Source organism: Xyrauchen texanus, chromosome 9, assembly GCF_025860055.1.
Source record: "Xyrauchen texanus isolate HMW12.3.18 chromosome 9, RBS_HiC_50CHRs, whole genome shotgun sequence".
Taxonomy (NCBI): domain Eukaryota; kingdom Metazoa; phylum Chordata; class Actinopteri; order Cypriniformes; family Catostomidae; genus Xyrauchen; species Xyrauchen texanus.
In genome coordinates, this window is record NC_068284.1 from 3,450,171 (window position 1) to 3,522,259 (window position 72,089).

The following is a 72,089-nucleotide window of genomic DNA, read 5'->3' on the forward strand; positions in this document are numbered from 1 at the left end:
TCTGAGAGCACTTGGAGTGCTCAAACAAACTAGGTGTGAAACACCTAAACCTTTAACATCCTAAAACATTTCTGGTGAATATGTTTAATTAATTCCTCTTTAGCCATAGAACAAAGCCATGAAAACACCACACCACTTAACCATGGGGGACTAATAGGGGTGTAAATCTTTTTGCTGTCTTCATGTGTTATCGGAATTATCCTACTTCCCACTTCTGAAGTGGGAATTATGAGTATGTCATGTTAAAGTGCTTTGCTGAAGGGGAAAAAAAAGTTAATTTATATTTCTTGAGGAAGTTTTATTTTGAAACCATAAAAATATTACTCGCTAATTGCAAATTTTGGTCAAATACAAGCTTTTTATGGTGTTAAATGTCCATCATGCATCAAATGGTTGCTGATATACATTACTGTGCAAAAGTTTTAAGCACGAGGATGTCTTCAAAAATAATGACAAATAGTTTTCATTTATCACTTAATGTCATGCAAAGTCATAAAAATCAATATTTGGTGACCACCTTTGCCTTTAAAACAGCACCAATTCTCCTAGGTTCACCTGGACAGTTTTTATTGGTTGTTGGCAGATAGAATGTTCCAAGCTTCTTGGAGAATTCACTACAGTTCTTCTCTCTATTTATACTGTCTCTGTAATCTCAGACTGACACAATTTTCAATGGGGGGACTTTGTTGGGGCCATGACATCTGTTGCAGGGCTCCCTTTTCTTCTATTCAAATTTTTTCTAGTTGTAAAAGTAATGTTTGGGAGTCTAAAAATGTATTTTTCCTATTGACACACTAAAGATATAAATATCCATTTTAAAACAAATGTTTTTGTGAAACATCTTAAGTGCATAAAACTTTTGCACAGTACTAAACATAAATGAATATGACCAAAACAGTAAACGCTAACAATTAACTGCATTTAGAAAAATTTGTAAACCTGTCATTCACTAAAGTAAACGTACTCTCCTCTGCCATTTTGAAAGTTTAGAACAGAAAGTTTTAATTACAATTTGAGGGGTCATTCATGTGCAACTGCAGAGTGGGGAAACTCATATTTACGATAATTCCAATAGCACATGAAGGCCGCATAATTGTTGACCGTAAACCGATTCAGTTCTTGATTCAGTGGTTTGTGATTCAAATCCAGAGTGATTCAGTGCGATTGGGTACACAATTTACTTAAAACATGAATGATCGACTCAGTCACCATTCACTTGCATTATATGAAAGAAGATGCAATAAAATTTAATTTTGACTGAGATTAATATTAAAAGGAGTAGTTCACCCAAAAATTTTATTTCTCATTATTTACCCTTATTCCATCTCAAACTCGTATAACTTTCTTTCTTCAGTGGAGAACACGGATATTTTGAAGAATGTATGAAATGATTTATCCATAAAATGTAAGTCAATGGGGTCCAATACTTTCAAGCTCCAAACGAAATATGTTCATATTTACAGTGAAAAGGGAGTTACATTTTTGGTCTGTTTTTCATCCATACCAATTGTATTATTTCAGAAGACATGGATTAAAATCACTTGAGTTGTATGGATAAGCTTTATGCTACTTTCATGTCCTTTTGGGAGCTTGAAAGTTTTGGTCCCCATTACCTTGGATTGTATACAGGGAATAAAATAAGATGATTTTGCCACATCTATCACATTGCAGAATGTGGAGGTGATTGTGTTGAAATATGCTACAAACCTGCAATTTCTAACATGTCTGGCCTTATCTTTGCCTTGGATATTGAGTATGGTACCCAAAAGGTCTTCATGAATATGGGCACTCATTGCTCTGCAACGGTGAAGTTCCTTAAAACTAAACTCTTAAAAACTCCTAAAAACTTAACTTGCATTTGTGAGCTATTTTGCCATATGTGTGGATGCACTTAATATTTATGTATATTAAAAATATATATGTATATTATATTATTCATAAATATGCCTTTGTTCTTAATTGATTGTAGTCATTTTCTTTATTCTATTGTTACAATTCTGGCATTAGCATTTGTTCAAATTGCAAATGTGGAAAAAAGGAGCAGTTGCTGCTGTTGTGGAGTTTCAAAAAAGTTGCAACAAAACCTTAAGCCTGCAGTTCTAGCTTTATTTGATTGTCTTATTTAATGTTAACTAGAATAAAACACCTTTTTATGTAAAACACAAGTCCTCAGAACATACTCTGAGTCATATCAAAAAAATATTACTAGTTTAAATAAAAATAAACTCCATCAGCTGAACAGAAGAGTACAAGTTCAGTGAACTTGAACAAAAAATTTAGTTAACTCAAAAAAGCAGTGCAGCAAGTTGCCTTAAAATTTTAAGTTGAGTTGACACAACAGCATTTTCAGGTGTGTTTTTGGACCGATTCTACTGCAGAGCACCGATGAGTTTTGAGACTTCTTTCTTTTATGAATCCTTTTCCACACAGATGGCAAGTCAAAGGTTTCTCTCTAGTGTGAATTTGCATGTGTAAATCAAATCTTCCTCTACGCGTGAAACCCTTTCCACACTGATGACACGTAAAAAGCTTCTCACCAGTATGAACTCGCATGTGCATATCAAGGTTTCCTTTCTGTGTGAAACCGTTTCCACACTGATGACACGTATATGGCTTCTCTCCAGTGTGAACTCGCATATGCAATCTAAGAATTCCATGAAATGTGAAACTCATTCCACACTGAGTGCATGTGAAAGGCTTCTCTCCAGTGTGAATTCTGATGTGCTTATTTAAGTTTCCACGATTTTTAAAACTTTTCCCACACTGATGGCAGGTGAAAGGTTTCTCTGCAGTGTGAATCATCATGTGAATATCTCGGTTTCCTTTTTTTGTGAAATTCTTTCCACACTGATGACAGGTGAAAGGCTTCTCTCCAGTGTGAATCCTCTGGTGCCTCTGTAGATCTCGGTTTAGTGCAAAACTATCTCCACACTGATGACATGTGAAAAGCTTCTCTGCAGTGTGAATTCTCATGTGCCTATTAAGATTTCTATGATATTTAAAACTCTTCCCACACTGATGGCAGGTGAAAGGCTTCTCTCCAGTGTGAATTCTTCTGGAACTTGTAAGGATTCTTTTCTCTGTAAATCTATTTCCAAGCTTACAGAAGGTTGAGGGATTTTTGGCTTTTTTTCGTTCAGTTTTTTCTTTCTTAACATTTTGTGAGAAACTAAAAGGTTTTTGTTTTTTTATGAAATTGCAATGATTCTGACAGTGATGGAGCTTCTGCTCTTCATTCAGTTCTTGACTTTCCTCTTTCACCTTTGAGTCTAAAGAGAAAACAACAAATTGTCCAAATTAATTTTAAGAGGAACAAGAATTAAATTAAATGATACTGCCTGTCGGCAGAAAAAACTATTTTATCTCCTCTGCATCAAAAATGAGTTTCTATCTTTTTAGTTAAACATTATAAGCATGTGCTTTGATTCTAAAGCAAACTTCTCCATCACACATTTGAACATTTTGCCTTCACTTGGATACTGGGGGCAATTATATACTATACATAAATGCACTCTCGCAAGGATCCTGGAGGGGGCCTGGGAGTATGCCCATCCAGTCTACATGTGTTTTGTGGATCTGGAGAAGGCGTATGACCGGGTCCCCCGGGAGATACTGTGGGAGGTGCTGCGGGAGTACGGGGTGGGGGGATCCCTTCTTAGGGCGATCCAATCCCTGTACGTCCAAAGCGAGAGCTGTGTCCGGGTCCTCGGCACGAAGTCGAGTTCATTAAATGTGGGGGTTGGTCTCCGCCAAGGCTGCGCTTTGTCACCAATCCTGTTTGTGATATTCATGGACAGGATATCGAGGCGTAGTCGGGGTGGGGAAGGTGTGCGGTTCGGTGGACTGGGGATCTCATCGCTGCTTTTTGCAGATGATGTTGTCTTCATGTCATCATCGGTCCGTGACCTTCAGCTCTCACTGGATCAGCTTGGCAGTCGAGTGTGAAGCAGCTGGGATGAGGATTAGCACCTCTAAATCTGAGGCCATGGTTCTCAGCAGGAAACCGATGGAGTGCGTACTCCAGGTAGGGAATGAGGTTTTGCCCCAAGTGAAGGAGTTTAAGTACCTCGGGGTCTTGTTCACGAGTGAGGGACAATGGAGCAGGAGGTTGGCCGGAGAATCGGGGCAGCGGGGCGGTATTGCACTCGCTCTATCGCACCGTTGTCACGAAAAGAGAGCTGAGCCGAAGGCAAAGCTCTCGATCTACCGGTCAATTTTTGTTCCTACCCTCACCTATGGTCATGAAGGTTGGGTCATGACCGGAAAGAACTAGGTCAGCGAGTACAAGCGGCCGAAATGGGCTTCCTCAGAAGGGTGGCGGGCTTCTCCCTTAGAGATAGGGTGAGGAGCTCAGTCATCCGTGAGGAGCTTCGAGTGGAGCCGCTGCTCGCTTGCGTTGAAAGGAGTCAGTTGAGGTGGTTTGGGCATCTGGTAAGGATGCCCCTGGCCGCCTCCCTAGGGAGGTGTTTCAGGCACGTCCAGCTGGGAGGAGGCCTCGGGAAGACCCAGGACTAGGTGGAGAGATTACATCTCCACACTGGCCTGGGAACGCCTCGGGGTCCCCCAGTCAGAGTTGGTTAATGTGGCTCGGGATAGGGAAGTTTGGGGCCCCCTGCTGGAGCAGCTGCCCCCGTGACCCGACTTCGGATAAGCGGTTGAAGATGGATGGATGGATGGATGGATGGATGGACATAAATGCACGGCTGATTACTTAGTCTGGAGGTATTTACTCAGTGTGATTGCTTCTGTTATAGAAATTCCTAAACCTGACCCAAGGAAGAATCATATTCCCTAAACTACCTAACTAACACTGGTCTCCTAGTTTTCCAGCTGCTGGTCTCACAGTTGCCAAGCCTATTACGAATCAGAAGTCCACTGAGAAGTTGGCAGTGTCCTGCCTGCAGTCGATACTCAATCGGTCCAGAGGATCTTGTCTCCTGCAAAACATGCAACGATTATACCATTACACTTATCTCACATATCCCATCTAGACTTCTGCTGCAGCATAATAACTCAACCCAGTTTCTGCTTTGCCCATTTATTAGTAGAACATATGGCGGGAGGTTCAGACGCAGCTGTGGAACTCACCAAAAGAAAGGTAGAACTTCATCTTTAATTGGTTACATTTCGTAATCATGTTTACTGCATTCTGATAAGATTCTGAGTTAGGGCTGGGCGTATTTTCTTCAATTTTTAAGATTAATTCGAATTTGCATTGACACAATTTCTTTTTTTTTTTTAAATCAAGATTTTGCAAAAAAAATCTTGCAAAACTAAAAGTTAGATATGTTGTAAATCCACCAAAGACTGAATAATGAAGAGAAAAATAATTCACAGCGCTTGTCTTAATGCCTCTGCTGATTTGATCAGCTGCATGTGTGTGGCAGATCAGACAGACGCTGATATAAAAGACAACAGTAATATTCCCAGTACGACTGTACACAGTGTGATTGTGGCTCAGCTTCGTCTATCATGCAGGTATACGGGTTAAGACCATTACTGGCTTTGGCGTGCGCATGTTGATGAATGGTCTCCTTTCTTTTCACCCATAAAAAAGCATTAGTTATGTGAGAGTTACGGGTGCTTCATTTCAAATCATGGAGAATCAAACATCCACTGCTCCATTTGCCATAATGATTCAGATAGATCGCTAATTATTTCTTTGTTCTGTGATGTGTTTCAAGTGTACTGTATCTATAGACAACATTTGGCAAGCGATCATTTTGGAAAACTTTGCTAGTTGAATTTTAATGATAAATTATTTTACACTCTGTTGACAACTTCCCCCTGTGGTGCATATCTAAATTTTTCTTGCACACCTTTGTTTCCAATACTGAAAATAACTTTTCTTAGGGTTACTCTAACCACATTCTAATAAATAACATACAATTTAAATTGTGGAGTACATTTAAAAGTCATATTGTCATATTGCCCAGCCATAAACAGAGTAGACAGTTCCTCTCTTTTTTTTTGCCAAAAGTCAATGTATAAAAACCATTCCCAGACATACATCAGGTCCTGGACATTCTTGCTTCACAGATTAAGACACATTACTTTTTATAAACATTTCCTGCTTGCTCATTCTTAACCCCCAAAATTCTCTCTCCAAATTTGTGGCAGGACAGCATAGCGCAGAGCAGCTGGTCTTAGCGGAGGGTCAGTTCCAATGCACACCATGGAGGACAGAGTAGAGGTCGACCGAAATTGGTTTTTTCAGGCCGATGCCGATCTTTTGAAATCCGAGTCGCCCGATGGCCGATTAATGCTGCCGATTTATTTTGGCCGATATTTGACCGATATGTGCTTGTTTTTAACCTCTTATTTGAACCTTTTATTTGAAAGATAAAATGTAACACACATAATTACTTAAGATAGACAACATTTCTCAACAAATACATTTATTGAACACTTGACCAATCTGCACTTGTACACTTAAATTAAAAATGTATAATGTAAAAACATATTGTATAAATAATGTATAACAAATATATTAAATAAACAAAGCAGGTGTTACTGAACTGCTCCGAGACACGAAGGTTGAGATCCAAATGCAGCTTTAATTAAGGGGCAATCCAGACACGTAATCCAATATTCAGAGCATCCAAGAGAAGCACAGGCATAACTAGGGGTGGGTATCGTTAAGGTTTTAATGGTATTACTATCTTACTGATACTGCTTATCGATCCGGTACTTTAACGTTCTTTTGTTATATATATATATATATATATATATATATATATATATATATATATATATATATATATATATATATATATATAAAATGTTATTTCAGGAAGGTCTACTAACATTACTGTTCAGGTGTGGTCTAAAAAGAAATCTAATAAAGTAATCAATTGTAAAATAACACTGCATAGTTTATCATAGATAGATTAATGCTCATTAATGCAGAAGTTATTCATTCAAGAGCTGTAAGTGATTTTCTCTTTGCCTTTTGTTGTTTGATTCGCAGTGGCTCAATCGTCACATGTTTAATAGACAGCTTCCCCTTTAAGACCGTGTTCAGATCTAATAAACTCCTGATGCAGCATATTTCCTCCCCAACTATTTCCATAACTACATCCATTTAAGACATAAACTGTGTTTAAGTGAATCTCCAAGCCGGTCGTTTTGACATATTTTTGTGTATAGTTGATCGTTTAGACGCATGAAACCCAAAGTAGCCTATACTTTGCTTGTCTCTTTGCGGTGTGTTTCGGAGCGCGCGCCGCCTTGGGAACAGTATCTCTTGCACTCTTATTAAACGCGTCCCGCAATTTAGCAACAGTAGCTAGACTGCATTTTACAACAATCACCGATCGTGCTGATTCTGACGTTAAGTTTGAGTTTTAGGGAGAAATGTCAGTGCACCGCTGTGAAGGGAAGGAAGTTGTGCTAGACAGAATGCGGCTTATGTATAAATATTCTTTTTTATAATCTTTGGAAGGCGAAATCTAAAATAAAATCAGACTAATAATCACATATCTAAACCAGGCTATGTTTGAATGTTTAGTTCTGTCACTCATTATGCTGGGCTCGTGTTGGGCTCGTTTTGTGCTCGCTGTGGCACCGCGTGAGCGAGTTCTCTCTCTCTCTCTCTCTCTCTCTTACTGCGAATAGCTAAATTGCATCACAGACAAATGGTTTCATATTATTATACATAGAAATGGCTGGCGATATAAAATAACTTTCTCTTTATAGCAATAAAGAATGTATTTTCTTAATTTCTCCAGTACCGACAGCAGAACCGATAACGTCCGAGCTTACCAAAGCCAGTCCTTCAATAGCATACTGCGTTGGTATATTTTTATTACTTATTTATTTGCATTGAGTGACAACCCTCTCAAATATAAGACACACAAACAGAACAAATAAAAGTCTCAGGTTCACTGTCTGTAATTGCAAAATTCTTGCTTGCTTATTGTGACATGACAGCAACCCTTCTGCTGTGATAATGCAACTTCAACTACGCTATCAATATCCAAAGTTGCCGAACGTCATGTCAACTATCGCGTTTGTCACGTTTTTTCTTGAAGTTGGCAGTAACGTATCAAAAGTTTTTAATTAAATCTAAAGAAGTTATACAAATTTAACCCTTACTGTTTTCTCCAAGGAACTTAGCTCCTTCCTTAGGCACTGGATGAGGTCTGTTCACTCTGCTGGAAAATGACTCTAGGGGCAGTGTGCGTCGAACACGTGTTCCACAACAACACTAGGCTGCCCACAGATGCGCTTGCCTAATAATCGGCTTGATATGCGTGGATATTGGCCAATGCGATTATGTAAAAAATGCAAAAAATCGGCCGATTAATCGGTCGACCTCTAGGACAGAGCTTTAAATTAACAAGCTCTTTCCCTTTTTTATTCTAAATTTCTAATAAAAACAGCTATCGCAAAGTAAAACTCCAAGAAAGTGTAACAAAAGACAGAAAAGAGACAAAAAAGGATCTCAATTTTAGGTTTTTGTTTACAACTTGTTTTTTGCAATTAAATATATCTTTGTCTTTTGCAATCTTTTTTTTTTGCAAATATATTTGACATATTGATAATGCCGCTTAAATAGACCTTAATCAGAGAGACATCACGTTTAGTTTTAGGTGGGAATGAAAACAAAGCTGTGAGGATATCAATGGCATGCACTGTATAAAGCTAGATAATGCGTATTAGATCGCAACAAATTTTCACAACTCGTGTTTCCTGGAGTTGTTTTGTATACTTAAACTTCTTGGAAAGATGCATTTTCTGTGTTCCTTTTGCCTTGTTTCCATTCCTGCCAAAAATCAAATAATCGCACCACTGTGAATAAGGTCTATTGGTCTATCAGGTCAATTGTTAAGAGCCCATGCATCAACTCGTGTGACTCACCTTGAAGGAAAGAGCAGCCAGTTCTCTCTCCTCTCCCTGTTTTCTCTATTCTAATTTGTTTCTAAGGTTTTCCACACTTTTTTTTTACTCATTGTGACATTTTGCAACAACTTGCACAACTACTCTTTTCTTTTTTTGAGTAAACAGCTCAGCTCAGCATTCAACACCATAGTGCCCTCCAAGCTTGAAGAGAAACTCCGGGCTCTGGGCTTAAACAGGTTGCTGTGCAGCTGGATCCTGGACTCCCTGTCAGGCAGATGCCAGGTGGTTAGAATGTACAGCAACATCTCCTCATCACTGACCCTCAACACTGGAGCCCCGCAGGGCTGTGACACACATGACTGTTACCCCTTTTCCACCAAGGCAGAGCTGGTGCTGGTTCGGAGCCAGAGCCTAGTTTCAAATCGGTTCTTTGTTTTTCGACCACCAAAGCACCAGCTCCGAACCAGTAAAAGTGGTTCTTAAGTAGCACCAAATCATTGCTGGTCTAGAAGTAAGAACCGCTTACGTCAGCGGCTGGGGGCGGGGTTACCGTGACCATCAAGACGAACAGAAACTTGTGACCGCCATTTTTGTAATCTCCGTCTGTACAAATAAAGGCGAGCCACGCGAACACGTTGGATCCGCCGTGTTTGGATGCCGATGTAGGTCCGCAAAGCCATGAACATCAATAGCAAAGCAACGTCCGCCATGGTTTATTGGTGTGTTTGTGTTTGGCGCCACCGCGCTAACGTTGCTGGGAAAGATGAGACGTATACAGTGACGTAAGACCTGGCTCTGTGCTGGCTCTTTAGCCTGTGGAAAAGCAAACCGGTTCTTTGAAGGCTCATTAGTCGAACCAACTCCGAACCGGCACTAGCTCTAGCTCTGAACCAGCACCTGGTTCTTGTTGGTGGAAAAGGGGTATGTGTGGCAACACATAGCTCCAATGCCATCATTAAGTTTGCTGATGATACGACAGTGGTAGGTCTGATCACTGACAATGATGAAACAGCCTACAGAGAGGAGGTGCACACTCTGACATGCTGGTGTCAGGAGCACAACCTCTCCCTCAACATCAGTAAAACCAAGGAGCTTGTGATGGACTTCAGGAAGAAAGACAGAGAACACCGCCCCATCACCATTAATGGAGCACCGGTGGAGAGAGTCAGCAGTTACAAGTTCCTCGGTGTCCACATCACTGAGGAACTCACATGGTCCATCCACACTGAGGCCGTTGTGAAGAAGGCTCACCAGCGCCTCTTCTTCCTCAGACGGCTGAGGAAGTTTGGAATGAACCACCACATCCTCACACGGTTCTACACTAGTACCGTAGAGAGCATCCTGACTGGCTGCATCACCGCCTGGTACAGCAATAGCACCGCCCACAACCGCAAAGCCCTGCAAAGGGTGGTGCGAACTGCCAGAAACATCATCGGAGGTGAGCTTCCCTCCCTCCAGGAAATATATAACAGGTGGTGTGCTCGGAGGATCATCAGAGACTCCAGCCACCCGAGTCATGGGCTGCTCTCACTGCTACCATCAGGCAGGCAGTATCGCAGCATCAGGACCCGCACCAGCTGACAACATGACAGCTTCTTCCCCCAAGCAATCAGACTTTTGAACATTTGATCTCTCACGATCAATAAGTACTGCACTTTATTAATCTTATATCTCACACTGGACTGTCAAATATATTCTCCTCATTACAACTACTGTATATATATTTTTTTATATACTCTTTATTTTTATTTTTTTTATTGTATGTGTATTCTATATTGTGTGTATTGTTTACTGTACATTGTATATAATTATTGTGTTGTGTAAGTATGTGTACATTTGATATGTAAATTTTGTTGTGTAAATATGTTGTTTATTGTAAACTGGTATATGTCTCGTCACTGTCATGACTGCTATGTTGCTCGGAACTGCACACAAGACTTTCACCTACTGTTGCACTTGTGTACATGGTAGTGTGACTATAAAGTGATTTGATTTGATTGACATTGCAAACTGAGGATCAGCGAGTCAAAGTTAGCCAAAAAAAAAGTATTTCCCCGTCAAGCTGCCCTGACTGTCAAAGGCTCGCAAAAAGTTGCTGAACTTGAAAGATTAACTTCCACTCAATCAAATTCTAGAACGGCTTAATTCCCTAGAACGGCTTAAGCGCGAACCCTGAGGTCTCAACTCAATGGGACAAACTGGATGCAAAAACCAAAATAATGTTCTCTTCCACCCCTGGAGCATCTCAAGAGGGAACCTTGGACAGTTGCACGGGAGAAAATAAAGATTAATAAAATTAGGGATACCCCCATACCGATATAGGGTCAGATACCACAGTAATTTACTTGTGGTCGTGCCTGTAAAAATGCTCCGATACCAAAAAACGATACCATCTGATGTACAAATGTAATTACGTAAACATTCATTGCACAAATTAAAATCATGTTGTGTAATAGTGTGATTATTTATTATTATAATTCTTTCTCCCAATGCGCTCTAAGTCCTCATGGTGGCGAAGTGACTCAATCCATCTCAATCCGGGTGGCGGAGGACGAATCTCAGTTGTCTCCGTGTCCGAGACCGTAAATCCACACAGTGCTTTACCGCAGAGAGGCCCACGCTATTCTCCGCATCCAGGTACAACTCACCACGCACCCCACCGAGAGCAGGAACCAAATTATAGCGACCACGAGGAGGTTAACCAAACATGACTACCCACCCACCCTAGTAACCGGACCGATTGGTTGCTTAGGAAGCCTGACCGGAGTTACTCAGCAAGCCCTGGATTTGAACTTGCGGCTCCAGGTGTGGTAGTCAGCGTCTTTACTTGCTGAGCTACCCAAGCCCCCTACTATTGTGGTTATTAACCTTTTCACATGCAAATTTGTCCTGTACTAATAGTCTCCCCAGCATGAGTTCTTAAATGTGCGCCGTAATTAAAGAAAAAAAATCATACCTTTCACTTCACAGCAGATGCACTGGAGGACAGATTATATCACAGCAGGTGCACTGAAGATCAGATTATATATTATCAAACATATAATGTGGTTTCTAGATGTTTATAATGATTATGATAGAAAAGATGTGATTGCGAACGTGCTTGCCTTCTATGTGTGCTGCATTATTTTTGTTGCAATGCAAGATGGGATTCAGAGTTTGTCTCATCATAGAAGCATACAAAAGGAGGAGCATAAAAGGTTCTAAAAAACTTGCCCTTCCACTTTCCAACTGGAAGTGGTTGTGAGGGTGACTGACAGAATGGGAGAAGACTCGAGTGGACTGACTAGTTTGTACATTCTTTGTTTGATGTCAGAAAACATGGCTGCTATCCCTCTGATGGTAACGGCTTTATACTTTTATTTAGTGATTGTTTGAAAGTTTGTAATATATAAAAATAAAGATATTGTTTATAAGAAAAGTCTAGTCTATTTGAGCAGCTGGTTCATGACAACCGCTTCAGTCTCTCTTTGCTTGTAAACAGCAGCACGAAAGCAGATCACACCAGATTGATCATACGCCTCTGAGCCCAGCCTAGTGTAATCACACCAGCTTGATCGTACGTGTAAAAGGGTTAAACTGCAAAAGCTGTGATTTAATGAGAAAAATATATAGTTTGCATGTGCTGCACACTTCAAATGTGAGTCTTGTGAATGTGTAGAACTGGTGTTGTACAGACAAAGATACACAGTACTCATGCCTTTTAGAGCTCCTTGTCTCAAACATGGAAAACACCATCATGATCATTGCACAATCTGTTTGTAGCAGATGACAGAGCAAAGTACTAATTCTCCTTTTTGCGCGAGGCACATACAGACTACATATTTGTGTAATTAAATTGCAGCCTTTTGCAGTTTAATAATCACAGTGGGTCACGTAGCGAACTTCTTTTCCAGAAGAAGCTACCATCAAAAACACAAAGAAACAGAAAGGGCTTCACTACAAAATAAAAGCTACACCAAAATAAAACTCAATTTAAATGGAAAAAAATATGACAGAAATACACTCACCTAAAGGATTATTAGGAACACCATACTAATACTGTGTTTGACCCCCTTTCGCCTTCAGAACTGCCTTAATTCTACGTGGCATTGATTCAACAAGGTGCTGAAAGCATTCTTTAGAAATGTTGGCCCATATTGATAGGATAGCATCTTGCAGTTGATGAAGATTTGTGGGATGCACATCCAGGGCACGAAGCTCCCGTTCCACCACATCCCAAAGATGCTCTATTGGGTTGAGATCTGGTGACTGTGGGGGCCATTTTAGTACAGTGAACTCATTGTCATGTTCAAGAAACCAATTTGAAATTAAAGCTGCGAGCAGCGATGACGGGCCCAAGCCGGTGGCACCCCCACCCCTGGGCCTTTAGGGTCGCCGCGCACGACGGGCAATAACGTAAGCTCGCTTCGACCGTCGAGAAGATGTGTGCAAATTCCAAGAAATCCACATTCAAACCAAAATATCTGACTTTCTGTTGGTCTGTTTGTTCACTTGAGACATAAGGGGGTGATTTAAAAGCATTTTGAAAGTGACACACTTCCTTCTGCCAGTTGGTGGCGCTATAACTGACTCACAATAGCAACATCCATGCGATCGGCCTCTTACAGCGAACACACTGCTGAAGTTTCGTCGAGATCAATTAATGTATGCAGAAGTTATAACAGACTTCCTGTTTGTCTTACTGCCTTCTGCCAGTTATTATAGGCTTTGTACTTTACTCACGCTCCAATACCGACGTAGAAAATCATCCTCTTTACATGCGCAAAAATATGCTTGGAAACATCACAGTGGAGCGGTGCTTACTGTGAATGATACGAATTGTACTACTGACTATTTAAACAAAGTAATTTTTATATGGTAGGTTTGCTATTTTATTATTATATTTTATTGCGGCTATAATGAACAGGCTGCAATGTCAAGATTGCAATGATGGAGTGTGTGTGTGTGTGTATTTGTAACCTTAAAGGGGTCATATAATGCCATTTTTGTACAAGTTAATATGAATCTTTAGGGTCTAAATGAAAACTTTGTAATATACTTTTATTAAAAATTCTCATTAGTATTTTAAGAAAACACTAATTTTAACTGCTCAAAAACAGCTCCGTTTTCAGCACGCCGTTTCAGTGCATATGACTTTAAATGATAATGAGGTTTGGTCACCCCGCCCCTCCCTCCGTTCTGGGGGAATTCTAGTCTTGAATCATATGCATTTGCAAGATGTAAACAGTATTTTGCCAGTATTGTGTTACCATTCATCTTCATGCAGTTATAACTGTTTTTTGACATTACTTCTTAATCAGTAACATACAAGTAAACCAGGTGTAACTTAGTGTTACCATGTTAACTGTAACACCTGCGTACACAGTTTTTAATAACACAATAACCATAACGCATTGTTCATTATAAACGTGGGATTATGAATTATATTGAGAACGTCGTAACGTTATGGAAAACATGCCGTAATGTACCCTGGGTGTAAACATTAGCCACATGCAGTTTAGCGTTGTTTTGGTTAAACTCACCTCTGAATGCCGCTTTACCTGCAGTTGAGCGTTGTTAAACTCACCGATGAATGGGGTTGTACACCACAATGAGCGTTGTTAAACTCACCGATGAATGCGGTTGCCTATGAACGCGCTAAACCTTTGCTGAGAGGGCACTTTGATATCAGATTGTGAGGGTTTTTAAACATAAAAAAACTGTTGGAGAGCCAGATAAAGATGATCTGGGGGCCACCAATATACTAGCCCTGCCATAGATCATTTATTGTAGCCTATTCCTTTTTATTTTTATTTATTGCAGTCTCGACCCATTCGCAGCAGACCATTGCGGTGAGCTTACCCAAGACGTCAAATTTCAACGCTACAGGCTCCGGTTCAGAGATACAGGTGAAACTCGAAAAATTAGAATATCGTGCAAAAGTTCATTAATTTCAGTAATTCAACTTAAAAGGTGAAACTAATATAATATATAGACTCATTATAAGCAAAGTAAGATATTTCAAGCCTTTATATGATATCATTTTGATGATTATGGCTTACAGCTTATGAAAACCCCAAATTCAGAATCTCAGAGAATTAGAATATTACATGAAATCAATAAAAAAAAAGGATTTTAAATACAGAAATGTCGGCCCTCTGAAAAGTATAATCACGCATATGTACTCAGTACTTGGTTTGGGCCCCTTTTGCATTAATTACTGCCTCAATGCGGCGTGGCATGGATGCTAACAGCCTGTGGCACTGCTGAGGTGTTATGGAAGACCAAGATGCTTCAATAGCGGCCTTCAGCTCTTCTGCATTGTTTGGTCTCATGTCTCTCATCTTTCTCTTGGCAATGCCCCATAGATTCTCTATGGGGTTCAGGTCAGGCGAGTTTGCTGGCCAATCAAGCACAGTAATACCATGGTCATTGAACCAGGTTTTGGTACTTTTGGCAGTGTGGGCAGGTGCCAAGTCCTGCTGGAAAATGAAGTCAGCATCTCCATAAAGCTTGTCTGCTGAAGGAAGCATGAAGTGCTCTAAAATGTCCCGGTAGATGGCTGCGTTGACTCGGACTTAATAAAGCACAGTGGACCAACACCAGCCGATGACATGGCTCCCCAAACCAACACAGACTGTGGAAACTTCACACTGGACTTCAAGCATCTTGGATTGTGTGCCTCTCCATTCTTCCTCCAGACTCTTGGACCTTGGTTTCCAAATGAGATGCAAAATTTGCTCTCATCAGAAAAGAGGACTTTGGACCACTGAGCAACAGACCAGTTCTTTTTTCCTTAGCCCAGGTAAGACGTTTGACATTTGAAGCCCATGTCCAGGACCCGTCTGTGTGTGGTGGCTCTTGATGCAGTAACTCCAGCCTCAGTCCACTCCTTGTGAAGCTCCCCACACATTTGAATGGCCTTTTCCTGACAATCCTCTCCAGGCTACGGTCATCCCTGCTGCTTGTGCACCTTTTTCTTCCACACTTTTCCCTTCCACTTAACTTTCTATTAATGTGCTTTGATACAGCACTTTGAGAACATCCAACTTCTTTTGCAATTACCTTTTGAGGCTTTCCCTCCTTGTGGAGGGTGTCAATGATGGTTTTCTGCACAACTGTCAGGTCAGCAGTTTTCCCCATGATTGTGAATTCAACTGAACCAGACTGAGAGACCATTTAAAGGCTCAGGAACCCTTTGCAGGTATTTAGCTGATTAGAGTGTGACACTTTGAGCCTACAATACTGAACCTTTTCACAATATTCTAATTTTCTGAGATTCTGAATTTGGGGTTTTCATAAGCTGTAAGCCATAATCATCAAAATGATATCAAATAAAGGCTTGAAATATCTTACTTTGCTTGTAATGAGTCTATATAATATATTAGTTTCACCTTTTAAGTTGAATTACTGAAATTAATGAACTTTTGCACGATATTCTAATTTTTCGAGTTTCACCTGTATATAGAAGTCTATCGGACTACCCTGCACATTATGTTTGCTCTCCTGATCACAACAGAAGTGACGTAGATAGTGACGTGTGCAAAACTGTCCCAATTCTGCTTTTCACAGCTTCGGGCCCTTGCGCACTTACTCCGCTAAGTGCACTTTCAACAAGTGTCCACTTCGAGGAAGGCCTTAGGGCATAGTGTGCATATTGGGACAGGGCCTTCCTGTTTTCGGTCGAAGTCCACAGTAGTCGATTGTCGAGTTAACGCGTGCGATCATTGGTAACTAAGCAATTCAAGAGAACGCGCCCATTTAAGTCAACAGGGTGCAACAGAGTTCTCAACAGAAAATATCACTCTAATCACCCTTTTGCTAATGAAAAAATAATAATCTATAAACAAAGTCGTAACAGCTAAAATAATTTTAGCTCAAATTTATTTATTTGCTAAAATAAAACATTTACTTACTTTCACATGTTTCATTAAGTCCTCGGCAGTTGCATGACCCATGAACTGGGATCCCAGGTATCTTGACTGCACCTGCCCGCCTCCCAAAAACGTACGTGCAGGTCCAGCTGTTTCGCTTTTGGTGGTGCGATTAAGACTTTCGTCGAACATCAGCACGTAACGGTCCCGTGATTTTGGAAATTAGTCATCATCCGCTATTCCAAAGCGCGTAATGGCTGATGGCTGTCGTTTGCTGGAGACCCTTCACAACAGTTAGATGTTTTTCACTTTTTGAATGAGACTCCAGCGCCCGTACACCCAACATTCCCAATTTAATAGCTTTCTTGCATAAGCAGTAGGCTTCAAATGCATTATTTGCAACTGGCTTTAACCAAGCACGAAATTCAGATTTTTCAAGCCAAGTATCGCTAAACTTGCACTTCCTCATAGTTGAATAAAATCCGTTTAACTCTGCTAGCAAATGGGCGTGTACTTAGACGCACAAGCCAAAATCTGCGTTCTGACTGGCTGTTGTCCGTTTATTTCTGCTTTGTAATAGGCTGTTAGGTCTATCCATATCGAGTAAACATGTCAAAAGTTTATCATCGTAGTCTAAATAAATATTATCGCGATGCCATATCGAGATCGTTTTATCGCCCAGCCCTAATTTAAACAGAGTAATTTTTATATGTTAGGTTTACTATTTTATTATTATATTTTATTGCGGATATAATGAACAGGCTGCGATGTCAAGATTGCAATGATGGAGTGTGTGTGTGTGTGTGTGTGTATTTGTAACCTTAAGTAATCATGGTTTATTTATTCATTTATTTATTCATTTGTTCTTTTATTTATTTATTATATAACATGCATGTGTGCATTATTAAAAGTTCCATTGCAGCAACGAGAACGGGTCTGAGCCAAATTATGTTAAAGATGTGTTCTGGTGACTGGCGTGTTTTTAAACCAATCAGATAAGAGTAAATCGAGAGTTAGCGATTAGCTCATCTGATTGGCTACATGAAGAAGGTGGACCCGCCCTCCACTTCAGCGCTCCCGTTGGAACTACGTCATTTCAACAACAAATGGTAGATTTATCAGAAAATTAATCAGAAAGAAAATCAATCGCAAAGATCGCAAAACAATAATTATAAAAGTGGTTGTTTGCTGCCATTTTTTTTGTTTTCTTAAAAGTGTAAAACACAAGCATCGATGTTTTATCACAGGTTTACAATAAAAATAAGAGTGTGATTTCAAAGCATTTTGAAATTTGATCATCATTCTCGGACGTTTTGATACGTTCGGATCGATCAGCCCATCCCTACTTTCTTTAGACATATGTTTCATGTGTTGGTTTTAATAAAGACTCGGAGTACTCATAAAACTCACAGAACGAAATATGCGTCACACTTTACTGCGTTCTCAACAACATGTACAAGTCTTCTTCATAACGTTAAAACAACGAGAATACAGAAAATAGGCTTAGAACTCCACCTAGTGGTTATATTATAGAATTAAAGGAGAAATTACATGAGACAGCTTTATAACTGAAATGGCTTTAACTGAAATAGACTAAAGTTTAATATAACTATTCTGATAAGTGTATATTTTCAACATCATGTTTGTGTTATCAGTTTCTGTAAGTTTTTGTGACGTGTTTCAGAAAGATAATGGCTTAGACAGAGCAATAGTTTATTTTCATCTTAACCGGACATTAAAGTTGATCACTGCAATAATTCATAATTCAATATATTGATACCCGATTTCTTTATCAACTGTTTGTTCAATTGAGACATAAGGGGTGATTTCAAAGCATTTTGAAAGTGACACACTTCCTTCTGCCAGTTGGTGGCGCTATAACTTTGACTCACAGTAGTCACATCCATGCGACACACTGCTGAAGTTTCATCGAGATCAGTTAATATATGCAAAAGTTATAACACACTTCCTTGCTTTTATGCTTCCTTTGTGTGCTTTTTGGAGCTTCAAAGTTCATTTGCAATGTGTTCCACATTCAAACCAAAATATCTGACTCTAGGTCAAAGTATGAAACCAATACCCCACTTTTGTCTGAAGGTGGCGCTACTGAGCCCCTGCACCAGGCATCAAAAAAGAAAATTCAAGTTTGAAGAGCTGCCACAACAACAGTATTTAAGATATCAATAATCCTTTCACACGTCTACATCTGCCGGTGTTTACATTATACACATAAAGTTTGAAGTAAATCGTGTAACAATAAGTGGGTGATTTTAAAGCATTTTGAAAGTGACACACTTCCTTCTGCCAGTTGGTGGCGCTATAACTTTGACTCACAATAGTCACATCCATGCGATCGGCCTCTTACAGCGAACACACCGCTGAAGTTTCATCGAGATCAATTAATGTATGCAGAAGTTATAACACTCTGACTGTTTCTCATTTCTCGCCATCATTTCGTTTCTCGCCACGGCCAAACCGTTAGAGATATCAAAAATCTGCCGGCAATTTTTCATGCTCAATGTCTTGACATCATGCTGACCGAGTTTGGTGGCGATTGATGGAATTCTCTGGGAGGAGTATTCCAAATTCCATTGCGTGCGTTTTCAAACAACCCTAAATAGACGGTTTCCTGTTGGTCTGGGGTAAAAAGTAAAAGTATGAAGGATATATGAAACGATGAGATCTATATGTGTACCCAGTTTCATATTATTACATGCAAGCGTGTTTGAGTTATAGACCACGTTTTGGACCCTGTTCCAGGGGCGCTGTCGAGCCCCCTGCCACGCCCGGGTACCAGCTTCAGCCCGGCCCTAATGACCGCAGGTTCTGACCCATGTGCAAAGTTTCAAGAGTTTTTGAGCATGTTAAGAGCCCCAAAAGTGCCCCGTAAGTCGTAAAAAAAAAAATAATAATAATAATAAATATAGCTGCGAGCAGCGATGGCGGGCCCAAGCCGGTGGCACCGCCACCCCCGTGCCTTTAGGGTTGCTGTGCACGATGGGCAATTACGTAACCTCGCTTTGACTGTCGAGAAGATGTGTGCTGTAGAGCTCGCATCAGTGTGTGCTCTGCAAAAGTGCGCATCAAGGGCACATATCGACCACAAAGTATGCGTGAGCACCCTTCCGATACCTAAAATGAAAAATGAGACACCCTTCGGTCTCATGGAGTTAATGGACACATGAAATAATTACACAAGACTGAAAATTCATATGAAGTGTGCCATTTAGGACAGGGCCTATGACCGTGAACCACAATAGTCACATCTATGAGATAATTCAAATGTAGAATAATTTTTGATGTCATAGGATGTCATAGGTCAATATCTTTTGCAGCACTTAAATGTGTTAATCCAGAAGGCCAGTATTTATCTGGAGGTCTTTGTACAGGTTTATCAATGTAATTATAATTTACGCTTATGTGTTCCTATGATATGCAATGGAAGTACATTTCTATGTTTAACATGGGTGTATTCACAATACATAGCATACGATATAATATCTTAAGAATATTTATCATTATGTTAAGTACATCACACAAATGTGGCTGTATTCACCTGTAATGTCTCCAATAAGTACAGTATATTGGCCTGTATGGCCATGATATATTGCCTTAGCTAGACTTTAGCTAACCTATTACATTAGCTAGTAGCTCATGAGTCATGAATGTTAGCAAGACACAAGTTAACTATATTTGCTTTTGGCTAATTAGCTGTATAGTCGAGGCACTGTACACGACGCGGAGGGAGGGCGGGCATCGACAAAATCTCATCTACCGACCTGATGTTTTTTATTTAATAAATATATTTGTTTGACAGGGAAGCTGTGCATAAACAGGAATATATATATTAATTTATTTATTAAAAAATAAAAATAAACACCCCAGAAAAAAGGGCACTAATTTCTCTCGAGGAAGAAAAAGGGCAGGTGCTCAAGCCCCTTTGATGTCTATGTGTGCACGTGCCTGAGGGTGAGTAAATGATGAGAGAAATATATTTTTGGGGTAAACTCATTTTATTTGAAAGACTATCTAGGTACATAATAACACTGCATTGCTGTGACTGTTTATAAATTTCAAAATGTACAAGCTCACACTTTAAATGGTCAGTGCTTTGATTTTTAAATCATCAGTGATTATTTTTACATTTTACATGCCATTCAAAAACGTGGCATTTTACAGCGTAAGAGAGAAATTAAAAAACTTAAAATAATACCATTTGTACTTTTCAATGACTTGGGATGTCTATGTTCAGGGCGAAGGCTAAATTGTTACTGTCTCTTTAAGAGGGTTTTATCGCATGTTACGATATTCAAGGCACAGTTCAGTTTAATCTTTTGAGAACTGAGAAGTATCATTATTTTCGTTTTGTGCTGTGCTTGTTGCATCTGTATTCATTGTGAGATGATAAAATACAGACTGCGTGAATGGCTGATTTTGTTCACTTGAATTTTGTGACGTGTTTCAGAAAGATTATCGCGAAGACAGAGACAGCGCAGCCGGTTTATTTTCTTTATTTTACAAAAGCACAAGGTTTTGTTGTTATTTTAAGTGTACACAAATAAAAGTACGACTTTCATAGTTTGTGATGATGTATTAAATGTATCAGTATGGGCACAAATAACGCAGTATTTTGTTTAAGTTGTTTCCGCTGTTTCGAGAGAAAAATATAGCAGGACGTCACCTGGAATAATGCCAGAATTTAATATAATTATACCAGATTTCTTTCTCAACTGTTTGTTCACTTGAGACATAACAGACTCCTCAATATATCATGTAGCCTATTATTACACTTTGTTGTATGAAATTGTCCGTTCAGACGCAAGCAGCAGGCGTTCGAGCGAGCGTTATACACGACGCGGCTCGATCGCTGTGTCATTCAATCTGCTCGCTAACATGTATTTGAGTTGTTTTCACATTTGTTGAGTTGAATAGTGTAAAATCGCTTGAATGTTCAAACAGGCAAACATTGTATACAACCGACAAACCTTCGTGAAGATGCGAGCAAAAATAATCTGTCAGACATAGAGCTGTCACGATAACTACTTTTTGTTGTGCGATATATTGCACATAAATTAATTGCGATAAACGATATTATTGTAATTTTCAGACCATTTTATGCCACTGATTACATAATGACAATATAATAGCATAATAATGCAAGTACACTGTTTCAAAGAACAAAGAACATTTTATTCTTATTCTATTCAATATTTAGACATTGTGAAATGTGAAAAATATATCCCAAATAAATAAAACAAGTAAATAAATACACTTTCGTTAACAAAAAAGTGCAAGGTATCAAGAACTAGATCAAAACAAAGTAGGCTAATATGTCAATTTAAACTTTTAAAGTGTCTCACACAAAGGCACAGATGCATCAACAGGACATTTCTGCTGCCAGATTAGTTTTTTAATTGTTAGGCAGATTCCGAGAAAGGAACACCAACATGTTTACCTTGTGGGGCTTAAGGCAGGATCTTACTGGGGTAACAATGTTACCAGCTGTGCTAAACAGTCTTTCTTATAGCGAGTTATACGCTATCCGTGAGTGTGCGCCATTTCGCGCTGTCACGTTTATATTTGCACTGTCGGGAAAAGGCATCTGCAACAGATAACTGTCTGGAAGAAGGCCCCTCTCCAACTCCAGCTGCAGTTGTTGTTCCCAGGTTGAAAAACTGGGTGGGATGGTTATGTTTTAGGTGCGATTTTAAGTTTGTTGTGTTGCCTCTTTTCGTTGCTACTGTTTTAAAACACAGTCGACATACCGGCTCGTTCACGTTAATTAGCTCTCCTCTCTCGTTCGGCTTAAAGCCAAAATGTTCCCACACCGGAGCTGAAGATTGAAATCAATTCCATGTTGGACTCGTTCTTCCTAACTGGCTCGCTGAAGATGTCACGAAACAGAACACTTTAAAATGCAGTTGGTTCACGCCTTCTCTTCACCTGATGGTGTCCGCTCTCTCTCTCTCTCTCTCTCTGTGTGTGTGTGTGTGTGTGGACACGCTGCCTGAGCCCCGCCTCCGACACAGAGTGCAGACAAGATGACAGAGGCAGCGCGATCAACTAAAATGTTGGTGACATTCATTTTAATGTAAAAATGAATCTGATTATTATTTTTAATAATAAAACAAATGATCAGTTGCAATATATCGCGGCACCAAAAATGATCGCGCTCATTTCCATATATCGTGCGATAAGTCGATATATTGACTATCGCGACAGCTCTAGTCAGACAACCCTAAAACAACATCATACTCGGAAGTTTTGATACGTTAGGATCGATAAGCCCATCCCTACTTTCTTTAGACATATGTTTCATGTGTTGGTTTTAAGAAAGACTCGGAGTACTCATAAAACTCACAGAACGAAATATGCGTCACACTTTACTGCGTTCTCAACAACATGTAAGTCTTCTTCATACGTTAAAACAACGAGAATACAGAAAATAGGCTTAGAACTCCACCTAGTGGTTATATTATAGAATTAAAGGAGAAATTACATGAGACAGCTTTATAACTTAAATGGCTTTAACTGAAATAGACTAAAGTTTAATATAACTATTCTGATAAGTGTATATTTCCAACATCATGTTTGTGTTATCCGTTTCTGTAAGTTTTTGTGACGTGTTTCAGAAAGATAATCGCTTAGACAGAGCGATAGTTTATTTTCATCTTAACCGGACATTGATCACTGCAATAATTCATAATTCAATATATTGATACCCGATTTCTTTATCAACTGTTTGTTCAATTGAGACATAAGGGGTGATTTCAAAGCATTTTGAAAGTGACACACTTCCTTCTGCCAGTTGGTGTCGCTATAACTTTGACTCAAGTAGTCACATCCATGTGACACACTGCTGAAGTTTCATCGAGATCAGTTAATGTATGCAAAAGTTATAACACACTTCCTTGCTTTTATGCTTCCTTTGTGTGCTTTTTGGAGCTTCAAAGTTCATTTGCAATGTGTTCCACATTCAAACCAAAATATCTGACTTTCTGTTGCTCTGTTTGTTCACTTGAGACATAAGAGGGTGATTTCAAAGCATTTTGAAAGTGACACACTTCCTTCTGCCAGTTGGTGGCGCTATAACTTTGACTCACAATAGTCACATCCATGTGACACACTGCTGAAGTTTCATCGAGATCAGTTAATGTATGCAGAAGTTATAACACACTTCCTTGCTATTTGCTCCCTTCATATGCTACCTTTATGGGGTTTTTGGAGCTTCAAAGTTTCCTTTGCAATGTGTTCCACATTCAAACCAAAATAGCTGACTTTCTGTTGGTCTGAGCTAATGACTGTAAATTAGAAAGTTGTCCGGCTCGATGAGAACAATATAATTCCTGAGTTTTGTGACTCTAGGTCGAAGTATAAAACCAATACCCCACTTTTGTCAACAGGTGGCGCTACTGAGCCCCTGCACCACGCATCAAAAAAGAATATTCAACTTTGAAGCGCTGCCACGACCACAGTATTTAAGATATCAATAATCCTTTCACACGTCTACATCTGCCGTGTGTTTACATTATACACATAAAGTTTTAAGTAAATCGGGTAAAAATAAGAGTGTGATTTCAAAGCATTTTGAAAGTGACACACTTCCTTCTGCCAGTTGGTGGCGCTATAACTTTGACTCACAATAGTCACATCCATGCGATCGGCCTGTTACAGCGAACACACTGCTGAAGTTTCATCGAGATCAGTTAATGTATGCAGAAGTTATAACACACTTCCTGTTTCTCTTTTCGCGCCATCATTTCGTTTCCTCGCCACGGCCAAACCGTTCGAGATATCAAAAATCCGCCAGCAATTTTTCATCCTCAATGTCTTGACTTCATGCTGACCGAGTTTCGTGGCGATTGGTGGAATTCACTAGGAGGAGTATTTCAAATTCCATTGCATGCGTTTTCCAAACAACCCTAAATAGACGATTTCCTGTTGGGCTGGGGTAAAAAGTAAAAGTATGAAGGATATATGAAACGATGAGATCTATATGTGTACCAAGTTTCATATTATTACATGCAAGCGTGTTTGATTTATGGACCAAGTTTTCGGACCCCGTTCCAGGGGGCGCCGTCGAGCCCCCCTGCCACGCCCCGGTACCAGCTTCAGCCCGGCCCTAATGGCCGCGGGTTCTGACCCTTGTGCATAGTTTCAAGAGTTTTAGAGCACGTTAAGAGCCCCAAAAGTGCCTGAATAGTCGTAAGAAAAATAATATTCTAACGAAAACAATAGGGCCTTGCCTTTTCAAGGCTTGGGCCCTAATTAAAGCTGCGAGCAGCGATGACGGGCCCAAGCCGGTGGCACCGCCACCACCGTGCCTTTAGGGTTGCTGTGCACGATGGGCAATAACGTAACCTCGCTTTGACTGTCGAGAAGAAGATGTGTGCTGTAGAGCTCCAACGAACATTCGCAACGACAGCTCTCGACCTAACTAGAAGCATTTCTTGTTTGCATGACATGTGGACTTAATAAATCCTTATCTTGAGCCAAATAAACAAGCTGACATTCAGTACAACCTGTGTCTTTTGTTTAGAACACATACAGATGTTATTTATGTACCGTTTTTGTACGGTACATAAATAAATAAAGCACCGTTTTTGAAGACTGCGCATGTGCGAACGTGCTCTACTATGTAAGAACGAGCTGATTATTGAATCTGGAAATGGGTGGGGCCTGTAACACCTTTAGGAACCAAACGTGCAACACTCATAAATACCGGTTGTAAATCACATTCCCTCACTCGTCTTTGAGATGGCTTCACGTGTTTGGATCGTCGGCAGTTCCATCATCCGCACACTGCATACTCGCTTCTGTGAGCAGCGCCTGGACGGAAACCTCGGTCTTCAGTGTGAGATCACCTGGGACGGCAGAGGAGGCAGACTCTGGGAGCAGCTGTTTCCAGCTCTGCGCTCTCTCAGGGCCAAAGCTACAGCTCCAGATATTCTCATTATTCACCTGGGAGGGAACAGTTTGTGTCGGGTGGGCTGCAACCGCCTCGATTTTCTTCGGGAAATAAAGAGTGACCTGACCGAAGTCTTACAAATGTTTCCCAGAACCAGGCTGGTGTTTTCTGGCATTTTACCCCGTCTAAATTGGAGAGGACAGACTGGCAGGACTGGCTATGGCATTGAACGAAGCCGGCGGTGGATCAACGGCGCCATGTCTGGCTTCTTGGCAGAGAGGCAGATGCGCTGCATTCACCACAGAAACATCGGCTTGTTCCATCTGTGCAGAGACGGAGTCCACCTGAGACCAGAGGGAAACCAGCTTCTGCCGAGCAACCTCCGAGAAGCTCTGCAGGTGGAACTCAGAAGATGAAGCAACAAATGTCCTTTTAAGGGCAGCAACAATGGCTCTTTTAAGAGCCACATTCACTCATTCAAATAAAAAGCATTTTCCAAGTGTGTGAAATTCGTTGTTCCTCACCTTACTTGATGTCAGGTTTCAGATGACTTGTTTTTAAATAAAAATGTCGATTCCTCTTATCCATTCCTTTGTAAGCATTTCAATATAACTTTCAAACCATTTAAGAATCGTGCGCTGTTTTCTGTGCTGACCACAATCCAAAACGTGCCATAAAGCAGCGGTTCTCAAACTTTTTTGTTTTGGTTTATTTATATAAAGACACAGAGAATATTACTTGCCTTACCTGATTAGAATTATAAAAAAAATAACTAGGGAATCACTAAAACGAGAGAATTATTCTTATTTGATGATACTCTCAAAACATTTCACAACAAATCCTTGAAATTGAATGATATTCAGAACAGAACACGAATAAAAAAACGCTCTCTTTACAATCAAAATGTTTTTACATTTGCGATGTATTTGGATGCTAAACTATTCTTTATTATAGGCTTTGTACTTTACTCACGCTCCAATACCGACGTAGAAAATCATCCGCTTTACATGCGTAAAAATATATTTGGAAACATCACAGTGGAGCGGTGCTTACTGTGAATGATACTGAATTGTACTACTGACTATTTAAACTAGGGCTGGGCGATATGGCAAAATATATTATCACGATATTTTTTTCCATATTGATCGATATCGATATTTGTTACGATATATAATTTAATAATGCTGCCCGTTTGAAAAGTATACTGATAATGATGCCTGAAGAAACCAGAAGGTTCAATAGTTGAACTATATAGTTTATTAACATAAATAAATAACAATGCAAACATTTAACTGTGCAAACATGGATTGGTTGAGAATATATTTTGTTATAAAAGAATATTGATAAACTTTAAATCTAAATGTTAACATTTTACTTTTAGCAAACATGCTTTATCTGCCTTGACAAAACAATGCAAGTTAGCTTGCCTTGTAACTGATTATAAAATATCAAACTAAAAGCTGTGACTACAGTACTATCACATCAAATTTCTTTGGCAGGGCAGCAAACATTTCAAAATGTTTGCAGAGGTACAACCAAGACAACAAATGTAAACAAGTGAACCACAAAGTCCCTGGCAGATTTAAGTACTTAACTGTCAGATAAATAAAATATTAATTGTGTACTGGTTTTAAATATCTCAAATGTTTTAGAGGTAGCAATCTGAGTAAAAAGTGCAAAATGTAAACATTGTAAACCAGTGCTCATGTAACCCTAATTACCCTATTATAGGTTTTTTGCCAGAAAGACTAGTCTGCAAAACTTTTGGACGGAGTAACATTAACATGGGCCCGCATTTTCATACTCTCGGTGTGGTCGCTGGGATGGTACCATTTCAGGTGACCGAAAAGGTTTTATTTGTGTTTCCCGTCTTGGTTATCACCGACCGACGGCATATTTCGCAGACCGTCTTTATTTGCGTGTCGTCGCTTTTCAGATATCCAAACCACTTCCATATAATTGACGTCTTGTTACCTTTTTTGTCAACAATTTCCTCAGCTTTGGAAGATAGTTCGAGTTCGTCGTTTCCACTCATTTTTCTTTACACTCACTTTCTTCACTGCTGGTAGCTCAAACAGTGCTCTGCTAGCAAATGGGCGTGTACTTAGACGCACAAGCCAAAATCTGCGTTCTGACTGGCTGTTGTCCGTTTATTTCTGCTTTGTAATAGGCTGTTAGGTCTATCCATATCGAGTAAACATGTCAAAAGTTTATCATCGTAGTCTAAATAAATATTATCGCGATGCCATATCGAGATCGTTTTATCGCCCAGCCCTAATTTAAACAGAGTAATTTTTATATGTTAGGTTTACTATTTTATTATTATATTTTATTGCGGATATAATGAACAGGCTGCGATGTCAAGATTGCAATGATGGAGTGTGTGTGTGTGTATTTGTAACCTTAAGTAATCATGGTTTATTTATTCATTTATTTATTCATTTGTTCTTTTATTTATTTATTATTTAACATGCATGTGTGCATTATTAAAAGTACCATTGCAGCAACGAGAACGGGTCTGAGCCAAATTATGTTAAAGATGTGTTCTGGTGACTGGCGTGTTTTTAAACCAATCAGATAAGAGTAAATCGAGAGTTAGCGATTAGCTCATCTGATTGGCTACATGAAGAAGGTGGACCCGCCCTCCACTTCGCACTCCCGTTGGAACTACGTCATTTCAACAACAAATGGTAGATTTATCAGAAAATTAATCAGAAAGAAAATCAATCGCAAAGATCGCAAAACAATAATTATAAAAGTGGTTGTTTGCTGCCATTTTTTTTGTTTTTTAAAAATGTAAAACACAAGCATATATGTTTTATCACAGGTTTACAATAAAAATAAGAGTGTGATTTCAAAGCATTTTGAAATTTGATCATCATTCTCGGACGTTTTGATACGTTCGGATCGATCAGCCCATCCCTACTTTCTTTAGACATATGTTTCATGTGTTGGTTTTAATAAAGACTCGGAGTACTCATAAAACTCACAGAACGAAATATGCGTCACACTTTACTGCGTTCTCAACAACATGTACAAGTCTTCTTCATACGTTAAAACAACGAGAATACAGAAAATAGGCTTAGAACTCCACCTAGTGGTTATATTATAGAATTAAAGGAGAAATTACATGAGACAGCTTTATAACTGAAATGGCTTTAACTGAAATAGACTAAAGTTTAATATAACTATTCTGATAAGTGTATATTTCCAACATCATGTTTGTGTTATCAGTTTCTGTAAGTTTTTGTGACGTGTTTCAGAAAGATAATGGCTTAGACAGAGCAATAGTTTATTTTCATCTTAACCGGACATTAAAGTTGATCACTGCAATAATTCATAATTCAATATATTGATACCCGATTTCTTTATCAACTGTTTGTTCAATTGAGACATAAGGGGTGATTTCAAAGCATTTTGAAAGTGACACACTTCCTTCTGCCAGTTGGTGGCGCTATAACTTTGACTCACAGTAGTCACATCCATGTGACACACTGCTGAAGTTTCATCGAGATCAGTTAATATATGCAAAAGTTATAACACACTTCCTTGCTTTTATGCTTCCTTTGTGTGCTTTTTGGAGCTTCAAAGTTCATTTGCAATGTGTTCCACATTCAAACCAAAATATCTGACTCTAGGTCAAAGTATGAAACCAATACCCCACTTTTGTCTGAAGGTGGCGCTACTGAGCCCCTGCACCAGGCATCAAAAAAGAAAATTCAAGTTTGAAGAGCTGCCACAACAACAGTATTTAAGATATCAATAATCCTTTCACACGTCTACATCTGCCGGGTGTTTACATTATACACATAAAGTTTGAAGTAAATTGTGTAACAATAAGTGGGTGATTTTAAAGCATTTTGAAAGTGACACACTTCCTTCTGCCAGTTGGTGGCGCTACAACTTTGACTCACAATAGTCACATCCATGCGATCGGCCTCTTACAGCGAACACACCGCTGAAGTTTCATCGAGATCAATTAATGTATGCAGAAGTTATAACACTCTGACTGTTTCTCGTTTCTCGCCATCATTTCGTTTCCTCGCCACGGCCAAACCGTTAGAGATATCAAAAATCTGCCGGCAATTTTTCATGCTCAATGTCTTGACATCATGCTGACCGAGTTTGGTGGCGATTGGTGGAATTCTCTGGGAGGAGTATTCCAAATTCCATTGCGTGCGTTTTCAAACAACCCTAAATAGACGGTTTCCTGTTGGTCTGGGGTAAAAAGTAAAAGTATGAAGGATATATGAAACGATGAGATCTATATGTGTACCCAGTTTCATATTATTACATGCAAGCGTGTTTGAGTTATAGACCAAGTTTTCGGACCCTGTTCCAGGGGGCGCTGTCGAGCCCCCCTGCCACGCCCGGGTACCAGCTTCAGCCCGGCCCTAATGACCGCAGGTTCTGACCCGTGTGCAAAGTTTCAAGAGTTTTTGAGCATGTTAAGAGCCCCAAAAGTGCCCCGTAAGTCGTAAAAATAAATAAATAATAATAATAATAATAATAATAATTAAAGCTGCGAGCAGCGATGACGGGCCCAAGCCGGTGGCACCGCCACCCCTGGGCCTTTAGGGTCGCCGCGCACGACGGGCAATAACGTAAGCTCGCTCGACCGTCGAGAAGATGTGTGCAAATTCCAAGAAATCCACATTCAAACCAAAATATCTGACTTTCTGTTGGTCTGTTTGTTCACTTGAGACATAAGGGGTGATTTAAAAGCATTTTGAAAGTGACACACTTCCTTCTGCCAGTTGGTGGCGCTATAACTGACTCACAATAGCAACATCCATGCGATCGGCCTCTTACAGCGAACACACTGCTGAAGTTTCGTCGAGATCAATTAATGTATGCAGAAGTTATAACAGACTTCCTGTTTCTCTTACTGCCTTCTGCCAGTTATTATAGGCTTTGTACTTTACTCACGCTGCAATACCGACGTAGAAAATCATCCTCTTTACATGCGTAAAAATATGCTTGGAAACATCACAGTGGAGCGGTGCTTACTGTGAATGATACTGAATTGTACTACTGACTATTTAAACAGAGTAATTTTTATATGGTAGGTTTACTATTTTATTATTATATTTTATTGCGGCTATAATGAACAGGCTGCAATGTCAAGATTGCAATGATGGAGTGTGTGTGTGTGTGTGTGTGTGTGTGTGTATTTGTAACCTTAAAGGGGTCATATAATGCCATTTTTGTACAAGTTAATATGAATCTTTAGGGTCTAAATGAAAACTTTGTAATATACTTTTATTAAAAATTCTCATTAGTATTTTAAGAAAACACTAATTTTAACTGCTGAAAAACAGCTCCGTTTTCAGCACGCCGTTTCAGTGCATATGACTTTAAATGATAATGAGGTTTGGTCACCCCGCCCCTCCCTCCGTTCTGGGGAATTCTAGTCTTGAATCATATGCATTTGCAAGATGTAAACAGTATTTTGCCAGTATTGTGTTACCATTCATCTTCATGCAGTTATAACTGTTTTTTTTTACATTACTTCTTAATCAGTAACATACAAGTAAACCAGGTGTAACTTAGTGTTACCATGTTAACTGTAACACCTGCGTACACAGTTTTTAATAACACAATAACCATAACGCGTTGTTCATTATAAACGTGTGATTATGAATTATATTGAGAACGTCGTAACGTTATGGAAAACATGCCGTAATGTACCCTGAGTGTAAACATTAGCCACATGCAGTTTAGCGTTGTTTTGGTTGAACTCACCTCTGTGTGCTGCTTTACCTGCAGTTGAGCGTTGTTAAACTCACCGATGAATGGTGTTGTACCCACAATGAGCGTTGTTAAACTCACCGATGAATGCGGTTGCCTATGAACGCGCTAAACCTTTGCTGAGAGGGCACTTTGATATCAGATTGTGAGGGTTTTTAAAAATAAAAAAACTGTTGGAGGGCCAGATAAAGATGATCTGGGGGCCATCATTATACTAGCCCTGCCATAGATCATTCATTGTAGCCTATTCCTTTTTATTTTTATTTATTGCAGTCTCGACCCATTCGCAGCAGACGAAAAACGTACGTGCAGGTCCAGCTGTTTCGTTTTGGTGGTGCGATGAAGACTTTCGTCGAACATCAGCACGAACGGTCCCGTGATTTTGGAAATTAGTCATCATCCGCTATTCCAAAGCGCGTAATGGCTGATGGCTGTAGTTTGCTGGAGACCCTTGACAGCAGTTAGATATTTTTCACTTTTTGAATGAGACTCCAGCGCCCGTACACCCAACATTCCCAATTTAATAGCTTTCTTGCATAAGCAGTAGGCTTCAAATGCGTTATTTGCAACTGGCTTTAACCAAGCACGAAATTCAGATTTTTCAAGCCAAGTATCGCTAAACTTGCACTTCCTCATAGCTGAATAAAATGCGTTTAACGTCTTTCTGTTGTATCCGAGAGACTCGCGCCAATAACACGAAAGCTCAAAGCTGGCTGTTGCATGTTGGTCTATTTTGTAGTCGTAATACAGCGAATTATATTTGGACTAGCGAAATAAGAAACTACAACAGCACGGAAGTAAAAAAAGAAACATTCCAAAGCGCTAGGGAGCATTTAAATGAGATTTACATGGACGTAGGAAAATTAAGACCTGTTAAAAATTATTTAAGACCTAGAACACAATACTTCAGCAAATTTAAGACTTTTTAAGGCCTTAAATTGTGATTTTGAAATTTTAGACTTTTTAAGACTTTTTAAGACCCCGCGGAAACCCTGTTTTTTTTTTTTTTTTTTTTTTTTTGTAGAGTATTTTTTATTGTATCACCAAAGCAATGACGCTCACGACTCCCGTTGAAGTATCCAGCATCTCTAAGGTCTGCAAATAACTCCATCCAGAACTGAGACCTATATACATTTTGAAGAGTCCTCAAGCTGATGCTTACACCGTGTACAGCGTACTGAGTGGCCCTCGTTAAAATATTGAACGCTAATGATGCAGTATGTCTTGTTTTTCCGTCTGGTCCGCGTCTTTTAAAATCTCCAAACACCGTTCTCAACAGTCAACACGTACAAGTGTTTTTCTTACGTTAAAACAACGAGAATACAGAAAATGTGCTTAGACCTCCATCTAGTGGTTATATTATAGAATTAAAGGAGAAATTACATATGAGACAGCTTTATAACTGAAATAGACAAGTTTAATATAACTATTCTGATAAGTGTATATTTCCAACGTCATGTTTGTGTTATCCGTTTCTGTAAGTTTTTGTGACGTGTTTCAGAAAGATAATCGCTTAGAGTAATAGTTTATTTTCATCTTAACCGGACATCACAGTTGATCAGTGAAATAATTAATAATTCAATATATTGATACCGATTTCTTTATCAACTGTTTGTTCAATTGAGACATAAGGGGGTGATTTCAAAGCATTCTGAAAGTGACACACTTCCTTCTGCCAGTTGGTGGCGCTATAACTTTGACTCACAATAGTCACATCCACGCGACCGGCCTCTTCAAGTGAAGAAACTGCTTAAGTTTCATCGAGATCAAGTAATGTATGCAGAAGTTATAACACAGTTCCTTGCTGTTTAAGCTTCATTTATGTGCTTTTTGAGCTTCAAAGTTCTTGTGCAATGTGTTCCACATTCAAACCAAAATATCTGACTCTAGGTCAAAGTATGAAACCAATACCCCACTTTTGTCTGAAGGTGGCGCTACTGAGCCCCTGCACCAGGCATCAAAAAAGAAAATTCAAGTTTGAAGAGCTGCCGCGACAGCAGTATTTAAGATATCAATAATTCTTTCACACGTCTACATCTGCCGTGTGTTTACATTATACACCTAAAGTTTGAAGTAAATCGTGTAACAATAAGTGGGTGATTTTAAAGCATTTTGAAAGTGACACACTTCCTTCTGCCAGTTGGTGGCGCTATAACTTTGACTCACAATAGTCACATCCATGCGATCTGCCTCTTACAGCGAACACACCGCTGAAGTTTCATCGAGATCAATTAATGTATGTAGAAGTTATAACACTCTGACTGTTTCTCGTTTCTCGCCATCATTTCGTTTCCTCGCCACGGCCAAACCGTTGGAGATATCAAAAATCTGCCGGCAATTTTTCATGGTCAATGTCTTGACATCATGCTGACCGAGTTTGGTGGCGATTGGTGGAGTTCTCTGGGAGGAGTATTCCAAATTCCATTGCGTGCGTTTTCAAACAACCCTAAATAGACGGTTTCCTGTTGGTCTGGGGTAAAAAGTAAAAGTATGAAGGATATATGAAATGATGAGATCTATATGTGTACCGAGTTTCATATTATTACATGCAAGCGTGTTTGAGTTATAGACCAAGTTTTCGGCCCCTGTTCCAGGGGCGCTGTCGAGCCCCCTGCCACGCTCGGTACCAGCTTCAGGCCGGCCCTAATGACCGCAGGTTCTGACCCGTGTGCAAAGTTTCAAGAGTTTTTGAGCATGTTAAGAGCCCCAAAAGTGCCCCGTAAGTCGTAAAAAAAATAAAATAAATAATAATAATAATAATAATAATAATAATAATAATCCTAACGAAAACAATAGGGTCCTACGCACTTTGTGCTTGGGCCCTAATAATAATAATCCTAAAGAAAACAATAGGGTCCTACGCACTTTGTGCTTGGGCCCTAATAATAATAATAATAATAATAATAATAATCCTAACGAAAACAATAGTGTCCTACGCACTTTGTGCTTGGGCCCTAATGATTCGAGCTTTGTGACATGGTGCATTATCCTGCTGGAAGTAGCCATCAGAGGATGGGTACATGGTGGCCATAAAGGGATGGACATGGTCAGAAACAATGCTAAGGTAAGCCGTGGCATTTAAACGATGCCCAATTGGCACTAAGGGGCCTAAAGTGTGCCAAGAAAACATCCCCCACACCATTACACCACCACCAGCAGCCCGCACAGTGGTAACAAGGCATCATGGATCCATGTTCTCATTCTGTTTACGCCAAATTCTGACTCTACCATCTGAATGTCTCAACAGAAATCGAGACTCATCAGACTAGGCAACATTTTTCCAGTCTTCAACTGTCCAATTTTGGTGAGCTCTTGCAAATTGTAGCCTCTTTTTCCTATTTGTAGGAAAGTTGTGCGTGTTGTGGCTTAACAAATGCTTTGCTGCATACCTCGGTTGTAATGAGTGGTTATTTCAGGCAAAGTTTCTGTTCTATCAGCTTGAATCAGTCGGCCCATTCTCCTCTGACCTCTAGCATCAACAAGGCATTTTCGCCCACAGGACTGCCGCATACTGGATGTTTTTCCCTTTTCACACCATTCTTTGTAAACCCTAGAAATGGTTGTGCGTGAAAATCCCAGTAACTGAGCAGATTGTGAAATACTCAGACCGGCCCGTCTGGCACCAACAACCATGCCACGCTCAAAATTGCTTAAATCACCTTTCTTTCCCATTCAGACATTCAGTTTGGAGTTCAGGAGATTGTCTTGACCAGGACCACACCCCTAAATGCATTGAAGCAACTGCCATGTGATTGGTTGATTAGATAATTGCATTAATGAGAAATTGAACAGGTGTTCCTAATAATCCTTTAGGTGAGTGTATATCACTTCTGTATAGTTAAGTAATATTCACTGTAATACATACTACTACTTCTAATAATAATTTTGATAAATAAATCAATAGTTATTTTATAATATTTAAGCAATATCTCACATACTCAAAAGTATATAAAATGGCTATTATTTCCCACAAATGGCTTTTGTGACCAGGACAGTGATATTTCCATTGAGAAAACAGACAAATTTGTCTTTTCGTTCACATAAAGAAAAAACAACATATGAATCCAAATTAACATGTATTTATAATAAAGTAATACAAAAATTACTACAAACTATTTAGAAGCGAGTAGTTTTTCGAGATTTATGATTATACTGTAAATCACTTTCACGAATCAGCCCCCAAACGTACTCATCATACTTCAAGGTGTCCAGCAAGGTCTGTTGTAATCCTCTTTGAGGTGCACCGCGTAAGCCAGGCGAAGAGACTTGTAGCACGGCTTTGAGGTTCCTGGATGAGCTGTCAATGAATAGGCGCCACTCATACTGGTTACAGGCGATTCCGATTGACTCGAACAGACTGGTCACATTGTGGCAGAAGCAGAGCCCATCTCAACAGGTGAAGAAGCTGGAAAAAGGTTAATGATGCTTTCTCTGATCTGCGACTTGCACACTTTCATCAAACAAGTTCCACTACTTGAGCATAGACATCAAACGCTCTGCATTTAACTTGGTGAGACCCACCAAGGGGTCAAGTCGTTGAGGTCTTTTTGGTTGGGGTAGTATGGATTTCTCTCCTAATCTCCACCTCTGAAATTGTCATCTGGATCTACAATGTCTTTCTCGCTCTCTGACTTGCTGCTCTCTTCTAAATACGGCAGCTCTCTCTCCGGAGGAGTGGGTGCTGGGAGCTTATGGCAGTGTGGCGATGGATGAAGGAAGGTCTGGATACGTGATAGCAGGTGCATTCTTGCCAGTCTGACATTTGGAAGGGTCCACCATGCTGAAGTGTAGCAGTTGCTTGAGTTGTCATTGGGTTCCCGCAAAATTCTTAGGATAGCGAACTTCATAGCACTCTTTTCCCCTCTGTACCATCCTACAAAAATACATTTATTTTACCCATGACTTATGTGCAAGAGATTCTCGCAACATTTTTCAAATATGATATATTTTTCATTGAAAATTTTAAAATGTAATTTTTTTTTTATTTTACAACATAAAATTCCAAGCAACAATTGTCCATCTTACCTTCAAAAGTTTTTTGTGCAGTGCTCACAGGTGAAATTAGGTGCCCAGGGTTTGCCTTGATCCCCGACAAGCATGCCGAAATATGCATTTCACACATTTTAGCAGATGCTTCCACAGAGTACTTTTTCACTCTGGTCTTAATAAATTGGCCACAGACGTCTGCTTGCTGCCTCTTGATGCCATCTCAGAAAAATGCAGATATCCACTTAGGCTGCTGGAACTAAACTGAACTGGTGGGCTTAAGCCCCTGTATTTATACTACTATTTATATTACTGGAAAGTTCTAGAAAGCTCTAGAAGTTACTCCAAGTTTACTCAGCACTGAATCTATCTGGAATGTTCTGGAAAATAGGTACATTTCAAAATATTACTGTCTCTGGTGACAAAAGCAAAGTTTGTGTGGAATAATAGCCATTTTCTATACTTTTGATGCATAAGCTATTAGGAAATAACACTTACTACCCAGGACCAAAAATTGTATTACATAGTGCAATCAGGAAAAAAACTATTATTGAAATCAATATTTAATCCGGAATTTACATGGCCTAGTCCACCCTGTTTTCTCCTCTTGCACGGACACTTCAGTCCACTGTGATTGGTGAAGAGGATCAGCAGCGGGACTGTTGGGTCATAGACTACTGTGGAGCTCACACTGATGCTGGCTCAGCTCAAGAGCATTTTGAGAATGCAAAGGGGCCGCATGTTAATACCCCTCTAAGTGCTAATATGTCTTCGGGAGTTCGGATTCGTGCATACTCTTGCCAAAATCCACGTCCTTACAAGGTATTAATGTAATCACAGTCAGTTATGTCTAAAGTGAATGTAAACAGTGGGACAAAAAAGCGGATTTGTATCAAAATATCGGATTTGTGTAAATACAGCCAAACAGATCTACTGCTAAGATGTCTGTCAAATTAACCAGGCAACAATAAACAAGAAAACCACTCACTGCTCTTAGCTAGATTAATTTATTAGTTTGTTTTCATGCATTATAATTATACAGTGAAGACTAGTGATCAAGGCAAATATCAATAGAACTTCTATCATACACCATTTGAAGATATCTCGTTTAAACAGATGCCAAACAGATTCACGAACCTCACGAAAATCCAGCATTTTCTTCCCATCGAGCGCTCCTCTAATATCTTCCAATCTGACATTGTGGTACACACCATGGTTTGATTCAGAGAGCGTCTTTTGGTTGCTCTGTTCCTGTTGCTGATGGCACATTGCACAAGTGTTTGTAGCCTGCTAATTCTTATATGTTTGTTTTTTTATCCTTTATCATTTTACCGCATGTTTCTGGTTTTTCCACTTTTTTACCATTTCATCTGTGTGTATTTTACTTGTTGCTGCAGGCGTCTAGCTCGAGTCTGTGTTTGTAACCTGCAAGCTTTTTTTTTAGCATCACTTATATATCTGTTTTCAGCCTTTAATCCTTAACATCTGCCATTTTCCGTTGCGCACAGGGTTTCAACACATTATTCTCTTATCGCAATTAAACTGCGTGCGTTTTCCATGTGAATCCACTTTCTATTTTTATTGCAATTAAACTGCGTGCATTTTACAGCGCACACCCATTTTTCTCCTCTGTGTTACACGGATTATTGCATCGATCTCAAAGCACCGCTTATCAAGAACAACCATCAACAACAAACAATTGCATGTGGGATTCACATCGATCTCAAACCCTCACCGCTCAGGACCAATCCACAACAACAAACAATTGCGGTAAGTCATGACATCCGCTCGTTATTTCTTCCTGCATTGCTTATCACATGTTTACAATAGCCTCTTCTGTCGGCAGTGAGGGATTCACATGTGATAAATGTAAGGAATTAGTCAGTAGATACTGTTTTGGATGCGGGCAGTACAGAGAGAAACACACACACTTTGGTTCTGGCTGTAGAGTATCTGCAGCAGGGTGTTTGGGTGACATCTCGGTGGCATACTCGCTCAGCAAAACGACACCACTCTCCCGTTCCTGTTAGGGTTTCCTATCAATTCTCCCCACTTAGTGATGCACCCACTGAGAATCATGTTGAAAGAGCCCTTATTATTGGTGATTCTATTGTAAGGAACGTGGAAATAGAGACTCCAGCCACTATTGTTAAATGCATTTCGGGTGCCAGAGTATCTGACATCAAATCAAATTTACAAATGCTGGCTAATGCTAAAAGTAGATTTTCTAAAATTGTTATTCATGTCGGCACTAATTCCAGCTTTGCCAGTCGGAGATCAATAAAGATAATGTTAAAAAGGTGAGGGAATTTGCAAAAACTATGTTAGACACTGTAATATGCTCTGGCCGCCTCCCTGCTCGCCGTGGTGACAGGGTTTATTGTAGATTAGTGTCACTGAATGGCTGGATGTCTGAGTGGTGTCTGGAGAATAGAATAGGATTTATAGACAATTGGAAGAGTTTTTGGGGTAGACCTGACCTGCTAAAGAGCGAAGGACTCCATCCCTCCAGGAAAGGTGCCACTCGGTTCTCTAATAATTTGTCTCATAGACTTAATAATGATAGTATTTGACTAAAGGGGGCCCAGGTCAGGAAGCAGACAAACTAGATAATCCGGACATCTTTTAGCTGCCTTGAGACAACACAGGTCAAATAAACTACAGCACATAGAAAATGTATCACCTAGATATCATATAGAGAGTTGGTCGAACTACCAACCACAAAACACTCACTAAATCGTTTAGAAAAAAAATTAGATTAAGGTCAAGCTTGAACAAAACAAACAAATTATAGATAAACATTATATAAAAGATAGGGCTACTAAAAATGTGATCTCTTTCTACCAAAGCACTAATTGTAAATTAAATTATAACTGATCATTGTTTGGATGCGCTCTGTTTGACTGAAACCTGGCTTAAACTGGATGAATATATTTGTTTAAATGAATCTACTCCCCCAGGTTACTGTTATAAACATGAGCCTCATCTGAAGGGTCAAGGAGGAGGTGTTGCTACAATTTACAGTGAAGTTTTTGATGTTACTCAGTGGTCTCTCAAGTCTTTTGAACTAATAATGCTTAATGTGACACCGTCAGATATAAATAAAAAAAACTCTTTGTCGTCTTTTATCCTTTCTACAGTATATAGATCACCTGGGCCTTATTCTGATTTCCTTTCATACAAAATGAAAATAACACATTAGGATTAGCATTTATCGATATTCTAAACTCTCTAGGAGTTAAACACTCTCTGGCTTGTTAGCGAGAGGGGAACTGGCCCCCACAGTGAGTCTGGTTTCTCCCAAGGTTATTTTTCTCCATTAACCAACATCTTAAGAAGTTTTGTGTTCCATGCCACAGTCGCCTTCGACTTGCTCACCGGGGTTATAAATACAATTATTATTTAATTACTTATTTTAAACACAATTCACAATCGTATTTCATCAAACTACACAATGATTAGTCTAAGACATCATAGATATTACAGTTTCATTTCCTGTTAATGCATGATTTGCTGTAAAGCTGCTTTGAAAAGATGTGTGTTGTGAAAGGCGCTATACAAATAAAAATGACTTGACTCGACTTCAGGATCTTAAGTACCTCTGATTCACAAATAATGATGGTCAGTGGTCACAATTCAACAGGCGATCCAGGCCATTTAAACTGTCAGGAGATTGCTGCTGCTCGCTGAATCCACAAGAGCATTTGAATTCGACCAAAGTCTTTCTAGCAAGTCAGTCTACGCTCTCGGGAGGCTATTTCCAGTCTTGACAGTGCAGCTTCTATCTACTTCAATGGGGAAAGACCGAAATCACCAAAACGGTTGGTCAAGATTACGATCAATGAACATATTTCGAATCAGCAGAACTATCTGACAACACTGGTATCATAAATGATGCTGCTGTACCTAAAATTTAAAAAAAAAGGCGATGTCTGTTTCTAAAAGGTGATTGGCTCTTTTACCAGTAAGGCGGGACTTTATATCTACATGCGTTGACTGTTAGGCTTGAGAGCTTCTTGGTTGAGCATTCCAATTTCTCCCATTCATTTTAATAGATGTGGCCTGTCTCTACTAAAAGTCTGTGGTGAAACTTCAAGGTTAAAGTGCTTCATGTGTGCTATAAGTAAATATCATATTCACTATGCACTGTATGTAAAATTGGTTTGATTCTGTATTTTTTTTTTTTTATAAAATGTGATTGCTAACATGGACATGCCATCCATGGTTGCTGGACTACAGTGTGCACTGTTATTTCCCTCTTAGTAATATAGTAACAATTTCTTAATGTGCAAATAAATTACAAAAATTTGAAGACTAAATAGAAATCTGGAGAAACTGCCATCTACAAAATAAAATACAATATTAGTTTTACAAAGTTTGTGTAAAACTGAGTAAATATAGTGCAAAGTGAGAGTTTATTTGTTTTAGCAATTTTATGTTTTTGTTATTTACTATATTGTGTTATATAGCCACACTGTATCACTCTGCACTCTGGATATCGGCATCAGCCATTAAAAAACCCATATCGGTCAACCACTAGTAAGGATGTTATATTTAGTAGTTTAATGTCATATTTCACTACAATTTATTCTGAATTCACTTGAATACTAGATACTGCTGTAAAAGCACTTTTGATCTTATGTTTTGATCTTAAAGCACTTTTTTATTTTTCTAAATTTGTATTTCTTTGTTCTATTGTTTTTTATTTGTTTCTGTTACTTGTAATTTGTGTCTTCTCATTTTATTACTGATTGTTTTGTCTTTAATAATTACTTAACTTGAAACAATGTTTACTTAAATTAGTTTTTGTATATCGAAAATGGTTTAGAAAATGGTTTAATTTAACTGGTACTGGTTTTGACTACTAAAATTTGACTAAACAGTCAAATAGTCTATACAAAACTGCAATGGGGACCCAGAGACAGCCAAAGCAGTGGTGTCTTGTGTCGAGTACAGTTGGATATAAATGTTAAAAGATCATCTGTTCGTTTTGATGCATAATGACAGCATATAATTTTTATTCTTTTATTCTTAATATTTTATTAAATAATTTTTCTATTTCGTAGCATTCAGATACCCAGGTATGGGGGCATAGAAGCCCTTGTGACTGTGGAATGATGCTGTATGAGGGTTCAGAGGTATCCCCTGAGAGAAAATGTTGAAAATGGACCATTAAAATGAGAAAGACTAGGCTAAAAACCATGTCATTTTATGCCAGAGATGACATCTGACTCATTTTGACAAAATTAGAACAGAAATCTATTTGTTTAGTGTTAAAGGCTCGTAACATGCTGTTAATAAAGCTACATTTAGAAGGAAATAACTTTATGGTCTAAAAGCATTGTGGAACCGTGTTATGCGGTGCCTCATGTCTACTTGCATAGGGAAAAGTGGCAACAGGTGCAGAGCGGGACAGGGCATTAATGAAGCATGTTCGGTGATAGAGAAAAATATAAGCATACAGCACAGAAACACAGCACTGCTGTTTTGTGGAGCTGCTCACTAGAGACGATGAAGGGGTGCAACAGTTGTCATGATGTCTTGCGCCGTTCATGTCACGATGCGTTACAGTGTCTGGCGTAGCCTAATCATTAGCAAGGCAACTAATGTTAGCAACTTCAAACAGTCTGAGAAGGCTCACATTTTAGTGACACACACCTGATCGTCTAGAACAGATGTAGAACACATATCGAATTTCGAAATACTGAAAATTACTCAAAAAGCTTACCATCGATATCGTGGATTTTTTTATTGCGATAAATATCAAGATTATTTTATTGCCCAGCCCTATATCTTACTATAACATTTTGAAAAAGTAGACCTCATTCCATATTAGTGTGAGCACCCCAGCTTAATGTTTTTATTAGAGGTCGACCGATTTTGTTGCATTTTTTAACATAATCGGCATCGGCCAATATCCAAGTATATCAAGCCGATTATTAGGCAGGCGCATCTGTGGGCAGCCTAGTGTTGTTGTGGAACACGTGTTCGACCCACGCTGCCCCTAGAGTCATTTTCCAGCAGAGTGAGCAGACCTCATCCAGTGCCTAAGGAAGGAGCTAAGTTCCTTGGAGAAAACGGTAAGGATTCAATTTGTATAACTTCTTTATATTTAATTAAAAACTTTTGATATGTTACTACCAACTTCGAGAAAAAACGCGACATGACGTTCGGCTACTTTGGATATTGATAACGTAGTTGAAGTTGCATTATCACAGCAGAAGGGTTGCTATCATGTCACAATAAGTAAGCAAAAATTTTGCAATTACAGAGAGTGAATCTGAGACTTTTATTTGTTCTGTTTGTGTGTCTTATATTTGAGAGGGTTGTCACTCAATGCAGAGAAATAAGTAATAAAAAAGATACCAACGCACTATAGGCTATTGAAGGACTGGCTTTGGTAAGCTCGGACATTATCGGTTCTGCTGTCGGTACTGGAGAAATTAAGAAAATAAATGTATTATTGCTATGAAGAGAAAGTTATTTTATCTCGCCAGCCATTTCTATGTATAATAATTCTATGAAACCATTTGTCTGTGATGCAATTTAGCTATTCGCAGTCAGAGAGAGAGAGAGAGAGATCTCTCACGCCAGGGGTTCCCAAACTTTTCCATGACAAGGCCCCCCAAATACCACTAGGTTCTGGCCAAGGCCCCCCTTTTCCATGATGTGTTATTAAACCCATCGACAATACTACGGCAAATGTAGAAATAAATAAATAAAACATTTAGGTGAACATCCATTAACCTTTATTGGTGTTGTAATAATAACATTTGTATGTCAGATCTTCATATATGGTAATTTCAACATCTTCAAATCTGGTACAGTAATTTCAACATTCAACATTGTATCTTTGTGTGTCAGTGACTGGAAAAAGAGAGAGATCTTAACGAGAGGGTGTGTGTGTGTGTGTGTGTGTGTGTGTGTGAGTGTGTGTGAGAGAGAGAGTGAGAGGGAGTGAGAGAGAGAATATCAATGGGACGGCTGGGCCTGGTTGCAACATTCAACACCCTGTGGGTGTGTGTGTGTGTGTGTGTGTGAGAGAGAGAAAAGAAGAAGAGAGAGCATATCAATGGGAAGGCTGGGCCTGGTGGCAACATTCAACAACATTGTGTCTGTGTGTGTGTGTGTGTGTGTGTGTGTGTGTGTGTGTGTGTGTGTGTGTGTGTGTGTGTGTGTGAGAGAGAGAGCGCACATTAATGGGATGGGTGGGCCTGGTGGCTCCTACACAGTTTGTCAAGCCTGGGCTTTATGTCTGTCAGTGCAACACGCATGTCACTCTCCACATTTAGACGTGCTCTGTGTTTTGTTTTAATTACTTTTAAAGTTGAAAAACCAGACTCACACAAATAAGTGGTTGCAAAAGGAAGAAGGCATTTCAGAGCACTCTCAGCTAGGATGGGAAAGTCATTTCTTACATACATCCAGTAGTTAGAGAGGGAAAGAGCCTCAAATTTCATTTTTAAATCCCATGAAGTAGTCATCTCAATCAGCTCCTCCTGTGATTTTAAGTCCAGACAAGAGCCTACATCAGGGGCAAATGGGTTCCTTACCCAGGTAAGATGGGTGCTGTCAAGGTCAGGGAAATAGTCTCTGAAATATCCCTGGAGGTGCTCCAGGTGGGATTTTATCAGTGGAGAAATGGTGTCCAACTCGCCACCAGATGACAGCAGCTCTTGGTGTAATAGTGGGAACATTTCTGTAATTCCCTCCTTGAGCTTGTTTGACCACAGCGTAATCTTCAGGGAAAAAGCACACACTTTGTCTTGCATATGCACTATGTATGTGTCACGCCCTTGCATGCTTTGGTTAAGCACATTCAGATGACAAAAAATGTCAGCCATATATGCAAGTTTGAGAATCCAGGCTGCATTTGTAAAACGGTCAGCCAGCTAATGTTTCTCAGACAAGAGAAACTCTGCAACTTCCCTCCGCAACTCATACACAAGGTTCAAAACTGCCCCCCGTGAAAGCCAGCGTACGTTTGAGTGAAGCAGCAATCCATCAAAACGGGCTCCCATTTCTTTACACAGAAGAGCAAACAGTCTGTGTTTCAAGGGGAGGGCTTTAATGAAGTTTACTACGTGTATTATGTCCTGTAGTACCTGATTAAGCTCATCATCCAACCGTTTAGCCACCAGTGCTTCTCGATGGAGCATACAGTGCGTGAACGCAGCATTCGGGGCCTTCTGTTTGATGAGAGCCGTCACCCCACTGTTCTTCCCAGTCATAGCCGTGGCCCCGTCAGAACACACACCCACGCAACGAGACCAGTCAAGTCCATTTGAATTAATATATTCGTCCAGCACTTGAAAAATGTCTTTCCCAGTAGTTCTACTTTCAAGTGCCTTACAAAATAAAATTTCCTCAATGAACATTTCTTGCGAAATAAATCTGATGTACACAAGTGAACTCGGCAGCGTTAGCCACATCCGTACTCTGATCTAGCTGCAGTGCAAAATATTCGCTACCTCTCACCTGGTCCAACAGTTGAGCAGACACATCCTCAGCCATGTCTCCAATACGTCTACTCACAGTGTTATCAGAGAGTGGTACAGCGTAAATTTTCTTGGCAGCATCCTCACCCAGTAGCTCTTTAACAATGTCTTTGGTAGCTGGTAGTATCAAATCCTCCCCAATTGTGTGCGACTTTTTAGCTCGCGCAATGTGAAAGGAAGCCAAAAACGATGCCCTCAATGCTCTCTCAGGGACAGTAGCTTGCCGCACGAATGTTGCTGACTGCCTGGTCAAATGTTCTTCCTTTCTTTTTAAAAAAGTCGACTGGTTTTTCGGCCTCTGCTGGATGCTTCTGGTTCAGGTGACCTTGAAGTTTAGATGGTTTTAAGCATTCGTTAGAGAGGATCTCGAAGCAGAGAACGCATTTGGGGCACTCATGTCCATTCTTCTGCGTGACACAGGTAAATCCAAACTTTATTTATGCTGCCTCATGCCTACGAGTCTTACTCGGCCAGGAGTTCGTTTTCTTATTTTTTTTAATCTGAGGCTCGTCAGGTTTTTTCCTTTTTAAAAATCTATCCATTTAGATAGAGCTAGCCAGCTAACTAAATAAATAGCTAAATAGCTGAGCACTGGCGGTTGTAACCAAGGCTACACTGACAGATTGCATGTGGTGTACCAGCCATTCAGAAAGATTAGCATTAAAAGTTTAATGTTTAGATACGCGACAAATTACTATAATGCTATTTCATAACAATACTCATAATAATATAAATATTTTTATATATATTTTTAATATTGTATGTATAATAAAAAAATCTTTTTTTTTTCCTTCCAACTTGCTGCGGCCCCCCTGGCGCCCCCTGGCGGCCCCCACTTTGAAAACCACTGTCTCAGGCGGTGCTACAGCGAGCACAACAGAACCCTGCTTAATGAGTGACAGAACGAAACATTTAAACGTAGCCTGGTTTAGATCTGTGATATTAGTCTGATTTTATTTTCGATTTCGCCTTCCAAAGATTATAAAAAGAATATTTATACATAAGCCGCATTCTGTCTAGCACAACTTCCTTCCCTTCACAGCGGTGCACTGACATTTCTCCCTAAAACTCAAACTTAACGTCAGAATCAGCACGATCAGTGATTGTTGTAAAATGCAGTCTAGCTACTGTTGCTAAATTGCGGGACGCGTTTAATAATAAAAAGAGCGCAAGAGATACCGTTCCCAAGGCAGCACGCGCTCCGATACAGACCACAACGAGACAAGCAAAGTATAGGCTACTTTGGGTTTCATGTGCTCGTCTAAACGATCAACAATACACAAAAATATGTCAAAACGACCGGCTTGGAGATTCACTTAAACACAGTTTATGTCTTAAATGGACGTAGTTATGGAAATAGTTGGGAGAAAATATGCTGCATCAGGAGCCTATTAGACTCGGTCTTAAAGGGGAAGCAGTCTAATGAACATGCTGACGATTGAGCCATTACTGCGAATCAAACAACAAAAGGCAAAGAGAAAATCACTTACAGCTCTTGAATGAATAACTTCTGCATTAATAAGCATTAATCTATCTATGATAAACTATGCAGTGTTATTTTACAATTGATTACTTTATTAGATTTCTTTTTAGACCACACCTGAACAGTAATGTTAGTAGACCTTCCTGAAATTAAATCACTGTGCCTATATAATGTTTATCTATGTGTAATTGTTTATCTTTTGTTTAATATATATATATATATATATATATATATATATATATATATATATATACACACTCACCTAAAGGATTATTAGGAACACCTGTTCAATTTCTCATTAATGCAATTATCTAATCAGCCAATCACATGGCAGTTGCTTCAATGCATTTAGGGGTGTGGTCCTGGTCAAGACAATCTCCTGAACTCCAAACTGAATGTCAGAATGGGAAAGAAAGGTGATTTAAGCAATTTTGAGCATGGCATGGTTGTTGGTGCCAGACGGGCCGGTCTGAGTATTTCACAATCTTCTCAGTTACTGGGATTTTCACGCACAACCATTTCTAGGGTTACAAAGAATGGTGTGAAAAGGGAAAAACATCCAGTAAGCAGCAGTCCTGTGGGCGAAAATGCCTTGTTGATGCTAGAGGTCAGAGGAGAATGGGCCGACTGATTCAAGCTGATAGAAGAGCAACTTTGCCTGAAATAACCACTCATTACAACCGAGGTATGCAGCAAAGCATTTGTGAAGCCACAACACGCACAACCTTGAGGCGGATGGGCTACAACAGCAGAAGACCCCACCGGGTACCACTCATCTCCACTACAAATAGGAAAAAGAGGCTACAATTTGCAACAGCTCACCAAAATTGGACAGTTGAAGACTGGAAAAATGTTGCCTGGTCTGATGAGTCTCGATTTCTGTTGAGACATTCAGATGGTAGAGTCAGAATTTGGCGTAAACAGAATGAGAACATGGATCCATCATGCCTTGTTACCACTGTGCAGGCTGCTGGTGGTGGTGTAATGTGTGGGGGATGTTTTCTTGGCACACTTTAGGCCCCTTAGTGCCAATTGGGCATCGTTAAAATGCCACGGCTTACCTGAGCATTGTTTCTGACCATGTCCATCCCTTTATGGCCACCATGTACCCATCCTCTGATGGCTACTTCCAGCAGGATAATGCACCATGTCACAAAGCTCGAATCATTTCAAATTGGTTTCTTGAACATGACAATGAGTTCACTGTACTAAAATGGCCCCCACAGTCACCAGATCTCAACCCAATAGAGCATCTTTGCGATGTGGTGGAACGGGAGCTTCGTGCCCTGGATGTGCATCCCACAAATCTCCATCAACTGCAAGATGCTATCCTATCAATATGGGCCAACATTTCTAAAGAATGCTTTCAGCACCTTGTTGAATCAATGGCACGTAGAATTAAGGCAGTTCTGAAGCGAAAGGGGGTCAAACACAGTATTAGTATGGTGTTCCTAATAATCCTTTAGGTGAGTGTATATATATATATATATATCAAAAAGAACCGTTAAGAATACCGTTAAAGTACCGGATTGATAATAACTATCAGTAAGATAGTAATACCATTAAAACCATCCCTAGTTATGCCTGTGCTTCTCTTGGATGCTCTGAATATTGGATTACGTGTCTGGATTGCCCCTTAATTAAAGCTGCATTTGGATCTCAACCTTCGTGTCTCTGAGCAGTTCGTAACACTTGCTTTGTTTATTTAATATATTTGTTATACATTATTTATATAATATGTTTTTACATTATACATTTTTTATTTAAGTGTACAAGTGCAGATTGGTCAAGTGTTCAATAAATGTATTTGTTGACAAATTCTGTCTATCTTAAGTAATTATTTGTGTTACATTTTATCTTTCAAATAAAAGGTTCAAATAAGAGGTTAAAAATAAGCACATATCGGCCAAAATAAATCGGCAGCATTAATCGGCCATCGGCCGACCAGGATTTCAAAAGATCGGCATCGGCCTGAAAAAAACAATATCGGTCGACCTCTAGTTTTTATTACTTATCATTCATGCAGCAATGCTTATCAATATGAAAATATTAATAAATATTGTTGCATAAATAACAAGTAATACATTAATTCTCCACACCTAGCAAATTGTGATCCAATCAATAATGTCTAATTTAACAATGTTTTCTGTGGGAGATGGACAAACAGAACAGAGAGAAATACAATATAAAAAAAATTACAATTCTTGTCGTCCCACCGCAGACCTCACTAATATTCAAACCCGAATCCAACCCTGGGAAAGACAAAATTAATAAATTCTCATTCTCTAAATAATTAATGCCCTGTAATGAGATGGATATTTTTTTTTTTTTTCATTTTAGGTTTCAAAATTCAGTTTAGACATCAATATTTCAGTTGATAATGTATGGTCTATGCCAGGGGTGTAAAATAACGAATTATAAATACTCACGCTACTGTAATTAACTATTTTTCCCCAAGAATTGAACTTGAAGTAGTTTAAAAATGTTATACTTTTACTTGAGTACATTTTAAGAGCTGTAACTGTACTTTTACTGCACTATTTTCCCACCGTCTGTGTTCGCTACTTCCTTGTCCTGAATTAATTTTTATCTATCAACATGATTGGCTAGGGAGAGTTTCGTGACTCCCATCAAATCACACTTAAATAACTTCAACAGCAGCTGTAGATCTGTCGCCATCAGTTATGGATGTGTAATTTAATCTATCACTGAGATTATTGGGCCGCTGTGAGAGATTAATGCAATGTTATCAACAGGGCTGGAAAATAAAAGGATCTAGATGTTTATCTGAAAAATGAGCGATGTCCTCGATCAAACTTTTGAATAGTTTACTACATTTAGCCTACGTTTTACTTCTAGAACAGGGGTGTTCATTACATCAATCGGGATAGCAAGACAAACAATGGTTGGTTGATCTAGATTAAATATAAAAGATTGACTTCTTATTTCCTGTCATCTGTATCTGTATGCTGTTTGATTGACGGGCGTCTAATGTTTGAGCGCTAATGTAGGTTCGCTCCTAAATGATCAAATTCACTTTATAATTCCGCCAATGCCCTTCTTGATGAGGATTTAATGTAAATGCAGTCATTTATGTCTAAAGTTAATGAATTAACAGTCGGACAAAAAGCGTATTTGCATCAAAATGTTGGACTTTTTGTAACCGGTGTATGTAAATGGTGTATACGTAACCAAATTGAGCACTGTAGTAGTATATATACACATATATACTATGTCATATAAAGGCTATTAATCAAACAACATTAACAAGGAAATGAGAAAACCACTCACAACTTTTGGCTGAATAACTTGAGTAGCTTTAAAATTATTACCGTAATGTAATAGTATAAAACAGTGACATTTCTAATAATATATTTTTATCGTTTTAATCGTTTTTTAATAATACTGACCCATGATGTAGAGTGTGTTAATTGGTATAATACATTAACAGGAAAGTAGAGATGATAAAATTATTCATAATTAGCCTTTATAAAGATAGAAAAGCATCAACATTTGTGGGGCAATTTTTCAGCAGAACATTCCACCAGTCATAAACTTCAGAAAATTGTGCATAATGCATTAACTATTTCTGGGCTTAAAAAATACAAGAACTAAATCAATGTTGAACATTGTATCTCAAAAGGAGGACAATGTGGCCCCCCATGTGCAATTTAAATAAATAATTCACACAAAAATGAAAATTCTCTTATAATGTACTCACCCTCATGCCATCTGTCTATGACTTTCTTCAGAACACAAATTAGGATTTTTAGGAGAATATTTCAGCTCTGTAGGTCCATTAAATGTAAGTGAAGGGGTGCCAAAAATGTGACGCTCCAAAAAGCGCATAAAAGCAGCATAAAAGTAATACATACAACTCCAGTTTAATCCATGACTTCAGAATTTATATGATAGGTGAGAAATAGATCAATATTTAAGTCAATTTTAGCTAGAAATTCTTCTCTTTGCCCAATAGGTGGTGATAAGCATGAAGAATGCGAATCACCAAAAACACAAGAAAGTGAAAGTTAAAAGTGCAAATTCACTGAGCAGGGAGGATAATTAATAGTAAAAAAAGGAATTAAATATTAATCTGTTTCTCACCACATCTATCATATCACTTCTGAACACATGGATTAAATCACTGGAGGCACATGGATTAGACTACGTTTATGCTGATTTATGTGATTTGTGGAGCTTCAAAATTTTAGCACCGATTCAATTTCATTGTATTGACCAAAAGAGCTGATACTCTTCTAAAAATCTTAATTTGTGTTCTGCAGAAGATAGAAAGTCATACACATCCAGGATGACATGAGGGTGAGTAAATTATGAGAGAAATATCATTTTTGGGTGAATTATTCCTTTTTAAGCGTGATGTAGCCCCTGTACCAAAGCTGTACTTTTCCAATGCCTGCTCTACCTCCTCTATTGTGCAGGACATGACGTGCCAAGTGATCCTGCTTATTTAGCATTATTTGCATTCCTTGCATTGTTTTGAACATGTTTTATGCACAACAAAAACACTCTGTCGGCATTAAGGGAAATTTAGACTCTACACATAAACTGATTTTAATGTAATTGTTTCATACATTACAGTTTAAAACGGTGGTCAGTATATTGAAAATAACTTTTTCATCTTTTCATTTCTGTTATCATATCTCCCTTTTATTTTTTGGAATCAGATTCATGTAGTGTTTATCATAGATAAGTGATGTATATTAAAAGTTGGCATACAGTGTTCGTTATAATGGGACATAGGTTTTGCAACTCGGTACTCACTACTCATGAGTACTTTTAAATGAGCTACTCTTTTACTTTTGAGTAATTTTTAGGACAGCTACTTTTACTCTACTCACACTACATTTTTTGGAAGTAACAGTACTTCTACTTGAGTATAATTTTTCAGTACTCTTCCCACCCCTGGTTAATGCTATAGCTGTTACCTATATGTCATGGGCAGTGTTGGGGAGTAACGGAATACATGTAATGGGATTACGTATTTAAAATACAAAATATAAGTAACTGAATTCCACTACAGTTACAATTTAAATAATTGGTAATTACTTTGATAATTGGAATGTAATTACAGTTACATTCAAAAAGTATTTTGATTACTGAAGAGATTACTTTGCATTTCATTGTCATTTGTTTAAGTTAATATTTAGTCCTTTTAGATGGAAAACATTTCTTATGATGTGTTAGAGTCATACGAGCAGACAGAGAAGTAAGTTTGAAGTTTGGCACAGAAGAAATAGAAATAAACCTTGTGTAAATTGTCAGCTTTATGCTAATCTAAAATGCTTTTTCTAGATATTTTACATGCACATGCTACTAGACACAATCATATTTTTTTTATCAAGAAAATTTACATTAGATCATAATTTATTTTTTCAAGTAAGACCTTTGAGACCTGCACACTGTTGTAGCTTGCAAATCTTTATTAGTTTTCAGCATTTCGTTCATAAATCTTCTACAGGCATTCAATTAATTTCTCTGAAGATTCTTCCAGTTGTATATCACTGAAACAATCATGATTTACCCAACAAGATACACCAATGATGCTGGCGATGTGCTCGACTGAACCAGATAGGCGAATATTCATGATGGTGGACTGATATTAAATTTGTTTCCACTAAAGCCATTTGTATTGGCCTCTTGGAATGTTTTGTTCACAGAAGAACCTCCAGCAGCCAAAACATGCGATGACATTAAGTTCCTCGCTTCCAATGTGACCAAACGCTTCATTTTAAATCCCTTTCATTACTGATCTGCATATCCCTATTCTCATTTACTAGTGAGTCTGGTGCATGCTTTATATTGCATTTTCATGGGTGTGACTTATGATAATTGTGAATTAATGTGCACACACTAATTACGAATGTTTGGAATTCCCTAACATACCCACCTTTTACTGACAAATCTGGGGGGTAGGAAGTGTTCATGAATCTGGAGGAAAGTTTTTGTGAAGGTCCATTTTATGTGCAAATAAGTATGAATTTACTCATCTATTTACGAATGTTTCATGAATGAGGACCTTTATGAAAGTATTCTTGAATATATTCTAACACATTTATATAAAGTAACTGTATTCTGAATACAGGTGCTTGAAAAAGTAACGGTGGCTGAATACAGTAACTTAAGTATTCTGAATGTGTACTGACATTACATGTATTCCATTACAATCCTGGACACATGTGAACACATACGAAAAACAAAAAAATAGCGAAGACGTAATTAAAGGGATAGTTCACCCAAAAATGAAAATTCTCTCATCATTTAAAAATTCTAAAAATCTTAATTTGTGTTCTGCAGAAGAATGAAAGTCATATACATCTGGGATGACATGAGGTTGAATAAATGATGAGAGAATTTTCATTTTTGGGTGAACTATTTCTTTAAGCAAATAATAGGCTTATGTTCAATGGATACAAAACAAACAATATTTTGACTTTTAAAGTTTTTTTTTTATTATTGTCCAAGTGCTTTAATTGTCTTCTGCCACAATATGTATACTATATGTAATGTCTTCAAATTATTTGCATTATAATATGCATTATAAATAATTATATTTAAAATAATTTAAATATCTTTTTAATAAAATATCTTTTATTTGGGGGCCGTTCACTGTAAATATTGATTGTGATGAATTCAACCCCTGGCTTTTGTTTGAAACTGGTTAAGGCTTGTTTTATTTGAATGTACATTTGCTGGATCAGTTATTCTAGTAAAATAGTAAAATAATAATACAAAGTGCCATTGTATTTATTTAATAAATTGTTGGTTGTTATTAAAATAAAACACATTTTTAAACATGAAGCTTACATTTTTCATATAGTCATAAAGATTTAATAATTTATTTTCTGAAAGCAGCTAGTGATCCAAAATCATGTGTAAATGTTTCTGATGAGGTGCAGTTGATGTTCATTAGCATCTCTCTATGAAGTATAAAAAGTAAACACCAACCTATTTGTTTCTCGGTCTCTTGACTTTTTATTCTGCATGGAGTTTCATTAGTCATGTCTTCACTCTCTTCTTTCATAAAATCCATCTTTTGACAGTATCAGGAAAATCTGCTTGTAAACGAGTCGCGAAAGCTGGTTAACTCGTCATACCTTGTTATGAGTCTGACCCACAATGCGTCCTGTCACTAGGTTCAAGTTCTTCTTCTAATGTTTACGTACGGCTGGTAAACAAGATTTTAGTGCTTTACTGCCTCCAACAGGAAAGAAGTGTAGAGCGTCTGGACTAGAGAGACGAATTGTCCCTGTTGAATCCTGCTGGTAGATGCTGGAACAATAGCAAGCATTTATTTTTTAATTTTTTTATTAAACAACACAAAGAAATACAAAATGGTCAAATATTATATGCCAGGTAGGGAGAAAAGATGGTACCTTTTGAAAATAGTTACTGTTCTCACAGCTTTCTTATTAGAAGAATTTGAAATTAACTTTTTCTTTTCCAATACTCACAATACCAAAACAAATTAAACAAATAAATGTTTGGAGATCAAATTCATCAGAAATACGTCTCTGCAAAAACATTCTTGTAGGGTAGCACCAATGTATCATTGTACAAGAAGCTTCTTTAATTTTATTATAAATCAACTATTTCTGAGTCAGAGCCCACACTCTTATCTCATATCTGCTCCAATAATAGGAAGCACTAGGACAAGATACAACTTCATGTTGGAAGAGAGGACAGACACTCTTATTATTTGAAACTGAGGTAAGGCATGATTGACTCACAAAGGTTTCAAAAGCTTTGAAATGTGATGTGGCACACTCTGAAAGGAATGGTCACTCCCTTCATAATCATGATAATCCCTGAGCGAATGGCACAAAAACAATAGCAAATTAAAGTCCAGGTTAGAATAAATTGTTTATGGAAAGATGATAGCTGTGCTGGAATTTTGTCAGGGTTGTAATTGCATAAAAGCAAAAAATTGAGACCTAATTTAGAAAATTTTATTTGGTATGTAATTCCACAAAGAGGTGGGATTCCTTAAATGTGGTTTAATCTAATTCGTTTTCAGAATCAGAATCAGCTTTATTGCCAAGTATGCTTACACATACAAGGAATTTGTCTTGGTGACAGGAGCTTCCAGTGCACAACAATTCAAAAAACAATACAAAAACAGCAGCAAGACATAGATAATAATATAATATTATATATATATATATATATATATATATATATATATATATATATATATATATATATATATATATATATATATATTTGGGCTGTCAATCGATTAACATTTTTAATCAAATTAATTACAAGATGTCCAGATTAATTAATCGTGATTAATCGCATTTAATCGCATATACAAATATTTGCTGAGAAAGCCCCTCATATAACAATAATTCAATATATGCTGAAATAATTATACATAGTTATCCTTAAATATAAAAATATATATATATATATATTCAGATAATTAAAATGCATTACATTCTTGTGGCAGAAGAGTTCATCATTGATAAGACAATACAAAAAACGGCTTTAGAATACAATCCATTGTTTACTACCATATTATTGAACATAAGCCAATCATTGGCATACAGTTCACAGCAATCTATTTCTCAAGTGAATTTGTCAATTAGTTCGAGATTTATTATGAGGGCTTGTTTAAGGACCCGTCAATTTCAACAAGCATCAGACATGCTTGAGTAGCATCTCGGGTGCGTTGCGTCATAAACATAAAATGTTTAGGTCACTGTGTCTAGTTAAATATTGTTTAATACTTAGAACACATCTTGAGATCCCTTAGTTCGAATTTGCACTCCATTAAATTTTTTGAATGCAAGAATGTAACGAATGTCTGTTTTGTGCTGTCTGGTTGTTTTCTTCACTGTATACACTGCGCGTTACCACACAGCTGAAATATCAATTACTGCCCTCTGGAGTAAACAGGTGGTACTACAAGCTTGCCTTTCTCAGGAATCTTCCTTATTACAATCCGGGTGCATTGCGATTAATTGCGTTAATTTGTTTAATGTGTTATTTTTAATAAAATTAATCGCACTGAATTAACGCGTTAAATCGACAGCCCTATTATATATATATAATCTAATTGTACATACACACACACACACCTTCATACATACACAAATTTACATTGCAGATGCTTTTATCCAAAGCGACATACATTGCACTTATTACAGGGACAATCCCCCCAGAGCAACCTGGAGTTAAGTGCCTTGCTCCAGGACACAATGGTGGTGGCTGTGGGGATCAAACCAGTGACCTTCTGATTACCAGTTCAGCGCTTTAGCCCACTACGCCACCACCACTCACTTACACACACATACGTAGTGCAAATCTAAAACAAATCCGTTATATAAACACAAAAATACATTGTTATGTACAGTGCAAAAAAAAAAAACATTTTTAAGAGGATATGTTAGATAATATAAATAGACTAAACTCTGTATTGCACATAATTATTGCTCAATGGGGTGGCTAGAATTGTTTATGAGATGGATAGCCTGAGGGAAATTAACTGTTCCTGTGCCTGATGGTTCTGGTGCTCAGAGCTCTGAAGCTCAAAATGTAATGGACAGGTTGAGTGGGATCCAGAGTGAAATTTACAGCCTTTTTCCTCACTCTGGAAGTGTACAGTCCTCTGCAGTCTTCTGATGTCTGATTTCATAGCTGCACCAAACCAGACAGTTATTGAAGTGCAGAGGACAGACTCAATGACTGCTGAGTAGAACTGTATCATCAGCTTTACAGCTTTTATCAGCAGTTTTACATGTATAATTGCCCCAAAAGGCAAAACCTCCCATCATTCCTCATGCCATCCCAGATGTGTTTGACTTTCTTTCTTCTGCAGAACAAAAATGAATATTTTTTTAGAAGAATATTTCAGCTCTGTAGGTCCATACAATGCAAGTGAATGGTGATTCACATCTGAAAGTGAAAGAAGAGGAGATTTAGAGTAAAAAATGACTTATGTGTTGATCTGTTGAAATTTGGTTGGAAATTCAACCTCAAGTGCATCCTGGCTTTGCAGGTGGTGACGCAATCAGTGTTGAAGAAGATCAAGAGCAACAGGAAGAAAAAATGGACAATTACCAGTTTTGATAAATAATTTGAAAATAAATTTAGGCTCTGAGGTCCAAAGGTGGAAAGAGAATTGAAAATCTGTACTCGAGCAAAAGTATTGCTACTGAAGAAATAGTTCACTGTAGTGTACTGAGTAGAAATACTGAGAAATATTATGACTCAAGTAAAAGTAAATAGGTAGTTTGCTAAAAACCACTCAAGTAATTACTTTATTAAGTAAATTACTTAAATTGGTGCTATTTTAATGCATTTCTATCTTTATATTGTGGAAGGCTTTGTTTTGAAAAAGTTAATAAAAAAGTATTGTTATATATTGATTAAATATTTTAGTCAACTGACAGCACTAATATAATTTGATGCTTCTGCTCACCAGGGATGCATTAAATTGAAATATTAGTAATGTTGCAATATTATTATTGATTGAAATAAATGTTTTACATTTTTATTTATTTTTAGCAGCCTATCACCATCTAGATCTTGACCGGTTGCCCACTGGAGTTAAGCAGGGTTGAGCCTGGCCAGTACCTGGATGGGAGATCTCCTGGGGGAAACTAAGGCTGCAGCTAGAATAGGTGTTAGTGAGGCATGGGGTGCTCACTGTTTGTGTCCTAATACTAACCCTCCAGTATAGTAAGGGAAAACTATACTGTAAATGCACTGTCTTTAGAATGAGATGTTTAACCGCAGATTTGACTCTGTGTAACATACCGTATCTTTGACAAAAGCTACACCGCCACATCATGCCGTACTCTGTGTTTACTATCGTCAGTTTTGAATCAGAACTAAAAATGTCAGATACACAAGTTAATCGCTCATTTGAGTCTAACATGGTCACAAAGTGGTCAGAATCGGTTCGCAATTCAATCTGAATGACTCTGAAAGCACCAGCACGTGCTGTTGAATCATTTGATGTGCGCTCTCACTTGAAGGTATCTAAGTAGACAGGATGTGACATGAACATTTGATTCGGACGTGCCTTGATCCCTTTCTGGCTCCATATACAGTCTCCGGAGGCAGCATTTTCCTGGTTTCAGGTGCAGGGGTTAAACAGTCCCAGATTGCGCATGCAAGAGGGTGCTCAACATACATTTTGTGAAGTGATCTGAATTTTAACATCAGGCAATTAGCTAACACTATTTTAAATTATTTATTATTATTATTATTTAGATTTTTGCATTCATAGTTTTTTGTTGATCTGTTTTAGTGTTCAATTTAGCTAGTTTGCTTTAGTTTTAGTTATTTTTTTTTTTTATCAAGATAATTCACGTTTTTCTAGTAAGAGCTTTGATATTAGGGCAAAAATCATATTCTTGATCATTTGGGTGTTTTCTTGTAAAAATATCTAAAAATACTTAAAACAAGATCAATTTGATTAATCTTGTTTTAGAAACAACACTGCATAAGATATTTAGGTTTTTCAGAGAATGTATTTTTAACATGTGTATTTTGTCTTACTGTACTGGCATAATTTTTATAGTCAAAACAAGTGAAAAAATCTACCAGTGCTGAAGACTACTTTACTGACCGTGAGTAATTTTACAGAATACGATACAAATGACATTTTACAGCATGTATTCTGTAATGGAATACATTTAAAAAGTAACCCTCACAACCTTGTATATATATATATATATATATATATATATATATATATATATATATATATATATATATATATATATATATATATATATATAGTGTATATGTATATATACATATATATATACACAGTGCATCCGGAAAGTATTCACAGCTCTTCACTTTTTCCACATTTTGCTATGTTACAGCCTTATTCCAAAATTGATTAAATTCAATATTTTCCTCAAAATTCTACAAACAATACCCCATAATGACAACGTGAAAGAAGTTTGTTTGAAATCATTTCAAATTTATTACAAATAAATGAAAAAATCAAGAATTCACAGCCTTTGCCATGACACTCAAAATTGAGCTCAGGTGCATCCTGTTTCCACTGATCATCCTTGAGATATTTCTACAAATTGATTGGAGTCCACCTGTGGTAAATTAAGTTGATTGGACATGATTTGGAAAGGCACACAACTGTCTATATAAGGCCCCACAGTTAACAGTGCATGTCAGAGCACAAACCAAGCCATGAAGTCCAAGGAATTGTCTGTAGACCGCCAAGACAGGATTGTATCGAGGCACAGATCTGGGGAAGGGTACAGAAACATTTCTGCAGCATTGATGATCCCAATGAGCACAGTGGCCTCCATCATCTGTAAATGGAAGAAGTTTGGAACCACCAGGACTCTTCCTAGATCTGGCCGCCCGGCCAAACCGAGCGATCGAGGGAGAAGGGCCTTAGTCAGGGAGGTGACCCAGAGCCCAATGGTCACTCTGACAGAGAGAGAGGAGAACCTTCCAGAAGAACAACCATATCTGCTGCACTCCACCAATCAGGCCAGTATGGTAGAGTGGCCAGATGGAAACCACTCCTCAGTAAAAGGCACATGGCAGCCCATCTGGAGTTTGCCAAAAGGCACCTGAAGTACTCTCAGTCCATGAGAAACAAAATTCTCTGGTCTGATGTAACAAAGATTGAACTTCTTGGCCTAAATGGCAAGCGTCATGTCTGGAGGAAAACAGGAACCGCTCATCACCTGGCCAATACCATCCCTACAGGGAAGCATGGTGGTGGCAGCATCATGCTGTGGGGATGTTTTTCAGCAGCAGGAACTGGGAGACTAGTCATTATCAAGGGAAAGATGAATGCACCAATGTACAGAGACATCCTTGATGAAAACCTGCTCCAGAGCACTCTGGACCTCAGACTGGGGCAAAGGTTCAACTTCCAGCAGGACAACGACCCTAAGCACACAGCCAAAATAACAAAAGCATGGCTACGGGACAACTCTGTGAATGTCCTTGAGTGGCCCAGACTTGAACCCGATTGAACATCTCTGGAGAGATCTGAAAATGGCTGTGCATCGATGCTCCCCTTCCAACCTGATGGAGCTTGAGAGGTCCTCCAAAGAAGAATGGGAGAAACTGCCCAAAAATATGTGTGCCAAACTTGTAGCATCATACACAAAAAGACTTGAGACTGTAATTGGTGCCAAAGGTGCTTCAACAAAGTATTGAGCAAAGGCTGTGAATACTTATGTAAATCGTTTTTTATTTTTAATAAATTTGCAAAGATTTCAAACAACTTCTTTCACATTGTCATTATGGGGTATTGTTTGTAGAATTGTGAGTAAAATAATGAATTTAATCCATTTTGGAATAAGGCTGTAACATAAAAAAATTGGGAAATGCGGATGCACTGTATATATATATATGGAGGAAACACATCAAACATGTTTACCCATGTTGTAGAAATGTTGATACTCATTGATCAGTGATAGTCATTGCAAGGGAATGCCTCTGTGTCTGAGGAATGCAGAGGGGGAGGATCTGCTTTTGTTAAGAAACCTTGGGATAAAAGAGTATAAAATACAAGTCAGCCCTCCCTTTCTCTGTCCCACTCATGGCACAGATTAACTCCTCTGGAATCAAATGAAAATGAACCCGTGGCAACCCAAATATCTCTGGTAAGGGACGACTAAATTATTTTCTTTTGGTATAAAACTGAGTGAACCATAGTGGCTGGGACGGTTTTTCTGTAGTGCGGGTACAAGAGGTTCCAGAGACTGAGACCTACGAACAGGTCAAGAGGTTTTCTAACAGACTGAGTTCTCGCAAAAATTGTTTAATTAGGATAGCTGAAATACTGAGCGCTGGAACGTACTCCAGAGAAAGATTTTGAGCAAACTATAATTAACAAAGCACTAGGGAGTGCACCCTTAGCTGATCTTGGGTTAAGAAATCAGATCTGTTGGAGACGTCCGACAGATTATTAGACGTGCGTTGAACTGTAAATCCACAGAGAACAGAAACAGCCAGTATGGGGAAATCTCAAAGCAAGCTTGCCAAATCTGATACACCGGTTTTCTGTCAAATGGAAAAAAAACTATAGGAGAAAATGTATGCAGGACATAGAGAAACTGATCAAATACCATGATTTCCCCAGGGGAGGGAACACTGAGCACGACTGAGAGTGATGCGAGAATCAGTGGGGCAGGGCAGCGCACAAGGAGTTGTGGCTGTGTTCAACATGTGTGTAAGAAATGTGAACAGACAGTGGGCTGTTGGCTTAAGGAAGCAGATAGAAGAGAACAAAAGCAAATGCAGAAAGAATTAGCATGTAGAATTGAAAAGTTCAGTGGAAGAAGATAAAATTTGTGAAAGATCTGTTTGTGTGTCAGCACCACCAGAACCGACTAATGAAAAGTATGTTTGTATTTCCCCACATGCAACGACAATTGTGCTGGCGCCACCGGCATATAATCATCACTATACCATGGCGGAGCTGAAAGCCCTGAAACTGAACCCCGACCTCGACTGCTCTCCGCCCAGAAGACAAGCACCACAAGCAGCTTCTCCCAACTCTAACAGTGAAGGAGACCTGAATAAACTTTTTTCTGAGACCTGAGAGCAAGTGACATTGAATGGAAGAGCGATTGACCTCCACCCTGGCACACGCTGTACATGCAGAGAAACCGCTGCTGACAGAGAAAGACAAAGTCAAGGCGATGGGAGAGAAAGATCTTCAGCTGGCAGTTGTGCGACTACAGTCTAATGTCAGTACATCGAAACCACAGCAGAAGAGAGGCTACAGAAACCAGCGGAGGTGGAATTGCGGCTTGTGTGAGACTGACGACCATGAGCTCAGAGAATGCACGAAATGCAGGCTGTGTAAGCAAGAGGGGCATTGGGCCTCAGACTGTCAGGAGAAGAAAAAGGCGGACTGAGGAAAGGAGGAGAGCAGCGAAGGTGGGGGCCGGACACAGGGCGATCGGCAGCTGCTACAGAACAGGAAAGTTAAATTTTTTTAACCACACACACATACAACACGCACACATACACTGATTTACATACTGCTCTCTGCAATGAAGACAATGCTTGCAAATCTTTCAGTGTGACTGATGAAGTTTTATGTGATAATGTTTTGGATGAATGTTTGAGAATGTACAAAAGTTCAGGGGTTTTTACAAATGCCTAGATATCAAATGTTAGTTGATGGGACATTAGTAAACATTTTTTAGTAGATTCTGGGGCTGGCCATTCTACGATACGACCATGTGACTTGCCATGTGTCCCAAAATTGACAGGTTCAGTGCATAAAGAGCACTTTGGCCTAGGGCCATTTGGTTTCTGAAAAAAAAAATTCACAGTGCCCTTGGAGTGTGAGACGGAGAAGGGGAGAACATTTAAACATGCGTTTTTGTGTTCACCAGCTTGTTCGGTACCTCTAATGGCCAGAGATTTAATGTGTGAATTGAGTTTGACCCTTACTTCCTTTGGAATTAGCATTGAGGAAGAACCACAAATATGTTGTTCTAAATTTGAACCGCAGTGTGTATATGAATGGCGTGTGAAAAATGATGATTGGGCAAAAATTATCTTGAAATTGGCAAAAGATCGAACAATGTCATTTAACACAGAGAATATGATGCCTGACCAATTGCATTGCACATCACATGTCGTAATTTAACGGAAACCACAATATGAGGAGGGGTGGTTTAACGGGGCAGAAAATGAGACTGTGAAATTTGATAAGATTTTCTGGACAGAAAATGTGTGTGCGCTCTCAGCTTGCCTGACAGAAAAACAAATGCAGTTCTATTTGATAGCAGGGAACACAGACAAACTTTATTAGCGATCAAGGCCAAAGAGCAGCTGTGAGCAGATTTGGGCCCCTTTGTGAGAGAATGCATGAAAGCAACAAATTGATCTGAGAGAAGTGTAGGAGCATTTATATCAAAATGTGATTTTGAGATTGAAGTGCAGTATGTGGATGATTTGTTGATCTGTGCATGTGATGAAGTTACGTGTGTAGCTGACTTTGTGTCCCTTTGAAGCACCTAGAGGGGGAGGGACACAAAGTCAGTCTTTCAAAATTGCAGTTCGTGAAACAGGAAATAAAGTTTCTGGGACATGTAATCAGACCAAACAATAAATCCAACTGTGACAAACGTGTACAGGCCATAAAATATGTGCCAAAACCAATTACGAAAAAACAATTATTGTCATTTTTAGGAATGTGTGCATATTGTCGTACATTTATTCCTAATTATGCCATTCTTGAACAGCCTTTGCGAGCCCTGATGACAGGGAAAGGGCTGAGGTCATGTGACAAGCATGTTTGGACAAGCAAAGCCGAAGAGGCATTTGCTAACATGAAAGTGCAAATGGCTCTGGCTCCCACTTTGGGCCTGCCAGATGTAAACAAACCGTTTGTTCAGATGGTTGATGAGAAAAATGGGTTTATGACTTCTGTTCTTTTGCAGACTCATGGAGACAGACTGCGACCTGTGGCATATTTTTCAACCAAACTTGATGCAGTAGCAGCAGGTCTACCACACTGTTTGAGGGCTGTGGCGGCTGCTGAACTGGCAGTACTGGCATCCAGGGAATTTGTGGGGTATTCTGATTTAACTTTGATGGTTCCACACGCAGTCTCCATGATTTTGCAAGAACAGAGAATGTCACATTTATCTACAGCCCGATGGCTGAGGTACCACACAATTTTATTGGACATGCCAAACATAACTGTTAAAAGATGCACAACTTTGAATCCTGCCACACTCCTCCCCACAGAGGAGGATGGCAAGGGACATCACTGTTGTCTGTCAGCGCTTGAACAGGTGTCCAGATCTATTAGACACACCATTAGACAATTGTGACAATATCCTCTTTGTGGATGGGTCAGTTTCCAAAGATCCACAAACAGGAAAGAATAAGGTTGGTTATGCAATAACCACTGAATTTGAGGTCGTGACATCTGGCAAACTGCCATCAAATTATTCAGCTCAGGCAGCTGAACTGGTTGCTTTAACAGAAGCATGTAAACTTATAGCAGAAAAATGTGTGACAATTTACACAGATTCACGTTATGCCTTTGGGGTAACACACGATTTTGGTGCTCCATGGAAGCACAGAAAATTTTTGAAGTCAGATGGTCGTCCAATATTAAATGCATCTCTTGTGTCTGAGCTTTTGGAGGCCATTCTTTTACCAGACAAGGTCGCGATTTGCAAATGCGCAGCGCACACTAACGATAATAGTTCAGTCTCAACAGGAAACGCACGAGCAGACGCGGCAGCGAAGGCCACGGCAGCGATGGAGACAAAAGAAACTATGTGTGCTTTGATATCTGACAATAACCTCAACATTTCTTCTTGTTTACAGAGCATGCAAACTTTTTCCACAGGCAAGGAGAAAACCGGTGGAAGGCAGCTGGCTGTAGCTTTAAGGAGAATGTGTGGATGAGCTGTGATGGCATGCCTTGTTTACCCAAACACTTCTTTCCTCATTATGGAAAGGATCAAAAGAGGGGATGGTTGTGCAAATGAAAGTTTTTGCAAAAGATGTGTCATTTGTAACACACATAACGTGGCAAGAGGGATAAAAACACCTACAGTATCTCAACCACCATCAAGGGGGGCCTTTTCAGTATCTGATGATGGATTTCATCGAGTTAACCCCTTGTGGGAAACAGAAATACTGCCTGGTGATGGTTGACATGTGGTCCAAATGGGTTGAGGCCTTCCCAACCTCGAAACAAGACTCGGCAGCAGTAGCGAAATCTCTTTTAACCGAGATTGTTCCAAGATGGGGAATTCCAAGGAAAATCAGCTCGGACAATGGGACACAATTTGTCAATGAAGCAATAAAGCAGGTGGGTCAGTTTTTGGGAATTGACATGAGAACACACTGCAGTTACCACGCCGCCAGTGGAGGCGCTGTTGAGAGGGAGAATCAAACAATCAAGAACAAATTGGCTAAGTTCTGTGAGGAAACTGGGCTCACATGGGTTAAAGCACTCCCAATTGTGTTTATGTACACCAGAATGAGAAAAAGAGTCAAAACAAATTTAAGTCCATTTGAAATACTTTTTGGTAGACCCTCATTCATGGGAATAGAGGTGGGAGACAGAGGCTGCCATCAACAGAGAATGACATCTGTGTGAGAATGACATGTTGAATTATTGCAAAGAAATGTCTTCTCTGTTGTCCAATGTTCAGGTGAAAGCTGCTCAGGGGAAGGTTGCTGAAATGATTTTATTGTGATTCATGACCTGAGGAGAAAGAGCTGGAAGGCGAAAAGGTGGCTGGCACCATTCCAAGTGCTACTAACGACTCACACGCCAGTGAAGGTCGCAGATAGAGCTACATGGGTTCATGCCAACCATTGCAGGAAAGTTCCGCCCACATCGCAGGAGAATCAGCAACAGGAAGAGATTGTTCCGAGTGAATGTCAATAAACGCAGAGATCAAGTTTGAACACCAAGTACCACTATCAGTGGAAGAGCAAGGCCAACCACAGAGAATAACATGGCCTGTGTGCAGAGTGAACCCCATCGTGTGGTCACAAGCAGTAATCATCGTGAAAAGGTACGAACTGAAAATAATTAAAGGAATATTAACAACAGACCCCTGCATTCTAGCTGTGGGTGTTTAAGAGGAGCCAGATACAAGAAGAAGAGAGGAGACTGGAAAAGGCAGGCAGCCCTAGTTGTGGAAACAGCATCCAGCTGGGCACCGTTAATCAGCAAAACAGATAAGACTCTGAGTGCTTCAAAAGACTGAACTCCTTCACACGTTCTGGTCACACAGCTGCAATACTGATCTAGCAAACGGAAGAAATGGAGACCGTGGCACCCATTCAGAGTGCAGGGAATGTGTGGTCTGGGTAAGAGTATGTGCATAATGACTTTGCTTGCAGTGACAATTTGTATGATAATACTGCACCTTACCGAGGGCCTGAGAGTGTTATCAACAGAAAACCACACCAACTGGACTGAGACAACTGCGCCAAACAATACCATCCGACGTGTCAAGAAAAGCGCATTTATGTTCATGGAGCCAACGCGTGGCCTGGAAGGAGAAATCATCACGATTCAGGAAGGAACAAATGTGACTTTCAACTGCAACCCGTTTCAAAAGAACTGTCCGAACTGTGAGGGATGCAGCGAAGAGTATGCACATTTCTATGTCTGCAGAGATCCATGCAAGTGGGGTGGTCATTGTTCTTAGGGGTGGGTACAACGGTAACAATTAATAAGATAAATGGGCTAGCATGGACAGTATTAGCAATAGCTAATAGCACAGAAAATGCTTTGACAATGATAAATGATGAAATGAAACCGTTAAGAGATGTGGTCATTCAAAACAGGTTGGTTCTTGATATGTTAACTACAGAGAAAGGGGGAGTTTGCAAAATGTTGGGAATGTCTTGTTGTTTCAATATTCCAGATTACAGTGACAACATCACGAATGTAATTGAACACATGAGAAAAGCCGTACAGGAGCCAGAACATATTGAGAGTACATGGGTTACTTGGTTTATGAATCTCTGGGGAGGATGGGGGTATTGGCTGATTCAAACTGTGTGATTACCAATTGCGGTGATAAGACTGTTGATATTGTTACGTTTACCATGCATCATAACGTGTGTTTCCAGCTCAGTACAGAGACTGGTTAAAGCAGGGATGTCTGTTCAATTGGTAAAGATGACAGTATATCCATAGGATTATGAACACAAATATGATGATACGAGTAGCGAGAGCTACTGTGAAATGTGTTAAAATGAGGTATGTCTTTCCTTTCTGAGAATGTTTTGATATGTAAAGAGGGTTATAAGCAGTGGTCATCCGTGTTACGAGATGACGTACAAGGAGAGGGTTGGAAATGAGGGATTTTATTCTACTTTTATTCTTTGTATTTTTATAGCCTGCTGACATAACCAAAATGTTAAATTTATGTGTTTTTCCTACTTAATCTGTACACTATTTCTTGTTTATACTGAGGTGACTGAGGGTCTGATTTTATGCAGAAGTGCAGTAACAGTGTTTACTCATTTAGCCCGGCTTCAGATAAAGTCTTTACTTGCTTGCTAATACTTAGGGGACTATCCCCACAAAAAACAGCCTAAGCTTTTTATTTTTCCAAATGTTATTTCACAAATGTTTAAGAGAGTGATCATTTATGCGAAAATCAGAGATGAAGAGTGTAAGTGAGATGATATGACTTAAAATTTGTCTTATTGTTTATTATTGTGATTGAGTAATCTGAATGATAAAAAGCGGGGAATTGTTGTAGAAATTTTGATACTCATTGATCAGTCATTACAAGGGAATGCCTCTGTGTCTGAGGAATGCAGAGGGGGAGGATCTGCTTTTGTTAAGAAACCTTGGGATAAAAGAGTATAAAATACAAGTCAGCCCTCCCTTTCTCTGTTCCACTCACGACACAGATTAACTCCTGTGTAATGACTGGGTCCTTCTTGCAAGAATAAATAATTTTAAAAGACTGTTTGATTCAGAGTGTCTCTTACGCAGTGATAATGGTTGGATAATAATTTTTTGCCACAACACCCATCTCAGAGAACACCATCCCTCCATGCAGATCAAGGTATGTGTCATTTATAACTTTAATCCCTAATGAAAATATGCGTGAAAGTTTAGAAGTCATCGTTGGTGAGGCGCGCCGGTTGACCCGAAGCCCCAAGCGGCTGAGTTGCCTGAGCACCAGGTCCCTGTGCACACACAACATGTCCCGCGAGTGAGGTAGGATTAGCCAGTCATTGAGATAGTTGAGGATGCGGATGCCCACTTCCCTTAGCGGGGCAAGGGCTGCCTCTGCGACTTTCGTAAAGGCACGAGGGGACAAGGACAGGCCGAAGGGTGGGACTTTGTACTGATATTCCTGACCCTCGAAGGCAAACCGGAGAAAGGGTCTGTGTCGAGGAAGAATCAGACATGGAAGTACGCGTGTAAACTGGTTGGTTTGAGCAATGGAGAAGTCAGGAGACAGCGAAGCAGGTTTGAGGTCAGGTGCCATGCCTGCCAGAGAGAGAAACAGTGCCTGGTGGTCGTGATAACAATGGCCAGGGACACCGACTGTGAGGCCCAGGAAATGAAAAGACTGCTTTTTTCTTAGAATGTGGGTACCCTTGGGGCATGCGGTGAGGTAAGAAAAGGAAAATAAAGAACCTCCACCTGGCCCTGCACCGGGGGAAGGAGTGGTGCTCTTACCAGCTCCTGTGCTGTGGGTCTCCTACTTCCTGGACTGCCCCTTTGAAGCCTTTCTTGGGTTCTTGGCGACCGGCAATGAGATGGGTGGCGTCTGCTTTCTGCTGATGGGATGCCCGGGCAAGCATGGCCGTCAACTGCGCATGGCGACAGACTGAACCAACCCACTCTCCAAAGCTGTAATCTAAAGCTGATCCACTCCGCGAGCCGCAAACGAGCCGTGTCTCTTCTTGTGCGGGTTACAGAATAACCAACCACACCGAAGACAGTCACAGTGTCCCGCACGGAGGATTTACGCAGCTCACTAGAGCGGATGTTTTCAGCGCACTCTGCAACAGGATCTACCGTTGGGAGTCATGATCGCACGCTCACAGCCCAGGGACAGCAGGTACGTGCGATTTTTGATTTTTGTCACCCTGTTCTACCTGTGTCTGTCCCTGAGCCCGTTTATGCTCCCAACGCATTTCTGAGCGCCGTGAGCCTTCAACCCCCTGAGAGGTTTGACGGCTCTTCGGGCACTTACCAAGAGTTGGTTATGCAGGGCCCAACTCTTGGTTTTACGTCAGGGGAGTCAACCCTTGGAGGCTTATGTTGTGGATTTTTGTGCCCTGGCTAACCAGGTGAATTTTGATGAGGTGGCTCTGAAAGACATTTTTCAATGTGGACTGAATGAGCCAACCTCATCATTCATGCCTGGTGGTCGCTGCTCCCTTAACCTGGCTCAGTTTATTGACCTCGCCCTACTGTACGCTGGTTCCTCGTTTACTGTGGGGGAGGCAGACGCTGAACCAGCACTCCACGCCACGGCCCCCGTCTCGAAGCCTACCACGGCCCCCGTCTCGAAGCCTACCGCGGCCCCCGTCTCGAAGCCTGACACGGCCCCCGTCTCGAAGCCTGTCCCGAGGCCTGACACGGCCCCAGTCCCGAGGCCTGACACGGCCCCAGTCCCGAAGCCTGGCACGGCCCCAGTCCCGAAGCCTGACTCGGCCCCAGTCTTGAAGCCTGACTCAGCCCCAGTCTCGAAGCCTGGCACAGCCAGCGAGTCAACGCCCATGCCTGCCACGGCCAGCGAGCCAGCGCCCAGGTCTGCCACGGACAACGAGCCAGCGCCCATGCCTGCCACGGCTGGCGAGCCAGCGCCCATGTCTGCCACGGTCAGCGAGCCAGCGCCTGTAGCCTCGACCACCCCAGAGCCAGCGCCTGTAGCCTCGACCGTCCCCATGGCCACGTCCCCTGTTGGCCGAAGACGGCAGAGAAGGAAGAGGGCCCCTTCTCCCCAGTCTCGTCTTGTGCTCAAGACCGCAGAGGTTCCCTCAGAGTCTTCCATGGCTCTGCCGGGCTCGGCTCCGCCCTCAGAGTCTTCCACGGCTCTGCCGGGCTCGGCTCCGCCCTCAGAGTCTTCCACGGCTCTGCCGGGCTCTGCTCCGCCCTCAGAGTCTTCCATGACTCTGCCAGCCTCTGCTCCGCTCTCCGAGTCTTCCACGGCTCTGCCAGCCTCTGCTCGCCCCTCAGAGCCCTCGCGGCCTCCGCCTCACGAGCCTCCCAGGGCTCCTCCTCTCGAGCCCCCCAGGGCTCCGTTTCGCGAGCCTTTCATGGCTCCACCCCTCAAGCCTCTCAGGGCTTCGTCTCTCGAGTCTCTCAGGGCTCCACCCCCTCTCAAGCCTCTCAGGGCTTCTCCTCTCGAGTCTCTCAGGGCTCCTCCCCCTCTCAAGCCTCCCAGGGCTTCTCCTCTCGAGTCTTCCAGGGCTCCTCCTCCCCTCGAGCCTCTCAGGGCTCCGTCCCTCGAGCCTCTCATGGCTCCACCCCTCAAGCCTCTCAGGGCTCCGTCCCTCGAGTCTTTCAGGGCTCCTCCCCCTCTCAAGCCTCTCAGGGCTTCGTCTCTCGAGTCTCTCAGGGCTCCACCCCCTCTCAAGCCTCTCAGGGCTTCTCCTCTCGAGTCTCTCAGGGCTCCTCCCCCTCTCAAGCCTCCCAGGGCTTCTCCTCTCGAGTCTTTCAGGGCTCCTCCTCCCCTCGAGCCTCTCAGGGCTCCGTCCCTCGAGCCTCTCATGGCTTCACCCCTCAAGCCTCTCAGGGCTCCGTCCCTCGAGTCTTTCAGGGCTCCTCCCCCTCTCAAGCCTCTCAGGGCTTCGTCTCTCGAGTCTTTCAGGGCTCCACCTCCTTCCAAGCCTCTCAGGGCTTCTCCTCTCGAGTCTTTCAGGGCTCCTCCTCCCCTCGAGCCTCTCAGGGCTCTGTCCCTCGAGCCTCTCAGGGCTCCGTCCCTTGAGTCTCTCAGGGCTCCTCCTCCCCTCCGGCCTCTCGGGGCTTCGTCTCTCGAGTCTTCCAGGGCTCCTCCTCCTCCCGAGCCTCTCGGGGCTCCGTCTCTTGAGTCTTTCATGGCTCCCCCCCTCGAGCCTCTCGAGTCTTCCACGACCTTTTTCCCCGAGCCTCCCACGGCTCTACTCCCAGAGACTCCAGAGCTTCCTAGGGCTCCGCCTCTCGAGCCTCCTACGGCTCTGCCTCCCGACCCTCCTACAGCTCCCCCTCCAGAGCCTCCCACGGCTCCACCTCCCTTGGCTCCACCTCCAGAGCCTTCCAGACCTACCTCGCTAGAGCCTCCCACGGCGCCACCGTCATTGGCTCCACCTCCTGAGCCTTCCAGGCCTTCGCCCCTAAAGCTTCCTTCGGCTCCACCTCCAGAGCCTTCCAGACCTCCACCTCCTGAGCCTTCCAGGCCTTCGCCCCTAAAGCCCCCTTCGGCTCCACCTCCAGAGCCTTCCAGGCCTCCACCTCTAGAGCCTCCTGCGGCACCACCTCCCTCTGCCCTGTCTCTTGGGCTCCCTATGGCGCCGCCTCCTCAGCCTCTCAGTGCCCCTCCTGCCGAGTCTCTCACAGCTCCGTCTTCCAAGGCTCCGTCTCCTAAGTCCTCCACGGCTCCACCTATCACTGCCCTTCCCTGGGCCCCTGACCCCGTCCGGTGGCCTCCTGACACTCTCCCTGTCCTGTGGCCTCTTCCCTGGCCTCCTGACCCTGTCCGGTGGCCTCCTGACCCTCTTCCTGCCCTGTGGCCTTTTCCCTGGCCTCCTGACCCTCTTCCTGTCCAGTGGCCTCTTCCCTGGCCTCCTGACCCTGTCCGGTGGCCTCCTTACCCTGTCCCTGTCCTGTGGCCTCCTCCCAAGCCTCCTAACCCTATTCCTGTCCCGTGGCCACCTCCCAGGTCCCCTAGTTCCGTCCCTGTCCGGTGGTCACCCTCCAGGCCCCTGGACCCAGTCCCTGTCCTCCAGTCGCCTTCCAGACCCCCTGACCCAGTCTCTGCCCTATGGCTGCCCCCTAGATCTCCCGACCACCCGCCTGTCCGCTATGTTCCCCCTGACCTTGCCTTGAACTGCCCATTGACCCCATGGACTGTTTCGTTTCCCTTTGTGTCCCTTAGACTGCCCTCATTTTGGTTTTTGTGTTTTGTGGGGGTTTCTGTTCTGGGGGTTTTGTTTGTTGGAATCACCTGTTATTCGGTTCACCCTGCACCGCTTCCCAGAGGTCGCGCTCCTCGCAGCCGAGCGCGGCCGTCAGGAGCCGTCCGTTACAGAGGGGAGAGTACTGTCATGTACCCCGCTTCCTCGCTCCGCCCCCTCGAGCTTCTAGGCTCGTTTTGCTCCAACGAGCTCTCATGCTCGTTAGAGGTCTCCCTCCTCGGGCTCGCATGCCCGCTCCCAATCGCCAGAACATTAAATACACCTTCACTCGTCCCAATCACCACATCATTGTTTACACCTGCACTCGCCTCTATAAATACCACAGCACATTCGTCTCACTCCTGTTGGTTATTGTTCTAGTTTACCCCTTCGTTTTGCCACCGCTAGTGTTCCCCTAGTTCCCTTGTTTTTTCATCCCGCTAGTCCCGTCTAGTTGTGCTTGTTTCCTGGCTTCGACCTCCCGCTCTCGTTGACCACTCTCTCCCGGATTTGCCCCCTTGTTTATATCTTGATTCCCCGGCTTTTGACCTAATGCTCACCCTGACCATTCTTCACTGGATTTGCCCTTTTTGTACTGTTGCACGCTTTGTGTTTAATAAAGTTGTTTGTATTCGACATTGTGACTGTCTCTTCTTGTGCGGGTTACAAGGGTTTGCCGGCGGAGAAGCTCCCATTGAAATCCCCAAATCGCCCCCAGTGCTAACTGACCCCTCATACCGTGGGTAGAAGTACCGATTCGGGGAGCCGCTGGAGTGGCTTTCCCTCTTACGAGAGATAGCCAGCTCTGTGAACTTGCTCGCTCGGCTCCGAATAAGATATCTGATGTGTGTTTGCAGCGTCATTCCTTTTAAACCCGTATGTCCGGGGGAGTGGCATGCAAATTCCACACGCCAATTTCCATTGGCCTTTTCTCAAGATCAGAGATGACTGGGCTCCGCAGGAGCGACCCCTAGTGTCAACTCATCAACACAACGTCAAGTGAGTGACAGATAGGGAACCTGGATTTCTCCACCAGATGAAGAAGGCAGTCCCACTGTACAAGGTGCCATCAAGAACATACTTTTCTACCAATTAAATCCCTCACATGTACAAAGAGTTGAGAGCCAGTGTTGAAGAACAGCTGAAGGAAGTGGTGTGGTATTCAG

General features: G+C 40.4%; 1 protein-coding gene across 2 annotated transcripts; it reads right to left on the reverse strand.

Annotated features, from left to right (window-relative positions):
* Positions 1 to 2,008: 2,008 nt before the first annotated feature.
* Positions 2,009 to 53,459, reverse strand: LOC127649810 (gastrula zinc finger protein XlCGF8.2DB-like). 2 transcript variants are annotated; one of them, XM_052135070.1, is made up of 2 exons: positions 53,290 to 53,459; positions 2,009 to 3,269 (listed from the first exon to the last, which is right to left on the reverse strand). In XM_052135070.1, exons 1-2 carry the CDS (start codon positions 53,372 to 53,374, stop codon positions 2,347 to 2,349), a joined length of 1,008 nt encoding a protein of 335 aa, XP_051991030.1. In that variant the 5' UTR covers positions 53,375 to 53,459; the 3' UTR covers positions 2,009 to 2,346. The 2 variants fall into 2 exon arrangements, 1 of the variants encoding a protein (XP_051991030.1); XR_007971318.1 differs by lacking the exon at positions 2,009 to 3,269 and adding an exon at positions 4,593 to 4,937.
* Positions 53,460 to 72,089: the final 18,630 nt, after the last annotated feature.

Coding starts and splice junctions, on each gene's coding strand:
- LOC127649810 (XM_052135070.1), bottom strand. CDS start 53,374: ATGGATTTTATGAAAGAAGAGAGTGAAGACATGACTAATGAAACTCCA. Junction 3,270..53,289: donor AGAGACCGAGAAACAAATAG/GTTGGTGTTTAC, acceptor TTTTCTCTTTAG/ACTCAAAGGTGAAAGAGGAA.